The 72,089-nt window shown below is 34.3% G+C and overlaps 4 protein-coding genes and 1 long non-coding RNA gene across 5 annotated transcripts; 3 read left to right on the top strand and 2 right to left on the bottom strand.

Annotated features, from left to right (window-relative positions):
- Positions 1–22,878: 22,878 nt before the first annotated feature.
- LOC139851546 (probable polygalacturonase) lies at positions 22,879–26,670 on the bottom strand. Its single transcript, XM_071840628.1, has 5 exons — positions 25,970–26,670; positions 24,800–24,920; positions 24,378–24,626; positions 23,656–23,809; positions 22,879–23,544 (listed from the first exon to the last, which is right to left on the bottom strand). The coding sequence occupies exons 1-5, from the start codon at positions 26,501–26,503 to the stop codon at positions 23,019–23,021; spliced, it is 1,584 nt and encodes a 527-aa protein (XP_071696729.1). The 5' UTR covers positions 26,504–26,670; the 3' UTR covers positions 22,879–23,018.
- A 2,272-nt stretch (positions 26,671–28,942) lies between these two features.
- Positions 28,943–31,962, top strand: LOC139851547 (uncharacterized). The gene is made up of 3 exons (XR_011760649.1): positions 28,943–29,147; positions 30,240–30,433; positions 31,206–31,962. It is a non-coding gene; the product is annotated as an uncharacterized lncRNA (long non-coding RNA).
- A 7,416-nt stretch (positions 31,963–39,378) lies between these two features.
- On the top strand, positions 39,379–41,057 carry LOC139853938 (uncharacterized). The gene is made up of 3 exons (XM_071843274.1): positions 39,379–39,589; positions 40,538–40,659; positions 40,737–41,057. The coding sequence occupies exons 1-3, from the start codon at positions 39,379–39,381 to the stop codon at positions 41,055–41,057; spliced, it is 654 nt and encodes a 217-aa protein (XP_071699375.1).
- Positions 41,058–42,054: 997 nt separating this feature from the next.
- On the top strand, positions 42,055–47,452 carry LOC139851955 (ATP-dependent DNA helicase Q-like 3). Its single transcript, XM_071841151.1, has 20 exons — positions 42,055–42,120; positions 42,230–42,382; positions 42,511–42,618; positions 42,753–42,760; positions 42,854–42,937; positions 43,035–43,175; positions 43,260–43,294; positions 43,388–43,471; positions 43,957–44,045; positions 44,395–44,547; positions 44,634–44,730; positions 44,901–44,904; positions 45,070–45,219; positions 45,298–45,387; positions 45,466–45,531; positions 45,613–45,746; positions 45,836–45,930; positions 46,057–46,184; positions 46,325–46,431; positions 46,528–47,452. The coding sequence occupies exons 2-20, from the start codon at positions 42,235–42,237 to the stop codon at positions 46,943–46,945; spliced, it is 2,139 nt and encodes a 712-aa protein (XP_071697252.1). The 5' UTR covers positions 42,055–42,120; positions 42,230–42,234; the 3' UTR covers positions 46,946–47,452.
- LOC139851954 (protein STRICTOSIDINE SYNTHASE-LIKE 5-like) lies at positions 47,004–49,825 on the bottom strand. The gene is made up of 5 exons (XM_071841150.1): positions 49,592–49,825; positions 48,819–49,034; positions 48,432–48,739; positions 47,538–47,670; positions 47,004–47,447 (listed from the first exon to the last, which is right to left on the bottom strand). Exons 1-5 carry the CDS (start codon positions 49,742–49,744, stop codon positions 47,172–47,174), a joined length of 1,086 nt encoding a protein of 361 aa, XP_071697251.1. The 5' UTR covers positions 49,745–49,825; the 3' UTR covers positions 47,004–47,171.
- Between the last annotated feature and the right edge of the window lie 22,264 nt (positions 49,826–72,089).

Raw genomic sequence — 72,089 nt, 5'->3', positions numbered from 1 at the left:
TGGCACCTTTATTTTATTTATATTTTTTTTTTCACCAACTATTTTTTTCCTATAAATACCCACTTCCATTTCATAAAAACTTGTATCAAATCATTGGAAAAACTCTCTCACAAACTTGGGAAAGTACTTGAGGTATTTTCTATATTTTTTTTCGAATTGCTTTTATTTTTTATATATTCATTAAAAATTTGAATTTTATATATATAAATTATTTTTACATGTTATAATTAGTATTATAAGTATTATGATGTATAAAAATAATTTTTATAATTTATGGAATATTATTTATAATTAACTACTAATTATATACTATTTAAACATAAAAACAATATAAAATTCGTAATAAAATATTAAACAGTAATAAAAATAATTATAATTTTTTTTTGAGATTATTATACTTTTATAAACAAGCTAAAATTATAAAAATTAAATAAATGGGACGATTAGTATTTAAAAAGAATTTACTTTTACATTATTCTAAACCGAGAGAAATAAGAAAGAAAATACAAAATAAATACAAACGTGTATTAAATATTTTTATAAAATTTTTATATGATTAGTAGTATCACTAGATACTTTAAAAAAAATATAAAAATTAATTTTAAATTATTTTTCTTATTTATTTAATTATAGGCCGATTACAATGATTAAATAATTAGAAAACATTAAATAAATAATATTTTGATATAAAATTTGATTTAATAATTTTTATAACATTTTTACATAATATAGAACCTGTAAAAAATATAAAATTATTTATTTAGGTCAATTTAATATTTATTACCTAATTAAATTTGATTAATATAAATCAAGTATATATATAAAGAAAAGTGGGAAATAAATACAAAAACTTGATAAAACTATTTTTATAAAATATCCTACTGAATTGTATAATTAACTAAGTTTATAAAAATTATAAATATAATATTTAATGAATTAATATTCGAATTAACATATATTAGTATGATTTTCGATTAACATAAGTATATTACATATACTAAATTAATATTATTATTATAACTTACGGTTAATAACTAAGTATACTATATAATAAAGTATAATGCTTATAATGTAAGTTAATAACAATACATTATTAATAAACACTTATTTTATAACTATACTAATTTAATAATAATAACTTATAGTATATAATATAAGATAATCAAATTGTTAATACATTAATAAATATAATATAACATATAAACCTAAAGTGAAGGTTAATCAAAGATAATGTACAATTCATGTGAACTTCATCGCTACTCACGGTCGTAAGTGAATGATGTCTAGGTTGCCATTTATGGGTAAGCTTGTGGATCTCGAATGCCATGACTTAGATTCTGGTCAAGAGTCCTGGGCCCCCGGTTACATCTGGTCATTCCTGACTTATTTGATAGCAAAGAAGTTTGAGTAAAGTTATACAACGTCTTGCTAAAGATTAACCCGAACTTTCTAAAATTGAAAAATTACTATAAGTGGAAACTTTCCATAAATAGTAACCTTCCGAAAATGGAAATTCTTTAGTGAACCATTACTATCAATATAGTACTATATACTATTGTCTGTTAGGCAATGTCTGATCATACGTTCTATCTCTAGGTTGAGATCTCGGTCACGTCCTTCCGTTCAATTCTTTCGTGAAATACTCTTTTGTGCTGCTAAGGTGAACTTCATAGCCCCACTTTTTACTGTTTTATAACTTTTGGGGTGAGACACATGCTTGCTTTATAACTGTTTTACGCTTAGACACAAGTACTAAATTGTTAACTATGCTGTCATGCTTTGATTCATGCTAAATCCCTACCGTAATATCGTTAATTGCTACGTTTAAATGCAAACTTAATTATTGTGAGTAGGCCTATTGAGAGTAACGTCTCTAACCATTCGACTGTTGGTCTTTGGTTACATAATAATGATTCCACGACACTGACAGTACAAGGTGTCATAGGGTAAACTTGTTTAGTAGCGATATTACAAAATGCAGCAACACTTTTAGATTGATATTTCTATATCAATCAACTTTAAACTAAATCTTGTGGTCTAAAACTTTGGATATTATTTATAAACCTGTGAATTTCACTCAACCTTTTTGGTTGACACTTTAAGCATGTTTTGTCTCAGGTGATGTTTGAGCTAGCTGTTTGCAACTTTGTGATGATAGAATTGATGCTTGCATGGATTCCACATCGCATATTATATTTTAGTTCATAAACATTTATTTTACGTTTTAATAATAATGTAAACATGTATTACTGCTTCCGCTGTTTTATTAACAAAGGTTTTATTTAAAAAGTCTCATATAGAGTCGTTCTCGTTTATACAACTGTGTTATGATATGATTGGTCACAATTACCCCTGGTCCATTTTGGGGGGTGTGACAGATTGGTATCAGAGCAGGCTGTTGTAGAGAACCAGGATTGCATTTTAAGTGTGCCTTATACAATTAGGTACCTTAGCAATGTAGGACTACAACTTCCTTTGACTATAGTGCCTTTAATTGTTGCCTTTAATTGTTAAATGCTACACTATACTTTAGAAACTTTACTTATCTTAGAATGCCAAGCCAATCTAAGAACTCTGTTCACTTTTCTAAGTACTATCCAATTACGCCACCGCGTTTAAATGTGACACTATGATTTCTGAAATTCTTGACATTCCTAAGTCATCTATCATGGTTTGTGTATTACATATGTATTACATGAAATATTATCCATGAATTTTGAAACTCCTATATTTGTTACTATTCATACTCAAACGTATATAACTCCCTGTTATATCACGTACCTATATGCCTTATGCCTTTATGCATCGGTTTGCGAACCAGAAAATGTCATTGAGTTATCGAGAATCTCAAAGACATTATAATGTCATCACTATTCATATTCATTACTTTCTTTGCTTTCTTGTTGTTTTGATCATTGAAATTTCCTGACGGATGACGTCTACGAAACTATAGAATAGAAAGCGTTTGGATTACTGATTTAAAGGATCCTATAGCTCAAGCCCTGGACCTGAATAGGTCATTACGAATTGAAAATCTTTAATCAAAAGATTATCAGATTACATACTTATCATCTAGACACATCATACTGCCATTATTAGAGTATAGACACATCATATCTTATTATATCTTATCGTATCTATCCCAATAATCTTTGTCTAACACTTTTCCTAAATTTCCTCCGTAAATTACGGAAATCTTTTTGCTACATATACATATTCAAGGAGATGAATATATCATCCAGTATTCAACACTAATCTCATATCAAATCCTAATTCAAATCACATAATATGGATTTCTCAACTGATTCCTCGAGCTCCAATGGCAGCGTAACCGGAATAAACGAACCAATCAGCCATCATCTATTTTGGATGAATTGGGGATGGGTTCGTAGTAAACTTAATCAATGGAGACAAGAAGAAGATAATCCCTTCCACCAACCGAATTCACCTCTTGGTGAAGAACCTGAAGCACTTACCGGCGAACCCGTTCGGAACACTATTTTCACCCTCATTTCCAGGATATCCAGTCATGAATATATAATATCTAAAATTCTAGATCTTATTCATCCACTTGTCTTAACCGCCAATCATCCCGAAATAATAGAAGAATTCAACGAGCTTCGCGCTCGAGTGGTGGCTCTGTAGAATATGGTGCAAAACCTACGAACACCAGCAGTAGCACCAGCAGCATAACCAGTACCATCAGCATCACCACCAACAACATCTGCTTCACTACCAACAACATCTGCATCCCACGCCTCAACATCACACTCAGTACCTCGGATATCAACATCATACGCCCCATAGATACCAAGGAATATTAGTAATAATGAGTTAAGATGTATTGACTCATTCTTCCTGAAGAATTATATATGTATACTTTATATATATGGTTTGGAACACTAATAAATCTTTTCGTACTAAACTATTACGTGTGAATCTTAACTAGTATGTACTACTTGGTTAATTCATATCACTAATATGCTATAATGTACATCCTTCGTTAATGACTTAATGATCGTTAATCACTGCTTCAGCACAATAAACTCCATTTCATAATAAAACAAGTGTATTATTCAAATACATGTCTGATTTTACACTTCCATTTTCGATGTACTCGAAACTTTTTAGAAAACATTATTCGTGTCTTGTGAATTTCGCAAGAATTCCACGAGCACCAACATCATATACCGAGGTATATCAATAACAATGAACGATGAAGTATTGATTCATAACTCCATTAAAGAAATATTCCGCGACGATTATGTAATCTCTCAAGTTTTGAAGATTATTTATTCTTGTTCCAACCGCAAATCAAATGATTTTAATATTATATTAACTCATTAAATCTATATTATATTTGAAGAATACATATATGAACGTATATCTCCATAAAGATTGTAATTAAAGTTCTTTTGTACAAACTGTTAATTGTGAAAATATTTTAACGGGTAGGTAATACCCGAGAAATATTTATATCTCACATTAATATGTTGCATTGTACATTCTTCAATTCTGATTCAATAATCAGTAACTATACTACTTACGTTCACAAGATATATGTATCCGTTCACTAAAGAACAACCATTTTCGTACAAATTCAATTACATATTCTAATTTTGACATATCAGAATCCAAGTAAAGCTTTAGCAAGTGTTATCTTCCTAAAGATTACTAAATTCATGAATTATATTCATTCGTATTCTATGATGAATTATCACACCAAACCACCGAACTTACCATTCCTTACTTTTGAAAATCACAATATTTCTTTGTCAACCGTTAGATCCATTGATGGATGCAACTTACGCTTAAACACTTCAAATTCAAAATTCTTGAAAACATCCTTTGAATCTTGACGATCACAATTAGCGTTTAATCATCTAAAAACAAAAATTTTTGAAACCATCTCGGATTGATAACCGATGATTCAAATATGGCTGCATTAAATGCAGAGGAAACAGAAAAATTGTAGATGGTCTTAAGGGCCAACAGTTTGATAATAAAGAATGGTACGTTGGAAAAGCTCAAAAGAAAATTTGGAACTGAAAAACGGATTGACCTAACCATGGAGGAGACCAAGGACAAACACAAGGGCCAAACCCTATATTCAAAGAATCCAGGTAATTCTGGATCCGGTGAAATCTTTAGAGAATATCTTGCTCCGAAGTTATGTTAAAAGCTTGCGGAAAATTTTTCTTCATCAACTTTCGAACTTAGAAATTCCAAAATGTCGTTATAAATATCCTCTATATTTCTGAAGATATTTTCATAACGATTTTTGTCCGCAATTAATTATCTCTTTGCGATATCTTTAATACATCATAAAGGAAACTGTATTAGTTTCTATATTCTGTAAAATTCAAGTTTAAATTATAAATGTTTTAAAGAAGTGTTGAGAATTGAAGCGTGAGTTAGTATAATATAATGACGTCAGGCCAACGTGATTACATTACAGTAAGTCATGCTAAATTTTTAATGGAAGATGATGATTCATAGACTTTATAATCATCATTTGTCATGTTACACGACTCTTACATTCTACTTAACCTCTAAACATATCAAGAAAATATTTTTCTTGACGATTCGGTTTTTTTCGGATATTCTGGTAATATGACAAATCAAATCGTGCTATTACCTTTCCTTTCTACTTTATATATTATGATCATTCGAAACTTCATACCTACGAATTCTGGACCATTACTTGCTTTACAAAAGCATAAAGCTCCGACATATAAGGGAAAATATAAAGCCCGATAACGACTCCGAAATTACAAACCGTGTATATCAATGCGTATAGCAATATAAAGACACGGGATAATTAAAAACACTATAACCCCAAGGGCATAGTAGAAGTAAACAGATTCCTCTGGTGGTAAAAGAAAAAGAAGAATGACTGCATATATGGTCAATATAATAACAAGTATCAATACGGGATTGAGCATATTAACAAATCTTTTAGAAGTTTGAATTGAGGAAGAAAGTATAGAAGTGATAAAGATAATGAAACGGAAGAAGCTAATTTATAGCAAAATTTCCAAACACATCAATCGAGGCAATTCACCGCATTTAATCAAAGAAATCTCAAAATTCCGTAAATACCGGAGAATCAAATCTTATAGATTACGAAGATTTCCTTTAATCCCTTGAATTCCGGAAATCAATCGTGACTACGTCAAAAGTTAAGGCGACCATTTAATTTTCTCATTCGCTCTTTTAAGATAACTTCATTTATACTCTTCCTATAATCGAATCGTTTTATCCATATTACCCAATATTGATAAAACAATATTTTCAACTCATATTCATCATTCTTGTTGTAAAGAATGACAATCTCTATCAAATTTCACGACTATGATTTTCATGAACTCCTCTCTATTTTCTCTACCCTAGCGTGGTGGCATAAACGCTCAAGGTTTAAATGAGCTAGATATTATTCATAACACATTTTATATATCCAATTTACTGAAATGACTTGTATAACATCATCATTTTTAATGATCTCCGCATTAATAATAAAATGCACTTCGTAGAAAAACTTGTAGAAATTATGGTTTGTATGATTCTAATTCTTGAAACAGAACAATATTCTATCCGTTGGAATTCACGCAAGGCCCCGAGCATACCTGGGAACGTGAAAATCAAATAAAACGTAAATATCCTCGTCTATGTACGAACAACACCGATTAATGGCAACAACTAAATTTCGGGACGAAATTTCTTTTAACGGGTAGGTACTATAACAACCCTCATATTTCCATACCTGAATTGACTAATTTGACTATAGGGTTGTTATCCATACGTAATATATAATTAAATTTGACATTGATCAAATATTTATTTTTAGTCGACACTTTTTGTTAACTAAAGTTTACACTAATTATATAAAATAACTTTAGTTAATATTAATATTAATGCGTATTATATTTAAAACTATATGAAACATAATTATTAATTAAATGATAAGTTATTTTAATCATTATATATATATATATTTTTAGCTTATAAAAAAAGAGATTTTTTTTATAAATTAAATAATGAGCCCATGAATTTTGACTAAATATTTTTAAAAACAAAAACTTATTAAAAACATTTTTAACATGTTTTTATTTTTTGTCAAAATTGGCACCTTTATTTTATTTATATTTTTTTTTCACCAACCATTTTTTTCCTATAAATACCCACTTTCATTTCATAAAAACTTGTATCAAATCTTTGGAAAAACTCTCTCACAAACTTGGGAAAGTACTTGAGGTATTTTCTATATTTTTTATCGAATTGCTTTTATTTTTATATATTCATTAAAAATATGAATTTAATATATATAAATTATTTTTACATGTTATAATTAGTATTATAAGTATTATGATGTATAAAAATAATTTTTATAATTTATGGAATATTATTTATAATTAAATACGAATTATGTAGTATTTAAACATAAAAACAATATAAAATTCGTAATAAAATATTAACAGTAATAAAAATAATTATAATTTTTTTTGAGATTATTATACTTTTATAAACAAGCAAAAATTATAAAAATTAAATAAATGGGACGATTAGTATTTAAAAAGAATTTACTTTTGCATTATTCTAAACCGAGAGAAATAAGAAAGAAAATACAAAATAAATACAAACGTGTATTAAATATTTTTATAAAATTTTTATATGATTAGTAGTATCACTAGATACTTTAAAAAAAATATAAAAATTAATTTTAAATTATTTTTCTTATTTATTTAATTATAGGCCGATTACAATGGTTAAATAATTAGAAAACATTAAATAAATAATATTTTGATATAAAATTTGATTTAATAATTTTTATAACATTTTTACATAATATAGAACCTGTAAAAAATATAAAATTATTTATTTAGGTCAATTTAATATTTATTACCTAATTAAATTTGATTAATATAAATCGAGTATATATATAAAGAAAAGTGGGAAATAAATACAAAAACTTGATAAAACTATTTTTATAAAATATCCTACTGAATTGTATAATTAACTAAGTTTATAAAAATTATAAATATAATATTTAATGAATTAATATTCGAATTAACATATATTAGTATGATTTTCGATTAACATAAGTATATTACATATACTAAATTAATATTATTATTATAACTTACGGTTAATAACTAAGTATACTATATAATAAAGTATAATGCTTATAATGTAAGTTAATAACAATACATTATTAATAAACACTTATTTTATAACTATACTAATTTAATAATAATAACTTATAGTATATAATATAAGATAATCAAATTGTTAATACATTAATAAATATAATATAACATATAAACCTAAAGTGAAGGTTAATCAAAGATAATGTACAATTCATGTGAACTTCATCGCTACTCACGGTCGTAAGTGAATGATGTCTAGGTTGCCATTTATGGGTAAGCTTGTGGATCTCGAATGCCATGACTTAGATTCTGGTCAAGAGTCCTGGGCCCCCGGTTACATCTGGTCATTCCTGACTTATTTGATAGCAAAGAAGTTTGAGTAAAGTTATACAACGTCTTGCTAAAGATTAACCCGAACTTTCTAAAATTGAAAAATTACTATAAGTGGAAACTTTCCATAAATAGTAACCTTCCGAAAATGGAAATTCTTTAGTGAACCATTACTATCAATATAGTACTATATACTATTGTCTGTTAGGCAATGTCTGATCATACGTTCTATCTCTAGGTTGAGATCTCGGTCACGTCCTTCCGTTCAATTCTTTCGTGAAATACTCTTTTGTGCTGCTAAGGTGAACTTCATAGCCCCACTTTTTACTGTTTTATAACTTTTGGGGTGAGACACATGCTTGCTTTATAACTGTTTTACGCTTAGACACAAGTACTAAATTGTTAACTATGCTGTCATGCTTTGATTCATGCTAAATCCCTACCGTAATATCGTTAATTGCTACGTTTAAATACAAACTTAATTATTGTGAGTAGGCCTATTGAGAGTAACGTCTCTAACCATTCGACTGTTGGTCTTTGGTTACATAATAATGATTCCACGACACTGACAGTACAAGGTGTCATAGGGTAAACTTGTTTAGTAGCGATATTACAAAATGCAGCAACACTTTTAGATTGATATTTCTATATCAATCAACTTTAAACTAAATCTTGTGGTCAAAAACTTTGGATATTATTTATAAACCTGTGAATTTCACTCAACCTTTTTGGTTGACACTTTAAGCATGTTTTGTCTCAGATGATGTTTGAGCTAGCTGTTTGCAACTTTGTGATGATAGATTTGATGCTTGCATGGATTCCACATCGCATATTATATTTTAGTTCATAAACATTTATTTTACGTTTTAATAATAATGTAAACATGTATTACTGCTTCCGCTGTTTTATTAACAAAGGTTTTATTTAAAAAGTCTCATATAGAGTCGTTCTCGTTTATACAACTGTGTTATGATATGATTGGTCACAATTACCCCTGATCCATTTTGGGGGGTGTGACAAGATCACTTTAATAGTTTGTAGATAAACCCTAATTCCATCGTCAGTGTATCTATTTCGTCCCTAGATTCAATCAAGAGTTCCCTTCAAAGATGACAGATATTGAGGTAAAACCTATTTCATTGTTGTATGTATATGTTAGTTTATCTGTATGTGTATATATGTGTATATATGTATATCTATGTATGGGTCCCGGTATTTATATCTATGTGTGTATGGATGTATTTGTATGTGTGTACATGTCAGTATATGATAGGTATATGTAATTGTATATGTATATGTAAATGTATATGTATATGTATATGTATATGTATATGTATATGTATATGTATATGTATATGTATATGTATATGTATATGTATATGTATATGTATATGTATATGTATATGTATATGTATATGTATATGTATATGTATATGTAACTATAGATATACAATTCTCCCATTGTTTTTGCTAAAGTGTATATATCTGTATATGGTTATGGGGATGCCTTAGGTCCGAAGATCACTTGCATACTCGACCATTCAAAGGGTCGACTGCCAAAAACATACACTATAGTCGACCCCATTTTGGGTCGCCTATAGTTGAATAAAACTGTAGTCGACCAAAAAGAAGGTCGACTATAGTGTATTTGCTTTTCAATTGTATGTACCTGTATGTATGTGTATGTATATTAACATTTATGTATAATGACATTATCATTGTCTGATTACAGGTTTGGTTCGAGGCCAAGGTCACCATTCGAAGCAAGATGTCTCTTATAAGGGAGATTAAGAACAAACTCACTCCGGCTCAGACAAAGATTTTCATAGAGTCGTGTTTCGGTCATTGGTTAGATATAAAGTGTGATGACAATGATCCGGGATACATACATTGCTTATTAATGAATCAGACTGACCGTCCGAAAAAGTTTGTAATCAACGGACGCGAAATATGTGAGGAGCCAGAAGAGCTATGGTTTCGAGTTACCCGAGACCATGTCATTAGGTGTGGTAGACGTGAGTTTTGCTTGGTTACCGGGATGCGGTTTGATCCAGTTACATCTTTTATAGATTGGATAGGTCAAGAGAGGTCGGATTTTGACCACTCGGTTTCATCTCGTGTTTTTATTAAACGACATAGTGGTCAACGTCATATTTCGGAGTTTCACGACGCCTTTTTTAAAGATGAGTTGAAAGGAACTGACAAGGATAAGGTCATAGTCGTCATTGCGTTGATAATTAACTTATGTTTCCTTGGGAAGCAGTTGCGGGATAGCGTAAACGATGACATGCTTCTTTTATTAGAGGACTTTGAGTTGATGAACAAGTATCCGTGGGGTTCTTTCTTATGGACCAAACTTTACAATAGTTTGCATTACGTGTTAGTACCTTATAAAGAGAGGGTAGCAGATAAAACCCGGAAGGGGGTAATGACATACCATTTGAGCGGCTTCACTTGGGTGTTTAAGGTAGTAATCCGTACTTATAAATTTTAAGCAATTAACATGTTTCATATTTAACCAAATTTGGTTTTTGTTTGTAGATGTGGATATGGGAGGCATACAAACACCGAATAGAAGCACATGCTTTCAAGTTCGAAAGTGAAGGCATACCTCGTGGAATCCACTGGAAACGGAAGAAGAAAGTCATGGGCTGGAATGAGTACGTTGAGTTGATGCAACTCCCGGTGAGTATAATTATACCAAAATATTTATGTATGTGTTATGTTTATATGTATGTGTATATCTATAGGTATATGTAACTGTATTTGTATGTGTATATGTAACTGTATATGTATATGTATATGTATATGTATATGTATATGTATCTGTATTTGTATATGTAACTGTATATGTATCTGTATATGTATATGTAACTGTAACTGTATATGTATATGTATATGTATATGTATATGTATATGTATATGCATATGTATATGTATATGTATATGTATATGTATATGTATATGTATATGTATATGAATATGTGTATGACAGGATGATATCCCGGACGAAGAACGACCTCTCAATCGTTTGAGGCCCACCAAGACAGAGGTTAAGTGTGAGTGGTGGGTTGCTAGTGTAAACTATTTCAAGGACCCTGTGGACATGTAATGGCAGTTTTCCGGTATACCCTGTGGACATGTAATGGCAGTAGCAAGGTATTTTGTCCTACGTAACGTTACTACACACGTTCAGAAGTATTTCCACACTGAAACGTACAAGTCGGCATACATGGAAGATATTAACACGCTAGATCATATTTCTGAATGGATAGATCCAGGACACCTACAAACCGTCCTACCGCCATTGGTTACAAAGCGACAATCGGGTAGACCGAAGAGTACTGCTCATATACCGTCTCAAGGAGAGGACAAAGACAATTTCAAATCTAAAAGAAAATGCAGTCGTTGCTTGGAATATGGACATACTAGATCAACTTGCACCGCACATTATGATCTTTCTGAAGGTAAACAAAAGTCCAAGTGTAACTCAAAAAACAAAGGCAAAGCCGAAGGGGTTGGTAAAGGGCAAGGGTAAAGGAAAACGTGAAGACTCATGCTCAACACAATTTGGCTCCACTTACAATTTGAGTGATGATTAGCTTCTTCTTTGTATTTAAAATGTGTTTAACAGTCATGAATGTTAGGTATGTGTGTTCGTATATTTTCTGTTTAACTGTCGTGTATGTTATATGTCTGTAAGTTGTGTTATTTGTTGTGTAATCCATAAATGTAGTATGAGATAATATATAATATTTGTTGTTCAAATTAAAGTTTATTTCACTAAATTGGATGGTAACACAACACAACACATAATGGTAAATAAATCTCCAAGGTACATTGAAGGTACATTGCTAACACAGTAAACTTAAATAAAAACCTTATCTAAATTCGCAATAATCTTATCTGATATATCTTAGTATGTTTTTATGATTAGTCGACCAACTTATCGGTCGACTTCAAAGCAACTGTGGTCGACTATGTTAGTCGACCGAGTTTAGGCCTACAATTCGGTCAACCCTTAGGTCGACCATATAACTGAAGTAGTCGACCAACAACAATGAAGAATTGAGGTCGACTACCTTGAAAACTAAAGTGGTCGACCGGATAAAGGGGTAGTCGACCCACTGAGTGGTCGACCTAACGATGTAAATAGACAATTTTTTCCCCGAAAGTGTATTTTGGAATAAAAGTTTAAAAAATAGTGTATTTGGGCGAATTTCCCTTTTTCTTTTTGAAGAAGTAGAAAATGTCGAATGAAATTAAATGTTCAAAGGAAATTGAAAAACTTGCAAGTAAATATAATTGTAGTGTAGTACTCCATCTATCCCTAATTTAAATTAGTTTAATATTTTATTTTGAGATATTTTAAATTAATTGTTTACTTCTATAAAATAAAAAGATTAAGTTTTATTATGCCCTTTATTACGTGAATAGGATTAAATGAGAAGGAAAAATATGGGTAAAACTGACAAGTAAACATAAGGTACAATATTTTTATGACAGTTTCTTAAACTATGTAATTTTTATCTCGTGAAAATGAATATAGAACGGATGAAATAATAATAATAATAATAATTATTATAATAATTAAATGAGACTTTTCAATGTATCATCCATATCCCTATCCGTATCTCTATATTTATTAAAGCTATAGTCAAAATATGTAATAATCTTTTGTAATATTAAATTTTGACGATTAAACTAAAAAGATAAGTTCAAAATATGTTGCGCTGCAACATTGCATTCAATGTTATCGTTGACCTGAAGTATCTACCCAGGTCGCCTTTCACTTAGTGCGGGGAGAGGGGTTTTACCGGCCATGCTCTCGGATTGGTTCAGGTTTTCTCCATGACAGTAGTTGAGGGCATGTTATGTAACTATGGAAGATGAACGTGTGGGTGATTTAGTCCCCTTTGGATGATCTTAAACTGATGTAAAAAAATATATATATCAATGAATTTGTTTTTAAATATATTTATACCAACATACCGTTCATCAGTTATAATATAACACAAATAATAATAGTAATAATTTAAAATTAAAACAACACTATTAACATGGACGCGGGAAGTACTTTTTTGACAATATATTGGATTTCAAGTTAGAAAAATTAGTTGATACGTTTGAAAGAAATTATTACTCCGTAGTTTTGTTAACAGCTTCATCACAATTGGCCCAAATCCCAATGATGTTTGAATATGGATAAGAGAGAGTTGGTGAAACTATAATCCCCAAATTTCAAATTGGATTTTTTTATAAAAAGTGAATGGGGTTAGGTTAGAATGTTAGATTAAGTGTTATCATTGTTGACTTCTTTGAATTCTAAGTAAACGGTTTACTTAATTAGTTTTATTTATTTTGAATGAATGATTGAATGAATAGAACCTATGTCGTATAATTGTCATCATAATTATCAATATTATATATTCTATATTATTATTATTATTATTAATTATTATTATTATTATTATTATTATTATTACTATTACTAGCTTAATGCCCGCGAATTCGCGGGGTTATTTTATGGGACTAAGCAAGTATTAGTTAGAAATTACTTAATGTGAAACATTATATTATTTGTGTAGTTTTCTGTAACGGACACAATCATAGAATGTTGATATATAGTTGTTGAGCAAATGATAACAAATAAACACATCAATGCAAGTCTAATAATACTTTATATATTATTACAAAAAACAAATAAGTGTTTTTTTTTCAACTTTATCATATTTAAGCAGTATTTTTACCTAACAGCATCTTCCTTTAAGACCTTCATGGATTGTCTGTCTAAAAGCATAAAAAGTTCCCCGCCCGGACAGTAATCAGTTATCAAACAAACATGAGTTGGAGTCTGCAATTATTTTTCGTCTGTTAACCAAATTTTCTATTTATCGATACAACGGAGTAATAAAAAAAAACCCGAAATGAAGCGTATAATGCTGGAAGAAAAATATGGTCTAATACATCCGATATATCTCTTTCTGCGCACGCTCTATGCACCTATTTTGTGTAGCAAAAGAAAAAAGGTTATATTACGAAAACTGATTTTCGCATAACAGAATTACAAATTTAATGTTTTTCTCACCTTGTTATGGCTAATCATAACACCTTTATGCATTGCTTTCATTGCAAAAAACTCGCCAGTTCCACATAACTCGACCAAATGAACACTACCCGTATCTCCCGATCCTAAAGGCTTAACGGGCCTAAAATGCTTTAGTCCTAACTTTTCCCCACTCTCGATAACCTACAAAAAAGCAGATATCATATACTCAGTAATTAAGTTTATATGTGAGCATTCAACATATAATTGTCCAAAAATATTAACATATAATATGGTTGATGATCACTGCCCATAATATAAAGGCATTAACGTACCTTTAGAATAGCCTTCCAAGCTGATGTATCCCTTCTATGAGGCTTCGGGTGAACCATATTCGAATGTTTAGCCCATAAATCAGCTGACAGCATAACATAAAAATTTTAAATTTGTAATGAACATAATATTAATTTAATTCATTAATTGGATATATTGTGTTCAACTGCGAAATGTGTAGCACCTGAAGACGCAATCCCAGAAAGAAGCATGTCTCTCCTAAATAACTCAATTTAAGTTGTGGGTTCTGAAAGATTTATAACTACAAATTTCTCGCATAAGGGTTAATGGAAACTAACTACAGAAGGCAGCTATATTGCTTGACTAAAACGCATGGTTAAAGCCTAACTATTCACATTTGTTATACATTATATAGACATGTATTTTTAGGTTTTGATAGATTCAAAGATGTAACCTTTTCATTTCAACAGTATAGTATATACACAAACCAAGAGCTAAACTACTAAACATCTAGCTGGTTCGGCTTTAAAAATTGAAATAATACCCATAAATCCATAATCTCAAAAGAAAATCATGTGAATAAACCTAATAAAACAGTAACCAATAGAACAGTAACCCACACTACCATTGTCAAACCTCTAAAATTCATATAAGGGTAATAGTCAAGGTTAAAACTCGAGGATACCCACCTGCTATTGCTAATACTTTTACCTAATTGTAAGATGTGAACTAAGTCCTAGAGCGTAGCGGTTGTGTAACTCTTGTAATATATAATAATATACGAAGAAAATGTGATGTGTCTTTACCCCCTTACTTTATATTTACTATCTCACTCGTCCCGTGTTTTGTTTGGTTCCTGTTGTGTTTCCAGTAATTTTGATGTCTCTGACATTGTGAACACAACCCATGTAACCTATTTTCAAGACGCAACAAAAAAATATTATAAAAAGTTCTAAATCCAACCTGCAAGCAACGCAATTAAATACGAAATATCCTTCTACCCACATTAAGCAACTGAAAAAAGGTTCCGAAACAAACAATACATACATAGAAATAAAAGCTACTAATAACAACTACCTATATTAGTTGAAGTTTAAGAGCAATTGTTGCAGCATCAGCACTCAAAAGCTCTTCAGGTACGCAAACCAATTTTTAGTTGATGAAACATACCTTGATGAACGATTAATTGCGAATTGAAATATCTTGATGAGCGATTAGGTGTGAACTCTGTTGTTGAAATAAAGTCCTTTAACATAACAAATTAATGTATTGAACAAATTAACAATAATTTCAAAATTACCTTACAGGAAGACGATTAAAGTGGGACCATAACTGATCTTCAAAATCAGGTTCAAAAACTTTAACAAATTTTAAAGGGGATCTGAATATACGAATTTGTAATTTGTAAAGGGGATCTAAATATACGAATTTGTGATTATTACCTTCAATTTGATTCAGATCTGAGGCAACCACAGAGTTTTCGAGATGGGTTTATGAAGTTACTCATCATTATCGTCGTCATCATCTGTCATCATCGAAAGAATTTGATGGCGGCGTACTTGCAGGTCATAATTGACCAAATTTGTATGTGCAGGTGATCTTTGGGTCCCCAATTTAACTCAAGAATTTGATGAATCAGTGTGACGTAGGAGGAATTAAGAATTAGGTAGAACATTGGAAGAGAGGAATTAGGTTAATAAGATAGATATTTTTTATCCCGTCTTTTTTCTAATGTTAAGGGTATTTTATTCTCGGTATTGCAAAACTTGAAGATTATGAGGTCATAATCATGATTTAGAGATTTCAATGGTGTAGATTTAGTGGTTAATTAGAAATGGAAGGCTAGGATTAGTTATTATTAGATAAGATGACCTATTTTTGTGTTTGTTATTATATATAAAGTAGATTATTATTATTAACTAAGAACGTGTTTTGATTGCGGAGAGATTATTGCATTATTGAGTTTTGTAAATGTAGATAATTAAATTGATAAAAAGTTGTGAGTGATGTGGCTTAATAAATCCCATTATTATTCACTATTATTTGTAAACAGTTGAGCCAAACACATAGGAGTGGAGCCCAAATTTTACCGTTGTTAATCTCGTTACCGCACAACGAACACTTCCACAAAGCTCTACAACGCCCATTAGGGGTGTTTAAGGGCGCTCTCTGTGCCATATAACGATACATGACGTATGATCCAAGACTATTGGTACTTTGTAATGGTGATGATAATATGGTGACATGATACGCTTTTTTTAGGGGATGACGACGACGACGTGACAAAGGTGATGAAATGAATGGAAGTAATGGAAAGGTGTTGAGAAAAAGTGTTTCGTGATGTGTCAAATTATGATTGGAAGTTGATGGAAGAAGTGGTAAAAAAAAATTGATAGATTATTAAAAAAAAATCATAACACTCGTGAATAGCCCCGTGATGGATTGGAGCACGTATACGTGGAAAAAAACACGATGCGCTATTGGCATGCTAGTGAGGTGGTGGCACTACATTTTCTCCTTCATGCTGCATAACAACAAATCTAAGTGTGGGTTTGGATTATGAGATTTCGAGAGATTTCGTGAGATTTGCATTTCAAATCCCATGAAATCCTATGTTTTGTTAAAGATCTTTAGAAGGGATTTGGTTTTGAAATCCCATGTACATGGGATTTCAAAATCCTTTATATATGTGAGGGATTTCAAATCTTATGTTTGTCATTATTCAAGTTTACTATTACGGTTTACGATTAACATTTTACGTTTACGTTTAACGATTTATGCCTTACGTTTACGTTTTATGTTCACATTTTATGTATACGTTTACGTTTTACTTTTTACTTATTACGGGTTATGTTTTACGTTTACGTTTTACTTTTTACGTGTTACGTTTTACGTTTAGGTTTTACGTTTACGTGTTATGTTTACATTTACGTTTTAAGTTTACCTTTTAGATTTGCGTTACGTTTTACGTTTTATGTTTGCGTTACGTTTTACGTTTTATGCATACGTTACGTTTTACTTTTTACGTTACATTCTACTTACAGTTTACGTTTACATTTACGTTTTAAATTTAACGTTTTACAACATACGTTTTACGTTTACGATGTACATTTTATGTTTTTACAATTTACGTTTTATGTTTATGTTTTACAAATCCCGGGATTTTAAATCCCCGAACCAAACGCATGATAGAACTCCAAATATTGGGATTTCAATTCTCGTGGGGTTTCAAATCCTGATATTTCAAATCCTCGAACCAAACGCCAGCCAAGGGTTTTGTGATCAACAGCTGGCTAGTCACTAGTGGTTAAAATACCTGATCTAATGCGCTTGGGACACCATGTTATAGGGGTGTTCATCTGAAAGGACCCGTTCATATACATTATAAACGATTCACAATAGTTGATTACATCGCGAGGTATTTGACCTCTATATGATACATTTTACAAACATTGCATTCGTTTTTAAAAGACAAACTATCTTTACAACGAAAGTTGACGGCATGCACACCATTTCATAATACATCCAACTATAATTGGCTTAATAATAATCTTGATGAACTCAATGACTCGAATGCAACGTCTTTCAAAATATGTCATGAATGACTCCAAGTAATATCCTTAAAATGAGCTAATGCACAGCGGAAGATTTCTTTAATACCTGAGAATAAACATGCTTTAAAGTGTCAACCAAAAGGTTGGTGAGTTCATAGGTTTATCATAACAATAATTTCAATATATTAATAGACCACAAGATTTCCGTTTATAAATATATGTACACTCGCAAGTGTATAAAAGTATTCTATAAGTTGTAGGCACCCGGTAACAAGCCTTAACGTTCATGTTTTACCCTCTGAAGTACACCAGATCAGGTGTGTTTAAAATAACCTCGAAGTACTAAAGCATCCCATAGTCAGGATGGGGTTTGTTAGGCCCAATAGATCTATCTTTAGGATTCGCGCCTACCGTACATAGACAAGTAGTTTAATGTTACCAAACTAAGGGTATATTTCTGGTTTAAACCCACGTAGAATTAGTTTTAATACTTGTGCCTATTTCGTAAAACATTTATAAAACAGCGCATGTATTCTCAGCCCAAAAATATATATTGCAAAAGCAATTAAAAAGGGAGCAAATGAAACTCACAATACTGTATTTCGTAGTAAAAATACATATAACGTCATTTAACAAGTGCAAGGTTGGACTCGGATTCACGAACGTATCAATATTGAGATTCAATATTGCAGGAAAGTACGTAGACGCAACGGAGATGATAAACACTAGATTGACCTCACGAGCATACCCATGAACCATACCCATCACCTCCATAGCTATAACCCATAATTTCCTTAGCTTCGACTCATTCAAAAAAAAACTATTTTGAAATCACTCGGACAGCACTCCGTCGTAATATTTTATGTATACTAATAATATCTTGAAATAATACAAAGAAATATATATATATATATATATATATATATATATATATATATATATATATATATATATATATGTAATTCGATTGAGAGAGTTTAGAGAAATATATTTTCAAGTTTCTATGAAATAATGAAACCTATTGAATTCTATTTATAACAGATTTTTGAATTATTAAAGTGAATTATTAAAGTATGAATTATTAAAATGAATTATTAAAGTGAATTATTAAAGTATGAATTATTAAAGTGAATTATTAAAGTATGAATTATTAAAGTTAAAGTAAAATAAAAGTAAAGTAAAGGTAAAGTTAAAGTATAGTAAAAGTATAAAACTATATACGTATAATACGCGTATAAGTATATATAATATTAATTTAAATCGTTATATATATTTAATAAAATAAAATATAAATATCGTTATCTTTATCATACTGGTTAAGTAATGAGTTGTCAAAAGTGGTTCTAGATATTTATAAAAGATATATACGTTTTAATAATAAAGTTCTTTTTAAACTGAAAACGTTTTTTGTACTTTTGAAACTAAATTAATAGAATATTATGGAAACCAATTCTCCACTAACTTTTGTCTAACTTTCGTAAATGACACTTTTTGTTTTTATTTATAAATAGCTTTACAAATTATTCTGAATATCGTTAAGAGGAATAGATTTTCTCAAATCATAGTGGACCTCTCAACAGAGACTTGTAATCATAATTCAATGTTTCTGATAATTCAATCATTTAATATTTTTTTTTAATTTCATCGAAAATCATATTGAAACAAATACGTTCGTGTAAGGTATTATACATTTAATAATTTATTAATATTCTCAAGTTATAATATATATATACATATACATATCTATTTATATATAACGGTTCGTGAATCGTCGGAATTTGGTCGAGGTTATAATGAATGTATGAACACAGTTTAAAATTCTTGAGATTTAACTTAACAAACTTTGCTTATCGTGTCGGAATAATATAAAGATTAAAGTTTAAATTTGGTCGGAAATTTTCGGGTCGTCACATCATCGGTTCTTTTTTCGGTTTGTTCGGTTTATTCGGTTCGGTGTATTCGGTTTTGAATTTTTTTTGGGCAAAACCGAACCGAAAACCGAATTCAAAGTTAAAACCGAACCGAACCGAAAACCGAATTCAAATTCGGATTCGGTTCGATTTTCGGTTAAAACCGAATATTATGAAAAAACTGAGAACGATGGTAGTTTAATTGTGGCGTTACTGATGTCTTAGTTATTTATATCCTAAAACATTAACGTACTATTAAATTATACAGAATTCGATGATTTATTAATATTTACAGCTTAATTATGACGTTTACCGCTTCTGTAATTAAGAAGAAGAACATAATAATTTGAGTAACATAATTATATTCTGAGTTACCAAATCGTCATATGGGCGAGAATATATTTTATTGATTGGATCCCAAATTATAATGACATTAAAACATAAATATACAAATTAAATATATAAAAACATTGAATTCGGTTTTGAATTAGGTTTTCGGTTAAACCGAATGCAGAATTTTCAAAACCGAAAACCGAACCGAAAACCGAATTCAAATTCGGTTTCGGTTTGACTCGATCCGAAAACCGTTTTTCAAATTCGGTTTGGTTTTTTTCCGGTTTGGTTTCGGTTTGGTTTTCGGGTTCCACGGTTTCAAACCAAATACTGACCACCCCTACCATGTTATGCCTTCAACTTGGTAAAACGTCACGTATATAAAATTATATGAACAGAAAGTTAAAACACCTATTTTACTATCTAAAGTATATCTAAACTAATAAAAATAATAGATATAGATATATTTATGTATACCAACAATATTTTACTTGACACATTGACTAGCTAGTTGCTTGTCGACATCACATGGTAACATATTTAACTTGGTCTTCCGTTGAAGATAAGCGCTTGGTCTCCCGTTCAAGAGAAGCGGCTGTCAATTAATTATAATAACTAACAGTAGCATAAAAAGTGATGTATCTAAAACAAACTAAGTGATCCATGAAACCAAAGAGTACAACGAAAAACATGAAACCGAAGAAAACGAAATCAAATGTCCTTGATGAATACTCCGAATTCTTCCATTTCACGTCTTGAACCAATTTTCTTTTACACTTTTGATGATGCGTATTTTTAACCGGCGAAGGGGAGTTCTCACTAGAATTATTAACCGTAATCAGTTCGCTTTCGGACATACGCGTCATCATAGTATCAAAAGCCGCGAAAGCCTCCTTGGTCATTTTTCCATTCGCAAAACCCGAAGTGACACATTTACCCGAGTCCGCAAAACCACCCATAAACAAATCTTGAATGGCCTCCCCGTAATCCACGTCTTCCTCATGATCAATGAATTTATAAGAACCTGAAGTGGAAGCGCCATACCTTCTCGGCTTGTCTTCTTTCGTCTCAAACTCTTTACTAGCCCTCAACTCTTACATTTTCTTCTTCTTTTCCTTCTTCAAACGTGCCAACCTTTCCGCGAAAGTTGTATTGTCTTCGTTTAACTCCGAATTAACAAGGGGGGCAACATAACCAGAACAATCAGGGACAGCCTGTGTACTCGGCCCATTACTAAGGCCCAAATAATTGTCAAGAGTCCCAAATTTAATCTCTGACCCACATAAAACCGACCCAAGCCCATTAACACCATTCATTTTTTTGCCCAATATTAGAAACAGGAGAACGAATAGGGGAATTAGGAGTAGCAGTAGTAGGTGTCTTCCCGAAATTCATCGACAATGAACGACAAACATCAACAGGCGACAACGGTTGAAGACTATCGTCAATCGCCCGATCAAGAATGATCGAATCAGCAACACTCGTACTACAATCGGTCAAAACAATGGCTGGTCCTCCATCAACTGAAGCATTAGCAGAGTGTTGAACAGGAAAGTTGTACACAACAGCGTGCTTGTCATAAACCGATTCCTTAACCCCTTCGGAAACTACTTCAACCTGATGCTCAATATTCTCCAGAGTGCACTGTCCACTAGCCACAACAAAACGATTAGTAGACTCCGACATTTTTTTTGTCAAACACATCGTTACAAACACGATTTAACCCGTTAGCTTCCGAGACCTCGGACACCCAAACGTTAGATCTCGAGCATTCCAAATCTTCACTTTCCAAATTAGCTTCGACCGAATCATGAATGTATTTCGCATTAATTGACCTAATGAAAGCGAAAAGTGATCCCACGTTATCCAAAGTGGATGAGGCATTTGCGATATATATGGATTCACATTATCCAAGAGTGATGTATCTAATAACCATTTCCCTTAAAGTTTTCTCCATTCAAACTACTTGAGGTAAACGACTATTTTTATACATATGTACCCCAACCTTATCCCGTAACCATTTCCGACCCGTGCTACTAGTGAAGTTTGAGCCCGAAACTTCTTGATCAATAATATAAAACATGATGTATCCAATATTAGCTGTTCAGAGATGAAATCAAATGAGATTAGCTCAAATTCAGCACATTTGACCAAAACTAGTGCAAAATCTAATTCCGAAAACCATAAATGGTCTATTTTGACTTTCTGAATAACATTCTATATGAAATTCGTATTCGTATATATTACAAATGAAAACCAAGGAATGACAACAATACATCACCTTACATTCCACTATATCAACATTCCTGCATCTAAAAAAAAAAAAAGAGGCGCCCTGGATTATTGATGACACCTACAACGAGCATTTGAAATAATGTGAAGGTACAAATACACAAAACCATCATTAGACATCATAATCTATGTCTGAAGCATTTTCAGATACTGACTTTTTCACAAGGTTTCCTTGTTCATCATAAAGATCAAGATTCTCGCATGGTTTCGGGAAGATGCTACCTATCACCCGTCCAGAAACATAAGCACATTGGAATATGTGTTTCTTTTTGTATGTAATCCCTACTGACATATCCCTAAAAGTTACGTCCCTAACTCGAATATCTGCACTACCATGTATTCTTACTGGCACGCGCACTCCCTCACCGTGTATGGAGCTATAATTTATGGCCCTGATTACTGGAAAAGCTTTCGGGTCAAAACCAGCATCAGGGTGCTCGTTGTAATCTGTTTTTATAATTATACCCACCCTCACGTTTTCGAAGGTCAGATTTCTGTATGTTATGTCTTTGATGTATGCCCCTCTGCCTGCAGCTGTCTTGATTCGAACAGCCCGTCTCGAGTTCCATATTAGAACATTCTCAATTGTTACGTTTGATACACCGCCTGACATTTCACTCCCAATTGATATTCCAGCACTGTCAGAGTTCAAACATGAATTCGTCACTTTGAGAACAACTCAATCCAACCTTAAACAGTTATTACAATTTAGACCACAAACGAAATAACAAAGCACATTGAAATCTCACCTCACCATAGATTGAACTATAAGGTTTCTGATAAGGATATTTTGTGATGGTCGACCATAAGCAATGCCGTATTGATCCCAACCACTTTTTATTGCAATGGCATCGTCACCAACACTTATATAGCTGTCTTCGATTACCATATCTTCACATGAATCTATATACACCATAACAGGTAAGATATAATAAGTGAAAAGGCAATAAATTCAATAAATGGGTTTGATGATAATGTGCAAAGATTTGAAAGCCACCAGAATATATGATACCAAATATTCAAACTAGATAACTAATATTATAAAATGGGCCCTAGAAGATAGTGTATGTATGTGCTACTGGTTTCTGAAGTTGTAATAACCAGTCATTACATGTTTGATCGTAAAGCAGATCTAATTACTTATCGGATATATAGATTAACCGACCAAAGAAAAGAACAACTTCTTGTATAAAGAAAATGCATTTTGAAAAATCGGAATAGAAGTCTTGATTAGGTTGAAAAGAGAAAATTTATATCCAAAACTGACTATATGACCCTTTACGTAATCAGATAAGTAAAGCAGGGTCAGTACATCCAAACACTAAAAAACTAATACCTCAAGTCACACTTATCAATAAACCAACTCAAATGGAAATCCAAACACATCCTAAAGAGAATAAAAGGTAAAGGTGGTGTTGCAATTAATCCAAGGGAAGTAAACTAAATGGAATGGAAAACGAATTACACTTACCAGGATCTATACCATCTGTATTTGGGGCTTCAAAGAGGGGAGCAAGGATTGTCATATTTCTTATTGTTACATTCTTACAATCATACGGATGGAGTGTCCAAAAAGGTGAATTACGTAACGTAATATTAGATATCACTATGTCACTTGAATACATGATCTGCACAAGTGGGCCTCTTGTGTGGTTAAGAAGCTTTTGACGATACCTCTTCCACCATCTTTTACCCTGCCCATCAATAGTACCATTATGCCCTGTTGTCAGGATTAACAAGGATATAATCAGCTCAAGTATTCAGGTTGCTCCATAATGGTTATATGCTCGCATCTAAAACTGATATCTTAATAAAAACTTATGAATGCAATTACCAAATGGCGTCAAAAGTACATCAAAAGTCATTTTTTTAGGCAACATCAAAAGTCTCTACCTGTGATCACAACATCTTTGAGATTTTCACCATGAATCAAACTCCCATAACGGGATCCGGGATGTTCTCTACCATAACCATAAGAAGGCAAAGGCGGCATTAGAGGCCAAAACCTTTCATCCTGTTAAAACAAAACAAAAATATGTAAGCCATAACATAATATACAATTGCAACAAAATAAAAGATATATGCCGCTTTTGGAAATACTTGGCCCAGTAAATACATGATCATTCTCATCTTGCTATCTTTTCCATTTCTAATGTCTTATTGAATGAGCATCAAAAGCTTCCTTAGTGACATAAACAGTAGCTTGATAGCATAAAAAATATAAAATTAATAGTATCAGCATTCTACAATGTTCATACTCCCTACAATTATCCTTTTAAAAAATCGACTGATATAAGCTCAGATATGAAAGCTACTTAATGATAAACACAAGTTACACTCTAATTTTTAAACAAAATCCTATAGCTGTAATCACAATTTAATGGTTCGTCTTGGTTCAAATAACTGAAAATACAATAACTGTGACATATAATATTAACTTCAAAAGAACGATTTATGCACAAACAAACATTGGTAACAAAAGTTTTTAACTTTCAAGCATCAAGATTCAAGTCATGAGCACAATCAACTGATATAAGCTCAAAATACAAAATTGACAACTAGTTAATAATAAACACAAAGCCGAACAAGGAAAACCTTCTACCTTTAGCATACATTCTAAATTGAAAATTATATAGCTGTATCACAAATCAAGAGTTATATTTACTTCAAAAAGACCATTTCTGCAGTAACAGACATTGTATTGTCATAGTTGAGACTTCTTAGCATCTAATTCATATCAAGACACAAATTAACACTAATAGAAGTTATCGAAGCGTAATGACAAACACTAAAATCTTGTAATTAATAGCTACCAGATTATTCATTTCATATAAAAGTTCATCATCTAGCCTAAAATTCAAGCTATCCACTAGTAGTACCATTCATAATATCTTCGAAACCTTGTGATGTAATACAACTGAATCATTGGAATACATACATGATCTATAAGTATCTATGCCAAAGCAACATTATTTAAAATTTTGTATATGATTAGAATAATGCTTTAACAATCAAAATATGCACTTTTTTATATTACAAGCAAAAAATATATATAATACTTACATCGAGACCAAGTATAACGGCATCTTCAGCTAGAAACAAAGTCATATGACTAGTCAAATTAAACGGCGCAGTCAACCATTTTCCGGCAGGTACATTCAGCTGACCACCACCTTTCTTCCCTAATTTAGATATCATATAAACAGCTTTCTCAAAAGCTAACGTATTCAGTGTTACACCATCACCAACACCTCCAAAATCAGTCAAATTAAACGCCACCGGCCGTAACTTCGGCACGGGATGTCCAACAATCGGTCGCCGGAAAATCAAAAATTCGTCAACGAAATTTCTCTGCCAGATGAACAACGATGCGAATACAACGATCCATAAGAGTGTGAATAACGTTTTGTAAGAAGAGAGTACGCCGGAGATCGAACGGCGGATATTGAATCGCCAATTTGAAGGTGGCGACGAAGCTAGGGTTTCAACCATGATAGTGTAGGTAAATGTGTTGAATTGAGTTATGGAGAATAGGTAATGGGTGAATGGTGTTGATGTATGGAGATATGAGTAGATGAATAGTGAAATTACGGGCATTGAGTTGAAGATGATGGGTTTGGTGAACTAGATTGAGGTTGTTGTGACGTCAAAATTAGGGTTTGGAGTTGAGTAAAGTTGTTGGATTTGATTTGGAATTTTGGGGAGAATGGAGTACGTGGGAAGGGATGATCATTGATCTGTTTTGTTTATTTTATTTTATTTTATTTTTTCATTTTAATAATAATCTTTTTTGAGTTGCAATGTTTACAGAGAAAAGTGATACAGTATTATCCGACCCGGTCACATCGTCACAACAATCACAAACAAAGCAATATACCCACGATGGGTGGGAAATTGCAATGGTGGTGGTGGTGATCACTGGTCAGTGAGTAAAATATTTTCGTTGTATCAATATAGACAAAATTATACATATAGTCCCGGTAGTTTGATCGAACTTAAAACTACTTTTGGGAAGTAGATTTAGTTTTGAGTGCTTAATTTGAAAAGAAAAAAAATGATTGATAAATTGTTTTAACTCCGGCAATCGTGTAAATCCGATCAAAATCTTAAAATTCACAAGGGTGTTAAACAATCAATCGGATTAACTTATTCAATTAGATTGAATAAGTTAATATCTAAGGTGATTGAACTCCGATGATGGCCTGACTCCAATCGATTTGACTGTGTTACTGATATCACAGAGTGATTTTGGCAGAGTAACGTTAAAGCAATAACGTTGTCCATTATGAATTACTCATGAGGTGTATTTATAGACGCCAGAAGTTTGTTAGAGGGAATGATGACATGACAACTGCCTCTTTCATGAGCGTAACAAACGAATCCTAACAAACTTTCCTGATTTTACGGGCTGGCATGGCATACACGCTCCGCTCGTGTGTTTTGTCTAATGCAATTATCCGTGAGCAGGCTACCGGGTAGACGGCATACTATGATCCGGGTGGAAAGGGCTTACGCTATCTTCTTAAGTCTGGTCCTAAACTTAACGCTAGTTAGTTTATTTCGTTAATCAATTAACATGTATTAGGTTTTGGACCACTACTATACATTTTTTTTGAAAGGCCAACACTTTTATTAGAACACAAACAATACAAACTGGAACTACAAGTAGTGTTAACCCAAGCACAGACAGGGCCACTAACCGAAAGCAAACACGAAAACCACAAAGTCTACTGGTATAATTTTTAAAAGATAAGAATTACCGGTATTGTTTTGTGTAAAACACGGGAATCAATGGTATAATTAACTCTAAAGTTTATGTTAAATTTGTTGTATTAATATCTTTATAAAGACATAGATGCAAACACAATTATATAAAGTTTTTACAAAAGTAGTAGAAATTATAAAACTCAATCATTTTATTAGAAAGGTAAATATTCAATCACATAACGGCCACACATATATATATATATATATATATATATATATATATATATATATATATATATATATATATATATATATATATATATATATATATATAGACATTAAATACAGAAAGGTATTCATTCACATAAAGACCACATGGGGGTTGCGGGTGGCGGCAAACAGAGGCTGACCTCCATTGCTAGTGACATCGATGACGGCCGTTGGTGGGCATAGATGACATTGGTAGTGGTGGTTGTCGCTGGCGGTCGCCGGTTGTTGCTGGTGACTGTTGTGGCTGCTGGCGCTGTTTACTGACTGCTTGAGTCCGGGGGTTTGTAAATGTCCTTTGAAAACTTGGCGGAGATGACCGGTTCCTATTTGGTTTGGTTATGCATTTGGTACTGTTCGGATGCGGCCTGTTTGGCTCATTCTTTACATTTTTCCCGTTGTCAGGTCGTTAGTGGGCTTGATGTCGTTGCCGGCGTTGTTGACTTTGTTAACTTCGGTAAATAGGCCTCGGGTTAGGTGCCTTGGGTTGCCTTGTGAATGATTTGAATCTGCGGTTTCTAAGGAGTTTTTTTACGTGGTTGAATACGGCACCGGAGTTATGTATATGTTTTAGGCTTAGGTGTTGGTGGTTTGTTTGTTTGCTTTTCCATTTGTAATTTCAATTGCTCGCTCTATCTTTCATTGTTATCGTTCACTGTGTTTTGAACTAACTGAGCGAGGATTAAGGAGTTTTGGTCGTCTGTGACCAATACTTCCACTTCAGATCATCATGATCTGTCCAATGTTGTTCCACTATTGCCTTTGTTCTATATATATATATATATATTAATATTTTTGCCAAAAATAAAAATAAAAATAAAAATAAAGACCACATATAGCACTCTATACACTAAAAGAGGGTTTTTATTAACTAATAAATCTTTACAAAACCTCCTTTAAGACCTTAGATTAACAAAAGACATTAATCTACCCTTTAATCTAATGGTCCATATTCATCCAAATAAATCAAATAACTTTAATTATATACCTAAAAAAAAAAAAGAAAAAAAAAAAAAAGAAAAAAAAAAAAAACCGGAGCTTTCAACAAAATTAGGGGTTCCTCTGAAATTGAGGGGTTTTTGTTCATTACTCCACAAACTCACCGCATCAAATTCTTCCCCAATTATGTCTCACGATAATCCTAAATCGTCCCAATTGTATGCTGTCAATCAAAGGTTCGTGTAGTTTCACTTGAAAATTGAAGGAAGATTCGTCTATTAAACAAAAAAAGGATCAACAGACCGATCGTAGATAGAAGATGGCAACGGTAAATTATCAGAACATTATTTAAATTTGTATTTTTTTTTTTTTTATAATCTCATGGTGAATGAATGTTATAGTGAAATCGTTTAGCATTTTTATATTATCGATGTAAAGTTAATGAATATTGTTAAGTCATAATAATGAAAGAAGTTTGGTAGAAGGGTTTAAACTTACTGACTTGCCTAATATTCATGTCGATGATATAGCTCTCTTTAGGAAGTTTGAATTAATATTTGCATAGTGGCGAAGGTGAACATATCATAGAATCAGCTTCAGTTGCGTTGTCTGAATCCTATTAGTAGCTTCTCTGAATGTAAAAATTCTTCCGCTTCGTGTTGCAGATTATCCATATGGACTAAGAAGTTTGGGTTTGAAAATATCCCCGATGTGGATGTCTGCGATTTTCGTTGCTTCTCATAGATACTTATTAGTATTAGTAGTGACAACCAAATTGGTGGGTCAGGTAACTGATTAACTGGTTTGGATTGAAAAGCTTTTTCCTTAGATGAGCCACATACTTTTTCTAACTTCATCACTTGTAATAGTAAATGTTATACTATTATAGACTTATAGTAACCATCTGTATTGTAGTATTTAGCAAGTTGTGTTAGCCTCTTACACGAGCTACCTTTCTCTTTTTCGCCGCCTATAGCATTTGATAATGATTCTGAATGTTGGAACCATGCGATTATCTGATGAGATTTTCTTAGGTGATATCAGCGTGCTGATATACGAGGTTTTTCGTGCTGTTATTATATGCCCTACATGAGAGCTAGCCTCTCAGACCTATAGAGAATGTAAGAAATTAGCTAAAGGAAAGAACTTTTATATAAAGATGATGACTAAGCAGCTCTCTAAAACTGGCGAGTTCTCTGAACTAACTTGTGGTATACTCATATGTACACCACTTCGCTTAAAGTTTGCCATCACTAAAAGGAAGCTTGATCTAAGCCGGTTGTTACCTAATCTTGTATTTATATTCTGTTTGGAATATGGACACTCTTTATTTGTGAGTAAGTCTGATTCAATTAAGGGAACTAAAGACATTTTATTATAATGAATTTCGTCCAACATATTGTTTTTTTTATGTCTGCAGGGTTAAATACTTTGTACAGGATAATCTGGTAAGCTATTCGAGCTTGGTTTACTAAAGCAGGTTGATGCACCTATCATAGCATGCTCAAACCCCTCAATTATCCGTTCATTGTTTAGTGCTACTTTACCTGATACAGTGGAAGAACTTGCACGTACAATAATGCATGATGATGTTCACGTAATCTTTGGCAGGAAGTAAGTAGTAATTGAGATTGTTACAGTTTGTTCATGTACTTTTGTACGCTATCTGCGTTCTCTATCTCTGAATAGTAGAGGTGACAGTTTCAACACAAGTACTTATAAGTGGGTTGATCCGGGTTGCTCTTTATTTCAACTGCTCAAATCAAAAGTTTGTTTAAACGAGGAAGGGTAGGGTTCAACCAGGTCATTGATGTCAAATGGGGTGAAACCAAAAGATTTTAATTATTATTGTAATAAATATAATATATACCCCGTAATATATTAAGAAAACCAAACCGCAATATTAAAATAAAAAAAAACTGTTGGTCTTAAGGCTTATGCCATCAAGTATCACTAACACAATTCTTTAATTATAATTGTAAAAGTTTAAAATTTTTTCAGACCAAAAGTTGTGGGCTGCAACTTTTATTGCTGCAATTTTATATGATACGGGTGGCTATAATAACCAATTTTGTACCACAAACTTAGAGTTGACAAGTTTGACCATATTACTGTTAATGTGTTTATAGCCACAAGTGTACCTGAAAGTTTATGACCTCATAGGTTTGGCTTGCTAAAAATAGTTGTCATACTAATGATGATCTGGGTGACCTGTTATCTTGTCTTGTCCTACATGCGGACATGCCTATATTACCACTGCTGTTGAAGGGAGAAATGCAGGAGTCTTCTTCATAGCACTCTCCTTCCTTTTATTATTTGAATTATTATTGTTCGGCTATTTCTCATTTGATGTTAAAACATGAATTCTGCTTCGGAATTGATAAAGCAAAAAGTGGTATTTGTGGGTGGTAAAGAAAGATAGCTTCCAGCTCTTCGTCACAAACCTTTGAAGAGGTACAACCTGATATGTGTATACTTAACGATATAATATCTATTATCATTCTCAATTGGACAAGTTATTTTACTATATTTCATCCTTTTTGTTGTATAAAGTAGAAGTGGCAATATGGGCGGGCCAGGCAGTTGGAATAATGGGTCAAACAGGTAACTTTTATTTGTTTATAGTAACAGTTAGTAGTTTATAAAAAACAAAATTGTCCAAATCTTTTTATTTGATTTGTCTTTTGTTTGCTAATTGTGATCACAAAAACTACAGTGGCAATTTGATACTTCAAATAGAGCTATTTAGAAGGTTGTATGAAACAAAATACATTGTGGGTGACTATTAACCTGTTTCCTTACAGCTAGTATTACTCCTATATTATACTCAATTTTTCAGTTACAGATGGAGCATAGCCTAATTTGACCCATTCAAAGTTAAATGTGCGAGAATTGCGCACCTTCCGATTGGGCAGTACTGGTCATATTATACTCATATTTAAATTTGTTTAATGAATCTTGAAAATATATTTCGAAACTATGGATCCTTATCCTTATCTCCGCACCCGATCTATATTATACTACAAGCCATTGTTCTTTGATTACCTTTTAGTCACAACAATATGTGACTGTAAAAAACTTGAATTTTTCAAGGTGAGTTATATTATGCTACAATTATGTGTATCATAGAAATATCCAGAGAATTACAAGCTCCAAATTTTCAAAAGTATAATCGTGGATCAATATGTACTTGGTAGTTTGTACTCCGTATGAATGACAAATATAAAATAATATTATTAATTGTAAGAGTGGCAGGTTTGCTATTAATCCTATTATTTGAAGATATTGTTAGTTGCAGTTCAGCATAGACTCTCTGGCGAAGAGCACACAGGTTTGTTCCCAATGTACCTTCGTTTATTCTTACTTTTTTTTACACACGGTGGTTGATTGTAGTATTGTTGTGATACAATAGTTTAATAGCAAACTGTTTTGCCTTTGAATAGCTTATTTCTTATGCTTTATGCTTTGTTGAATAAGTGATCTTTGAGTAATTGCTTGATGTCATTAGTAATTGTATAATGGTTAGTAGAAATAAGTGAATGAAATTTGTGGGTAAGTGATGATCTTTGAGTAATTGCATGATGTCATATATAGGTCAAAACTCAAAAGATTTAAATATGGATGAAGAAGATGACTGCAATTGTTGTTGAAGCTTGAAGTTCATGAATGATTACATGATGACGTAAATAACTACGTAAATAAGTTGTAATGAGTTTGGCACAAGTTGAGAAGCAATTGTATGAAATGGGTCAAAAGTGCTATACACGTCAAAAATTACCAGTAGGTTGAAATGTTATGTTATTAAGATATAGATATTAAGTAGTGATATATTTTTGTTAAAGGACCTTAAGTGATAGTCTAAATATTTCAATAATACTTAGAAGATCAATTGTGCTGATATAGACATACAATCACAAAACCAATTATGAAATATGTTTGATTATTTAATTTTTATAGATTAAATCCATGTCTTTACAAATGGTTAGTGTTGAGGATTTGAGAGCACCCATGCCGGTCTTTTTTCCTCTTTGTAATCGCTGGTCTTTTCTGTTTGGGCTACAAATTTAAAATCAGTTGTCCTTTTTACAACTAATTAAACGGTCCAATAAATGGGCTTACATAATTGAAATAACTTTTTTATTAAATATGGCAATAGAAAAAAATGTAGCCAAAAAATATTTAACTTAAATTTACTAATAACATGTATGTTCTTATTAAAACTATCTATGGTATTAGTAATTCGAATTGAAAAAAAATTATAATCTATTTTTGCTAAACATTAATGTGTCTCATTTGCGATTATGTTATAACCTTCTTATCGCATTATTAACTTCATTAACTACTAATTTTCACTTAAGTGATTGTCGAATACCAATTCTAAACAAAACAACAATTTTTTTTTAACGGCTAAACAAAACAACAAATTGATGTCATTAACAAGGTTTTGAACAACATTTTCCTATTTATATTTTTTAAATTTAATAGTTACACTATTATATGTCTATTTCTAATATCCTGCTAAAAGACTATCTTAAAATATCAAAATTCAATAAAACTCGCGAAAACGCGGGTCTTTAACTAGTATACATTAATTTTTGAGTATATACAATTGTCCGATCCACAGACTTGAACCATCAACAGGCCCGGCTAAGCATATGGGTGACATGGGCTTAGGTCGAGGGCATCAAATTAAATGGGGCAGCATTTTGTCTTCTGATGGGCTTTTATATATCTAACATATATGTTTGGGCCTATGTAATAGCCACTTGTATTGGAACGGCACGTGAGATAATTAATTACTGTATTATTTTATTATTAATTATTATTATTATTATTATTATTATTATTATTATAATAATAATAAAAAACTTAAAAGTTTTAAAACTTACAAAAAATTAGTGGGAAGCCTAGAGACAATCTGGGCCCCCACACCTCTAGCAATAGCAAAACTTATCCTAGTAAAAATATGAGCAGCAGCACCGGCACTAATATCTTGCGCCATCGAACTCTTCTGAACCCGCTTTAGCAAAGAAACAGCCTCCTCTAATTCCCCCAGGGAAGAAAATGAGAAAGGAATGAAACTATAACCAATCGCCTGACAGCTAGATTCGTACTTGACCCGCTTCCGACGAGCCGCATCAACCACAGCACGTCCAGGGACAAAGTCAGAAAGCCCAGACTGCGTCAAAGGAGAAGACCCTGTCAAGTCAACACAAACATCGCGACTACAATCCCAGAAATAAAGTAACACATCTGCAGGTCTGAGGGCCCTGTCGTTCCCTCCAGACAACCCAATGTCAACCTCCTTTCTCGCTGAAATCCCAGAGCGATAACAAACATCAACAAGGGAATCCCGAACAATATTATGTCGATGCTTAATACCCACCATACCAGCACAAGACACGGCGTGATCCCCGAAAATATCCCCAGTAAAAACCCTTGAACAGGCAGAGCATGCCGTCGAGATAGAGAACAATGGAACACCTAACCGGTAGCACAACACACATCGGTAAGTCTTTGCGTTCATCGTCTGACCCAACCCCAAAATAGGGACTGCCCTTAGCCAAGCAGATGTGTGATCACCCTGCTGTGATTTCCATAAGGCCGATTGTCGGGGAGATAACGAAAAAGTGGATTCTGCAGAAGCAGTAACCTTTGTGAAATAAACATCTGCCAATTTCTTCATGAGTATTGGGGCAGCGACCTCACTCAGATTACCTAAAATATCAAACCCAACCGTATTATTAAACAGACCCAATGCATCTTCAAAAGCACGACCAAGACCAACAATACCCGTATGACGTAAGAGCTTGGTCTGCAACCCAGCAGACTGTAATCGAGAAGCCAGAAAAGCATAATGACGAACATCTCCCGCAGAATAAACACCAAGCCCTCCAAATGCAAATGGCAAGGTGGCAAGCCGCCACTGCCAATCACCAAACCCAGACCCTGAAGCAGTAACAATACGCTCCAAGGAAGATCGAAGGGCTCCATCGAAAGCGCGTTGAGCCGCCTCAAATATACTAGGAGGACAAGTACGCAAGGTAAAGTAGAGTTTAGAAACTCCCGTACATGCCCTAAGCAACAACAACTCACACTGAGGATCATCAAGCTTAGCAACCTTATCCATAAGCGCAATGGACTTGGTCACCCTTTGCATCACCAGTTCACTACTAAAACCAAGATCGGAAGTTGCGGGGGCCCCTAGCAACTTAACACCATTTAAAGGCCGAGCAATACTAGGAGGAAAGACACATACTTGCCTGCTGTCAGGGTCCTCCGTAGGCCAGAAAATTTCTGTTTTTTCAACGTTGAGATGTAGCCCAAAACGAGGCCCATCCTCCATAATCAAATGCAAAACCTTCCTCACCACCAAAGTGTCCCCAATAATAGTGCCATCATCCAAATACCACGCCTGAAGACAAACCTCAAAATTATCTCTGATTTTAGAAACCAAGGGTTGTAAGACCAAAGCAAAAAGCAGCGGACCAAGGGGATCACCCTGTTGCACCCCCTGAGAAGACCATAAGGTGTGGTTCCCATAATATAATCTGGCTGGATTAGAGTAGCAAAATTCAACCTACCAAGAAATGCTCGGACAAAGGCGGCGAACTTCACGTAACATGACCGTACGATCAACTAGATTGAAGGCATTTTGAAAATCAACTAATAACATAGAGAGGCCAACATCAGAGCCACGATCCTCAATCAACCGATTCACAGCATGAAGAATTGCCTCACCACCTGAAGAAACACCAACACCAAATTGAAGACCATCGAAGTAACTTCCCAAAGACTGGCCAACCATAGCAGCGCCAACCTTCGAAACAAGACGTCGCCAAACAGTACCCACAGCTATAGGACGAAGACCACCGCCGGGCTTGACAAGCGGTGTGAGGGGAGCACTAGCTATATACTCTCCTAATTCCATAGGGCACCTACCAGCTAGAAAGAGATTAACGACCCCGGTAATAGAGCCAACCAACTCATCCGAGACTGCCACAGCAGCACCACCCAAGCAATCCATAAGGTGTTGTGCACGTAAACCATCCCTACCACATGAAGTGCCCCGAGGAAAACTTTTAATCTGGCCCAAAATAACAGCAGAAGTCGTAACGAGGTGAAGGTGATTAACCGTCATATCAGGCAAGGATGGAGCTATAGAAGAAGGGTGCTTAGACAGCAAGTCCGCCAGTGTGGCGTCATTATAAGGAGCAACGCCTGATGAAGAAAGAACACGAGCTGCAGCAGTGTAATGGCCATCACAAATCTTCCTACGACACTGCTTAATATTACGCTCTTCCAAATCAAGGACCTCATCATCAACCACTGACAACATAGGAGAATCCTCAGTCAAATACTCCCTCACAAGCTGTAAACATCCACCCGCTGTCCCCCAAGAGCAAATAGCACGGGAAATATTCTCTTCCTGATGCCGACGCTTTATCGAAGACCTAGACTCACGACTACTCCGTGGCCGAAAGGTTTTAAGGGTACAAAGCGGTAACACCAACAAAGAGACCCAACTAGAAATGTCATCAGGCTTAGAGATCACCTTATCAAGAGCACCTTATTATTATTATTATTATTATTATTATTATTATTATTATTATTATTATTATTATTATTATTATTATTACTATTATTATTACTATTACTATATTATCTAATAGACAAAAAATGATGAATAGTAAAAAGAAGCATTTTTGTTATTTCATTTTTTTTTTAAATTCTAATTAAATTTTACTGCACCAACAAAGACTCCCACTTTTTTAAAATATTCAAATCAATCGACCCCTCAAATAGGGGGTAAAGTGTCAAATAAACATTTTTATAAAAAATATTAAATAAACTCCACCCAAATATTCAACGGGTCATATCTTCTCGCTCGCAACGTGTTAAATTTTTTCGACACCATCGTTAAACTCGAAATAATTTTAGGAACACAATGTCACTAACTATATGCAAAACGGGCGCTTTTTAAAAAATGCTAAAAATTTGGGGTACTTTTCATACACGTTGATTTTGCGTTAAATTTTTAAAAGTCGATAATTACATAGCTAAACGAGGAGATGGACATATATTGTTAATTTAAAATAACATTTAAATCTTTCACGGGTTATACCTTTTAGTTCGACTCGAGTTGCGCTTCAACGACATCATTCTTTAGTCACGAAATAATTTCACAAACTAAACGCAATAAAATACATTGAAAACCGAACCCCCGGCATGAAGCGAGAGTTCAACAACTAGTTATTATTATTATAATAAACATAGTGGAGTAATATTTTATCATGTACGGAGTATAACAATTAAAAATGGGTCACTTTTGTAGTGTCTCGTTTTTGCTTCTATTTGGGCACCTCATTCATGTTAACGAGACAACATAAGTAAAATTATTTGGACACGTGATTCTTGTCAACGAGACAACATAAGAAACATTAGGTTGAATAAATATTATTAAAATAAAAATATAGTATAATTGTGGAAAAATAGAACGTGATCACTAGAATTAAAATTAAAGTGAGCAAAATTCGAAGAAGGGGAGAACAATCTTAAAAATTGTCAATAATAACGTTGAAGTAAATAATGAAAGATATGTTGACAAATTAATTGAAGATTTTGCATTAAAAATACACAAGATGTCGTTTTAAACCCCCTAAAATGTCTTTTTGTTTATAAGGGCATTTTTTAGGATGCTCACCCGGGGCATTAGAAAACGTTGGACCGGCCCTGACCATCAACCTTCATATTTTGAAGTATCACATCAATAAACCTAGACCAATACATATTTAGCGTCTAGAAATTGTTTGCTTCAATTTTTGACCTATAAGTGCTTGAACTTCATACGTTAAATAGCTCAGGAACTGAATTGGACCACAAGAAAGTGTATAAAGATATAAAAATGATATGAGTATGTTGGTTTTATAAGGATATATATGTTGTTCCATAAGTTTAAACCTAGAGTGTATGCCGTTGAGCACCTGAGCTGGCCAAACAATGTGTATCAGTGTATCAATGGTTTTTTCTTCAGGTTTTCAAAGCTTTAATACAGGTTTAACTTATGGTTGCTCCTAAATCCTAATAGTAGTCACTTGATTGCTTCTATCATCTTCATTTTAGTTTTATATTAGATTAGATTAGAATTAGAATTAGATATAAGTTGAATAAGTTGAATCATGATTCAACAAATTAAATGTGTACTTTATTTTGTAACAAATTGCTAATTCAAATCGGAGAGGGTTGACATTATTGTATCTTGACAAGAAAGTTTCGCCTCATTCAGTATATTTTATGAGGCCTGCAAAACTGAAAAATCAAAATGAAACTTAATTTTACTACACCATTTGTAGTATCTCAGTCCATTTTTTTTCTTCATTTTATGTTATAGTGTCCAGTAGTTTTACTTTATCCAATTCATTAAAACTAGTCCGGATCAGGCCCGCGCGATGCGGCGGGGCGTTCGGCCTGCGTGTTCATATTTAACGTAGCTTTATGTATTTACAGAAGAGAAAACGGGTCATGTGTTAAGCGACGTTGAGGTGTCGTCGTCTTCAGTGTTTTTTGAAATCTGTCCGGTTCGAACGTAGTTAGTTTCGTTTTGATGAAAAAATTATTTCAAGTCTAACGGTGCTGGCGAAAAAATTTAACTCGCGGCGATGAGGAAGATACGGGCTGTCGTGTTTAGCGTTTTTTAAAAAGTGTCATTTTCGAGCGGGTTTTTTTACGTTTTGTTCATAAAATTATTTCGAGTATGACGCTGCTGTCGAAGAAATTTAACTTGCGGCGAACGGGAAGATACGAGCTGTCATTGTGTTTAGCGTTTTTTAAAAAGTGTCCGTTTCGATTGTAGTTAGTCTTGTTTTGTTCATAAAAATATTTCGAGTTTAACGGTGTGGTCGGTGAAATTTAACTCGGACCGAGGAAGAAGATACGGGCTGTCGAAGTTTTTGGGTGAAATTTGTATTTTAATTTAGCGAATTTACGTTTTAACCCCTGTGTAATTTGTGTAACTCGGTGATAGTTGAGGGGGAATGTAAAATCAAGTGTGAAAGGGGCTTGGTACTATTGTCGTTAAACGACCACATTTCCCATGTGTTTTACTATGTGTAGTACGGAGTATTAAATATTAAATAAATAACTCAATAAGCAATTATCTAAGGACTAGTTAAAAATGTAGAATGACCTCACTTTTGAAACACTTCAAGTAAAAATTACAGAGACAAGTAACTTTTTTTTTTTTTTTCTAAAGTAGAAAAGAGACAAATCACTTAATAAGCAACAACTGAGAGTTATTATTTTTACTTTAGAAAGACCTTTTCTACATTAACAAACAATTTTTTCATCATAGTTTGAACTTTAAAGCATCTAGATTCGACTCAAGAACCAAATCAACACTAACAGACTGTTTGAAAGTTAAACTCAGTTTTTTTTTTTTTCTTCCCACATAGGCATGAATTATTCAAAGTCAACGTTGCAATAAAAAAGCCCCTCGCTGGTTATTCTTGGGCCTAAATTAACTATAAATACTTGTACAAATTTCCCTTTTAGAACAGAAAATGGCTGCTCTCAGTTTAGCATTCAAGCTTTCTCTGTTTATTGTGTATTTAGTTTCTGGTGTTGAGTCTGTGCACCGTAACAAGATGGATCTAACAGCATCAGAAATCATAACAAAGTTGAATCTGATGCCAAATGCAGAAGGTGGATTTTTCACAGAGACTTTTAGAGATTATTCAGTCAATCTTACAACTTCTCAACTACCCTCCAGATGTAAGTTGGTCAAATTTGGCATCTTTAATAATTAATAGTTTAAGTTTATAACAATTCATTATAAAAAGGTGTTTGAGATTATTGTCATTGAAAATGCTCTCCTCCTTAAAATATAAGCATGTAACATATATACTTATTCTTACGAGTATTATTTAAATAAGAAATACTCAATATCTAACATATTAGATAGTAGCCTAGTAGTTGGGACACATGCATCATAATGTAGGATCGTTTAAACAGAATTAAACAATCGTATATTGCTATATGGAGTTCGGAATCCTCGATATAGTGTTTTTAGTAAAAAACACTTGATTGATTGATCAATTATCTTGAAAAATTGACTTGGAACGACTTGGAACCGATTAGGGTTTGCTAATGAACGACTGGAATCGGCTAAGAGGTGTTAGGGTTCGTAACCTTGATAATGAACCCGAAATCACCTATTTATAGAGCCTGCAGATGTATCCGTACGGATGCGTTCTTCATCCGTACGGATGTAACATATCAGTGCGACAAAATTCTATCCGTACGGATGTATCTCTTATCCGTAAGGATGGACTCTAACAGTACAACTTTGATTTCGTTCGTACTCCAAATGAACGAGGGCTTACGTTTATGCACTAACACATAACACGGGGGTCATTAGTTGAATCTCAACCACATGTCTCTTTAACCACGAGTTACATGATTTTCCTTTTCCATGTTCACCGTAGGATCGGTCTGTGGGGCCCCAGAAGGTCCGTTTTACTCTTTTCGAATGTGATTATGTCTTGTAAAAATAAACAATTAGCTGACAAATGTTAATTTCAAACTTATAAGTTAGTCGGACCAGGCCGTCTCCAAAAACAATGTTATATTTTGATTCAAGTATGCTATAACTGATATTAAATATTCACGTACTCATGTTACACAATCTTTAAATTAATATGATTGATTTATGTTGAACAGTCGAGGTTGATCGTCCTATCAGTACAGCAATATACTTTTTCCTTCCATCTGGGAATGTATCGAATCTACACCGTATACCAAGTGCAGAAACATGGCACTTTTATTTGGGTGAACCTATTACGGTATTAATATCATATCATACGATACCTTTTTTTGGTAATATTGTTATCATTGGCGATAATACTAACTTGTGTAACAGATACTTGAAATCCACGATATAAATGGGAGCGTCAAGGTAACATGCATGGGACATGATATTTTAGATAACATGCGGTTGCAGTATACAGTGCCACCAGATGTGTGGTTTGGTGCATTTCCGACTAGAGATTATGACTTATTAACGAACAATAAAGTTAAGAAAAATGCACCAAGGGATTCAGAGAAGCACTTTTCCTTGGTGGGAACAACTGTTGCACCCGCTTTCGAGCCTGATGATTTTGTGCTGGCTAAACGTTCTCAACTCGTTGCTCGTTTTCCTCATCTAATTTCCCTCATTACTATTCTCACATCTTCTAATTAACATGAAGTAGTGTTATGTTTTGACTAAGATGATGTCATGTATCTTTAAAGTTCCTTTTTGTAAGCTATGTGTCATAAAAACATGAGTGGAATAAAACTTGGTATTATGTCTATAACTAGTTATTGAAACCTCGCTTCGCGCCGGGGGTTCGATTTTTAATGTATTTTATTGCGTTTAGTAAAATTATTTTGTGGCTAACGATGATATCGTTGAAGCGCAACTCGAGTCGATCTAAAAGGTATAACCCGTGAGAGATTTAAATGTTATTTTAAATTAACAATATATGTGCATCTCCGCGTTTTGCTATGGAATTGTCGACTTTTAAAAATTTAACGCAAAATCAACGTGTATGAAAAGTACCCCAAATATTTAGTGTTTTTTAAAAAACGTCCGTTTTACGTATAGCTAGTGACATTGTGTTCCTAAAATTATTTCGAGTTTAATGATGGTGTCGGAAAAATTTAACTCGTTGCGAGCGAGAAGATATGACCCGTTGAATATTTGGGTGGAGTTTATTTAAGATTTTTTTTATGAAAATGGTTATTTGACACTTTACCCCCTGTTTGGGGGGTCGATTTGAATTTTTCAAAAAAATGTGGGGGCCTTTGTTGGTAAAATGAAATTTAGTTAAAATTTTTTTAAAAAAAAGATGAAAAGTCGAAAATGACTCTTGTACTATTCATAAATTTTGTCTGTTAGTTAATATGTAAATTAGTTAAAATAAAAAAAAAAGGTAAAAAGTGAAAATTGCCCCTTGTACTATGCATAACTTTTGTCTATCAGTTAATATGTAAATACCTTATTTACAGGGACCATTTATGTACAATATATACTCCTTACTATATTCACAGGGACCGTTACTGTAAAGTATCTTATTTACAGGGACTATTTGTGTACAATAATAACCAATTCATATCACACAACAGGGACCATTTTTGCCATTTTTATATCTTTTTTGTAACTAGCTGACTGTCGAGCAAAACCCTTACGTACCGGAAAACTACCACCTGACTACCTTTCCCGATTTCATTCGTATCTCCGGCGACGAAGACCTTGATTTCAGGTTTCTCTACGCATAATAAAACGCATTGCAGTTATTGTTACAATCTATCGCTGAATTTTATACAACATATTATAATAATAAATCCACAAATTCAATCTTATTCCGACAGTGATAATGAAGAAGGCCTTACTACCTGCGAAAACTATCTCCGGTGATAAGAAAATATCCGGTAAAGAAGCCCTAACGAAGCTTCTCAGATGGCATTTTGGTCATTCCGAGTATCGCGGAACGCAATTGGCAGCCATTGAAGCTGTTTTATCAGGTTTTATTTTACTCGTGATTACGTGTGTTTATATAATATATATTCATTCATAGGTTAGTTGAATTTGTGAAATTAGTAGATTTTAAACATGTATAAAGTTAAATTGGGTGAGTTTTTGTGTTATGCAGGTAGAGATTGTTTCTGTTTGATGCCAACTGGTGGCGGGAAGTCAATTTGTTATCAAATACCTGCGTTGTCGAAACCGGGAATTGTGCTTGTTGTTTCTCCTTTAATAGGTGACTTGATCGTTCGGTTGTAATTTTATATGCTTTATTGAAATTGAAGCTTGTACTACTACATAATGTTTTTGATTTTGCTTTCAATGCTAGGGTTTGACTTGATTGATTGCATTGTTTTTTCGTGATAACAGCGTTGATGGTGAGTTTGCGTATTTGGTTGGTTAGATTCTCCTTTGTGAAAATGATACTGAAGGCTGAAGTTTTGTTAGTTTATGTTGTTACTTTGGATTAGGAAAATCAAGTTATGGAATTGAAGAAGAAAGGGGTGGCTGCCGAATATTTGTCATCAACTCAGACTGCACAAGTTAGGAATAAAGTAATGTCTTCCTTTTTAGATTTATGTTGTGAACCTCAACGATTTATGGATTATGATGTGAACTATCATCTGAAATTTCTGTTGGTGACGTGTTTAGATACATGAAGAACTAGAATCTGGAAATCCAAGATTGAGGTTGCTCTATGTCACACCAGAATTGATTGCAACAGCAGGATTTATGTCTAAGCTGATAAAAATTCACTCTAGAGGATTGTTGAATCTGATTGCAATTGACGAGGTTTGAACTTATTACGTTCAATTGTAGGCAATATTTTTGATTGGTCCATCAGTGAGTTATCTATTTGTTTTCCCGATATTTTAGGCACATTGCATCTCAACATGGGGACACGATTTTAGGTAATTTTTCGATAGTTTTTTTCCCTGCTATTCTGAATGGTGCATCAGTGTTGGTTTTTTATGCTGCTTGATTCAAATGTATCCATGATGCAGGCCTAGCTACCGAAACTTAGCATCTTTGAGGAAGCGTTTGCCAGACATTCCAATATTAGCATTGACTGCTACTGCTGTTCCTAAGTGAGTTGTTCTACTTTTACCATTTACCTTTCTGTACTTGGAATAATGATATAGCTTTTAGTCCTTGAATTTCTCATTTTAATTTTCCCTATCTCAACTCTTGTCACTACACATTTACATCCAAGTCAACCGTTCCAAAATCTGTGTAATTCGTTGTTCTTTTTATAGTCATAATTTTAAATTCTAATGAGGTTGGTGTTATAAGGTTTATTGACATACTAATAATTTATCTTGTATTTTACATAATATGAATTATATGCGTAACAGTTGTTATCTTTATGAAACATAAGTTGTCGATGCGGACTACTTTTGGTTAGACTACATTTGCTGCAACCCCAACTCAATGATGAATCTTAGTAATTTATGTGCTGTATTTCTACAATATACTCATCATCATCCCGCCGATCCCACCAACGCTTTCTTACTTATCTTATGAGCAAAAAGGGTTACTGCAGACTATCTCCTAAAAAACATTCTTTATGTAGGGTTCAAGCTGATGTGATAGAGTCCTTGAATATGGAGGACCCCCTAGTTCTGAAATCATCATTTAATCGCCCAAATATATATTATGAAGGTCAGGTAAATTGGATAGTTTGGTTGTTCTTGAATTTTAGTAATTCTTATTTGTATCATTTCCATTTTTTACCCATCAGACAATACATGGCCACCTTTATTTATTTCTCTTTTTTTTCCTAATGAGATAACCATTGAATGAAAATTGTATTTGTTGTGCTATCTTGTTAAAACTTTAGAACTATGGTCTCAATGATCACTTTAAACTGACCATTATTTTTCTCTAGCTTATTTTGCAATTCGTATTCGTAATTCTTCAACAGTTCACTGAGCACCATCTAGAAAAATTTGCTATTTTCTTCCGTTGGAATTTATGCCACTGACTTTACTATGCTAATGATGTTCGGCAGTTCGATTTAAAGACCTTCTAACTGACCTGTATGTTGATCTGGCTGATCTAATCAAATCTTGTGGAGATGTCTGTGGGATTGTTTACTGCCTTGAACGTACAACATGTGATCACTTGGCTTCTCATTTAGCTAAGAGTGGCATTTCGTGTGCTGGTACCTACTTTCTTGCATATCTTTTGTTGACTTAATCTTGAGGTGCTCCCAACAGACATGTTTTTTGTTTCTTCATTTTCTTTCAGCATATCATGCTGGCTTGAACAATAAATTGCGGACCTCTGTTTTGGATGATTGGCTTTCAGCTAAGACACAAGTTGTAGTGGCTACAGTTGCTTTTGGGTACGGTTATTAAATTGTCGTTACCATATTATTGTTATGCTACAGTTAAAACAAACAGATAAGCAGAAGTTTCCATTCATATATGAACATTTTTTTTTTTTTTCTTCTTGCTGGTTACTGGAGTGGAGAAATTTTGGTGCATCTTAATCTAATGAGTGCTATGCCTTCAGGATGGTATTATACTCTTGTTATAATACAACATTTTTTTTATTATTATTATTATTATTATTATTATTATTATTATTATTATTATTTTTTTTTTTTTTTATTTTTTTTTTTATTTTTTTGTAATTATTCCTCCAAATGTTGTTGGGTAACAGTCAGACTCACTGATATTAGGGTATTGATCGGAAGGATGTTAGAATCGTTTGTCATTTCAATATTCCTAAATCAATGGTTTCTTTTTATCAAGAATCGGGTAGAGCTGGTCGTGATCAGCAGCCTTCTAGAAGTGTTCTCTACTACGGAATAGATGACTGCAAGAAAATGGTTTGAGTGCTATGTTGCCACGTTTTTTGTAATTCATTTGACTTCTCAAGATATCACTAAAAAGTAAGATTCTTGCAGCAATTTATATTGAATAAAGAGGAGAGCAAGAAGCTGCAGTCAAGTTTGCAAGACGGGTCACCAAAGAAGTCAATTGCTGACTTTGTTTTGGTAAGCTTGTACTTATTTATAGAGTTAACCTATAAATTATGATATTAAAGTTCAAGTGCTTTTGTTTCATAATTACAGATGGTCGAGTATTGTGAAACATCCTGTTGTCGTAGGAAAAAGATCCTTGACGGTTTTGGGGAACAGGTAGCTAAATCCAAGTTGTATATCTCCATTTATATAATATCCGTGTATGGCAAACTCTTACATATCACTCACGGGAAGTAGGTATCAACGTTATTGTGTAAGAAATCATGTGATTCATGCAAAGATCCGAATTTAGTGGCGAAGTACTTGGAGGAGCTTAAGGCTATGTGTTCCCTTCGTAGTAGAATTGGATCCTCACAGATATTCATGAGCAGGTAACAACAGTTCTGTTTTTAAAAGCTATTTTATTTTTATATTTTTATGTATCATTATCATGCGCTGATGCATGCTTTTTATTTTTCAGCTCCTCAAATCCGGCTGATGAAGTAGACTTCTCTGAATATTGGTCTCGTGACGAGGAAGCAATTGCTTCAGAGGATGATATATCTGATGACGATGGTAAACTTTTTGTGTCTATATTGTATGACTTGAGTATTTATTGTAGATCGTCTCATGCTTATAATTGATAATTTGTTTATCGACGTTGTTAGTTTGTGTTTCTTAAGTTTAATTATTTACTTCCAGATGGCGTCGATCTTGTGGAAGGTCTTACACAGTCAGCCTTACCGTCTAAATCAAGAATTAGTGACAAGCTAGAGTTGTTGCAACGAGCAGAAGAGAAATACTATCAGAATAAAGATACAGATAAACAGGTAGTTTATATAAAGGGATTAATAAATTAAATCATATATGACGTCTTTCTCGACTAATATCTGTGTTTTAACAACCTTCTTTTTTTTTAATCTCTTGAACACTCTAGAAGTGTCTATCCTAATATTTGACTTATTTTCAGACCCATAAACTAGACAAAAATGCTATATATGGTACCCTGAGAGAGTCCTGTAAGCAAAGGTTGCTCAATGCATTAAATGAGACGCAACATCGGCTCTACAACGTGCCGTATGCTTACGTTCTACCCTCTTTCTATTTGCTTGAAAATGAAATGTCAGGTTGCTAATTTACAAATATGTACTTATGCTTATGCTTTATTTACAGGATAGACCCTGAAACATCTTCCACGTTCTTGGAGAACGAGTGCCACAAAAAATACGGAAAAACTGGGAAATCGTTTTATTTGTCACAAATTGCTAGTACCGTTAGGTGGCTTTCAACAACCAATGCTACAGATTTCAACTCTAGGGTTGTCGCAACCATTCAGAGTCCTAATTTAAAATATGTAACGGAAGTGGGACCCGCAAGTCCTTCCCCTTATGTATCAGATCAGGAAACAAAGATGACGAATGAGAAAGATCCCGGAAATGCTGCGTCAAGTCCTGTACAGACGACTTACACAGATATAAAGCTGCCACCTATCCCATCTTTCTCCGAGTTCGTCAACAATAAGAACAGAAACGATAGCAAACCATCAACAGTAAATCGAGAGTCATCATATAAAAGAAGCAGACTTCAGTAGTCTCAAGTGTTCTCTGTTTTTGTTATGATGCTATGCATGTTCTTAGACAGTAAATGGGTTCCTTTTTCAGATTGTTTCACTGGTTTTTGTCAAGTATTATTCATCTTGCTAATCATAATGATTTACATTACATCTTAAAGTTCTCGTCTTTTAAACTTGAGATCATAACTTTCAAAATACAGTTATCGCACCTAGACTCTTTACTGGTCTGTAGGAAGTTAAGTCTTCATACTGCAGTTTTGATAGGTAACTTGCCTATGAAGTTGTTTTTTAAGCTTCCCAAGTAAAGATCACCCTCAAACTCCAGAACTGATGTGACAAAAGAAACCACCTGTCCAGTAGGATCATCCAACCTTTTGATAATTCTTCCATCACTCCCTACATTCAATGCCATTGCGCTTCTCTCAGTCACTTTAATTTGATCTATCAGCTTTGGAAATGTAGCCAAAACGTGTTTAATTGCCTTGGAAGAATGCACAAAGTTCAGCCTACTCGACGTAAACTGCATCAGGTAACTTTTTTTGTTAGCTTATAATCATTAGTAATGTTAATATTATATCCTATCCTTACATTCTTTTATCATATATTTTACCTGAAGTATTGCTACCCAAAATGACCCATCAGGTGCAAGTTTAATGTTGTCTGGACATCCAGGAAGATTGTCGATAAAAATGTCAACTTGACCTTTCTTGCCTTCCTTTAGCCAGTACTTTAGGCACCTGAATCTGATACAGATATTCATCTTTGATATTAGTTTTTGTGGTCCTTGTTTAGATACATACATCATTACATCCAGTGTTGCAGAACTCGGAATCAAGGTAGCAAAACTCGTTATTAGGGGAGTAATTCGGGGATTAATCGGATCAGACTTTTTTACACATTTACATATTATATTTTAAAATTATGTGCAAATATAGAACAAAACCATAAACATAAATTTTAACATAATTGGCTGAAAACATAATTATAATCGTCTATTTTGTTCAATAACTCTAAAATTCTAGTTTAGATTCATGTCAAATTGTTGACCACTTTTGACTTTGACCTACTTTGATCAACAAATCCGTTTTGTCCCATTAACCGACTATGGTCAATTAAATCAAGGAATTTTGCAAAACTGGAATGGACTATTCCTAAAAAGGAGTAATCCGAGTAATCAAGGCTTTTTACAACAGTGCTCGGAATTACTCAGCGAGTTCTCGGCTTTTGTAACTTGGCGAGTACTCGGTGAAAATTGGTCAGACTTGGCAAAAACTCAGAATTACTCGGAAAATGGTCATAATTCAGTCAAAACTCGACCAAAACTCGACCAAAACTCGGGATTACTCGTAAATCGGTAGTACTCCCGAATTCAAACTTGGTCAACATCTGAGTACTCCCGAGTTGCCGAGTACTCTCTAAAAAGTCCGACTGAGTAATCCCCGAGTAGCAATATTTACAATCTTGATTACATCCAATTTTGGGTTTATTTGCTATCTTTACTTACTTCCATGTTTCACAAACCACCAAAAACTCTTGGTCCACGGAGATGTCCACCCCGTTTGCAAACCCGAGTCCATCTAAAACCAATGACGTTTCCTTTGTGGTTGGGTCATATTTAAGAAGCTGCCCATGGGGTTTGGCTTCTAAAATATCAAGGTGCCAGTTATGTAACCCGAATTTAGTGCTGGCAACAGTAAAGTATAAGCTTCCATCACCTGCTTCCACAACATCATCTGCAAATCTTATTGGTTCACCATTCATATGTGTTGCTAAAGCTGTCACTGCACCGTTTTCATCGATCTTAATCAAACCCTGCACCATCACATCGTAGTTCATTTTAAATCGAGTTTTGACCCAATCAACTTAACGTCTAAAAGAGTTAAAAGAGTACCTGATCAGTATCACACACAATAAGATCACCAGCCTTTGTGAATGTTAAACCAAGTAAAGTATGTTTGTTATGTACCCTCTTCCAATTTTCCCATGTCCCATTTGTATGCAATCTTTTGATCCACCCATCTCTTGTGGCTGTATACAGCATCCCCTTTTGGTCCACACACACATCTTCTGGTTTGTCTAGTATTCCGTCCCCGAGCTTAACGACTTTCTGTAATCAAACACACATTACAAGTTAATGGGGTGTTGAGATTATCTCATTCTTGTAGCTATGGTCGAGTTTTTTTGGCTTGTTGCCTTACAAAAGAACATATAAGCTCCTAAGAATAAGCTTAACAAACGTACAAGTGAACTTATAAACCTATAGCTTAATAAGCTTAAACTATAAGCCTAAACGATTATCTAATGAAATTACCCCTTGAGCGTCTAGGTTTAGCTTGTTTGAAAGGATTTATTTAGCTTTTTACATTATCCAAATGTACTAAGCTACTTTTGAAATCATCACAACTTCACAAGATGACCTAGGTGTTGGCGACCTAATATACTCATAGGAGGTCTCAGATTCAAGCCGTACTAACAGCAAATCTTGAGGTTGCCAGTGAAATGGTTGGAAATGGTCAGAAAGTGTCATGGGATAACAAGGTTAGGTAGTAAAAAAGTACTCGCCCTCCCCGGGTTACTTGAACATGAACAGGGAAAACCTTATCCGTTTAAACAAAGCTAACTTAAAACCAACATGAACTTTTGATATTTAAGATTTAAGGTTACCTGTAAGTGGTTGTTTGGGGTAAAAAGGTTTGATGAGGCTGCAGGAGGTATTTCAAGTAGGTCTGGAGATATTGGAGAGAAGAAGTATACTTGAAGTGTAACTGCAAGTGCTAGAACAATAACAAAGCTTGCTGTTATAAAACCGTACTCCATAACTTAAGCTTGGATAACTATTTTTGAAAGGTGTTAAGAGTAACAGATTTTGTGACTTTATTTCAACTGACTGAAAATTTTGTATCATATGTTTGGACCACCCTTGAGACCTTCCAAATTTCAACCACGCATTTCAGTTCAAAAAGCAACAGGTTTTGGCAGTATGCGTTTTTCCGTGTGTTTGGTAACAGATTGGAGTTGGGTGAAACTGGAAACACCTCGTGTTAGTTGAATAGTAAATAGTATTCTATAACAACTTATATAACTTTGGCTTTTTTTTTTTTTTTTTTTTGAAAGCAAGATTTTTTATTACTTATATAACTTGTTCAATAAATGGATTTAGGATTTTGTATAAAAAACTTATATAACTTGAATAAACGAATTAAATTCGATTGAATAAATATATTATGTATGTGGAAAATAGGTAATAGGCTCTATTTTTGAGTCAATAGCAAGCGTCGATTTATTGGCGTCTTGACTGCCGCTTAGAGCCTAAATTGAATTCCAGGCAGGATTTAAAAACCATGAAAATTTGATTTTACCATTTTTATGGCGTCTCAATTTTATTTTACTATTTTTATAAAAAAATTTCCTACTTACTGGTCGGAGGTCCACTCGGAAGCAATCTCTTTAACCGTCGAATAGAGAGATGAATGACTTTCTCTACTTTTGCGAGTGTTTCACTCTGGGTGTAGAAATGACTTGTTTTTATTTTCGGATAGGGGAATGAGTGTCTACATTTCACCTCCCCCATACACTACTCACGTGGTATTGGATTTTATTATTGTTGTTGTTGTTGTATGTGGAAAATAGGTAATGGATAGATAATTAATTGTTTCTTTTATGTGTTGATTTTCTTTTGTGTTGATCTCAATGAAAATTCACGGTTATTTGAAGTTTATTGATTGGTAGACTCTTATCTAATACAGTAATAAAGTTAAAAAAAAAAAAAAAAACCCTTAATTTTGATGACTCCTTTATTAAGTTTCATATTCTTAAGTTTATTAAATTGAAAACAACAAACATGGTGAACTTATCCCTTATCTCTAAGAGCACTAGGAGTCGTTCATGGTTAAATCTCAGTGCTAAATTTAACATTGAATTTAACACTGAGGTCAAAACATGGGAAATCGTTATGTGTTAAATTTCAGTGTTAAGTTCATTATTTTAATATTATTATTTAAAAAAAATGAAGAAGAAAGAAAAGAAAAAAAAAAGAAGAAAAAAGAAACAGCTTTACATGGGTAATGGTGTTTGGCGACGGTGGTTTAACGCCGGGACGGAGTGGCGGCATGTCGACGTCCCCTGCGTTAAATGGTTTAACGGTGGCTGTTTTAATCGACTCGCTCTAAGGGCGTAAGTTATAAGTTAGTTGAATCTTTATTATAATTTCATCATCTTTTCAGTGACAGATATCACCTTTAGTGTATCCAACAAACTCGTTTTTCTTAGCAAAATGAATATTTGATTCTAGTGGCCCGTGATGTATGTTGAAACTTGAAAGACTGTATTTAAGTTGCATGTATTTACAGATTGAATCATGTGCATATGGTAACACGGCAAGTTGTTTAAAGTTTTCAGTGTAAATCTTCACATGAATATGGATTTTTTATTTTTTTTTACATCAGTTTGGGACTAAACCACCAACGCATTCATCTCCTGTAGTTGCATAAGCCGCCCCAAACTACTGCCCTAGAGGAAATTCGGACCAATCTGAAGACATGCTCGGTAACACCCCCCCCCCCCTCGCTGCCCCCGTACCAAGCGAGCGAAAGGTGACCTGGGTGGATACTTCAGGTCAGGGATAACACTGAGTGCAATGTTGCAGTCCAGCGTAGTCGAATTCCCGGCATCTCGTTAAGAGAGGAAAATACTATCAGTTGAACTACAACTCAATGTACACTAGAGTTCATATTATTTTGGTATTTATAATCATGGTCCAGCAGTTTGTCCTAATATGGTTTCAGATTTAAACATCACTAAAATCACATTTTGAGTTGACTAGAAAAATAGTTGAAAACAGTTACATAATAACCTGGTTAGTTTCTGTATATCCGAGGCAAAATACTTGCTCTCCTCAAATAACTTTAATAGAAAAAACTACTCTCTTACTGAGATGATTTATATTTTGTAATTGTAAATAGAAATGGCATGATTCATCAAGTTCGTAAATCCTAACTTACATTCATACTTTGTCAGTACTATTTTTTTTTTTTTTTTCAGTTTATTATTTAAATTTGTTTCAAAATAAATATTCACCCTACAAAAAATAATACTCCAAATTAATTATATCAAACTCCCGACTCAACTGTATATTTATCACATCAATTAAGTCAAACTTAACTTAAAATATAAATGCAAATTGAAGTCGGAAATATAAAGTTCCAGTGTCTTACCTCCAATACGCAGACGACACCATTTTTTTCCGATGAATGGAGTAGGATAAATGTCAATAGTCTTGGGAATTTATTAAAATGTTTCGAACTCGCGTCGGGACTTAAAGTAAACTTTCATAAGAGTAGCGTTTTCGGTATCGGTGTTGACGGCCAATAAGTTAGCCTTGTTGCGAACTACTTAGGTTGTCAAGTAGGTAAATTCTCGTGCTCTTACCTTGGGTTGCCAATCGGTTCAAAAATGAATAAACTTGGTGATTGGCGTGCAATTATCGACAAAATTAATAACCGTCTTTCGGGTTGGAAAATGCGGTCGTTGTCATTTGAAGGAAGACTAGTCCTCATCAAATCGGTGCTCAATAGTCCCCCTTTGTACTCTTTTGCGCTCTTTCGTGCTCCGTTGTGTGTGATAAAGCTTCTTGACAGAGTGAGGAGATCCTTTTGTTGGGGCTGGTCGGGGTCAAACAACAACATCTCGTGGGTAAAGTGGGAAAGTGTTATTAACTCTTATGGGAACGGGGGGTTAAACATTGGTTCTTTACGTGCAAAAAATTTAGCCTTATTGGGAAAATGGTGGTGGAGGTTTAAAACCGAAACCACCTCCCTTTGGGCTAAGGTAATTCGTAGCTTACATGGTAATTGTGGTGGCTTATTGTTGGGAGATGAGTCTACTCATCAACCAACATTAGGCACTTGGAGCCATATTGGTTTGACAGGTAACACTTTGGAGGAGCTTCATGTACCATTCAAGAATTCCTTTGTGAAGACTATTGGTGACGGTGGAGAAACTTCCTTTTGGAATGAACAATGGAGCAACGGGGGTAAACTTTGTGATATTTACTCGAGACTCTACATATTAGAACGGAACAAGGAAGCATCATTCAAAGATCGTGTTTCAAAGAACGCTTCCGGTCCTATTTTTTCGTGAGATCGGATGCAGTTCCCAACAGGTCGTACATTGGGAGAGCTCGAGCAAATGGAATTGATGTTGGCTGCTGTTCCTTTCGATAGCAGGGCAGAAGACAAATGGCGGTGGTCGTTCAATGCAAATGGTAAATTCGAGGTCAAAGGTTTAACATCCGCAATCGAGGAAAAAAATGCTTGGTAACGTTACTTCAGCTCACCCTACTATCCAAAACAATCTTGTCCCCAAAAAATTGAAATTTTTATGTGGAGACCCTTAAAAAAAGGGCTACCGGTTCGGATTGAACTCGATAAAAGGGGTATTGATCTAGATTGTATTTGATGCTCCTTATGCGATGACGATTTAGAATCGGTAGACCATACGATCATTTTTTCAAAATCACTATTGAAATATGGGAAAGATTGTTTAGATGGTGGGAACTTGGCAACTTCTCATGCTATAGCATATCCGAAATCGTCAACGAAGATTGTAACATTCCATCATCAAGTCGCGGAGGTAAAGTGTGGCAAGCCACAAAATGGGTTTGTGCATACCTTATATGGAGAAATAGGAATAATATGATCTTCCAAGGGAAAACTTGGAGTGGTACGGTCGCGTTAAATGAGATCCAAGTTATGTCATTCGAGTGGATTTCTAATAGATCAAAAGGCTCGATTGGTTCACTTAGTTATCCAACCCGGGATACTATTTAAATTGTTCGTGAGCATGTATATTGTTTGTACAATTCTTGGCGTAGCTTATCGAATAGATAATTACACGACTTTAAACCACGGAAATTATTAAATATGGGTGAATTAAGGGTGAATTTATCTTCGTTGGCGATTCCCCGAAGGTAGCGAGTATATGAACCGCTTTACGCCACCGTAAGAGTGTTTGAATTGTTAATGTGTGACATCTGTTTGAAGGATATCATGAAGTCTTGCTCCATTTAGCGTTTCTATTTGTAGGGGAGTTTTCCTTTTCTTTGAGGTTGCTATTTCCCAATGCAATTTGGAAGCATTAGTTGAATTTTCCTTTTTGGCTTCTTACAAAGTGAAAGCTTCATTGTCTTCTTTCTATCTTTGTATGGTTGACCTGCCGATCTAGTGTGGAGGTACTGTAGTTGATTCTTGTGAGTTCGAGGTTCGGTGCGTGAAGCCCAATTCCACCGCTTCGCTATGACTTGGCTTCATGTGTTCTCTTCGTTCCTCGCTCTGTACATATATACTTCGTGATTGGTGGGGTACGCTATCAAGCCCCCAGTTTAAGTTGACGAAGCGTTTCACGAAGCTTCGTGGAGTTAAACTCTTATGGTGCTGTATTGCTGATTTGACGTTTTGAATGGCTTTACTCTATCTTCATTTACCGTTTTGCCCCTTTTGTTCTTAATATATCTTTCTTATTTTGAGAGGGTATAGTTGTCTTTTCAACAAGATTTTGCGGTTAACGAGGGTTTTCTGAATTGATTTGACATCAATTCAGCTATGTAATAAGTGGTTTTCTCCCTCTTCACTTATCATTTCTTCTTCCTCTTATTCCGATTATCATCTCTCACCTGTAGAGACCCGTCCTAATCCATCTGGATGAATACATTACATTTGGTTACATCGCGAGGTACTTGACCTCTATATGATACATTTTACAAACATTGCATTCGTTTTTAAAAGACATACTTTCATTACATCGAAAGTTGACGGCATGCATACCATTTCATAATGTATCCAACTATAATTGACTTAATAATAATCTTGATGAACTCAACGACTCGAATGCAACGTCTTTTGAAATATGTCATGAATGACTCCAAGTAATATCTCTAAAATGAGCAAATGCACAGCGGAAGATTTCTTTCATACCTGAGAATAAACATGCTTTAAAGTGTCAACCAAAAGGTTGGTGAGTTCATTAGTTTAACATAAATAATCATTTCCATCATTTTAATAGACCACAAGATTTTCATTTTCATTTCTCATAAATATACGTCCCATGCATAGAGACAAAAATCATTCATATGGATTGAACACCTGGTAACCGACATTAACAAGATGCATATAAGAATATCCCCTATCATTCCGGGACATCCATCGGACATGATAAAACAAAATCGAAGTACTAAAGCATCCGGTACTTTGGATGGGGTTTGTTAGGCCCAATAGATCTATCTTTAGGATTCGCGTCAATTAATAGATCGGTTTACTAATTCTTAGGCTACCAAGCAAAAAGGGGCATATTCGGCTTCGATCATTCAACCATAGAATGTAGTTTCGATTACTTGTGTCTATTTCGTAAAACATTTATAAAAGCAATGCATGTATTCTCAGTCCCAAAAATATATATTGCAAAAGCATTTAAAAAGGGAGCAAATGAAACTCACAATACTGTATTTTGTAGTAAAAATACATATGACGTCATTGAACAAGTGTAGGGTTGACCTCGGATTCACGAACCTATATTATTCATATATTTATTAAAACATATACTTGAAATCGAACAAGTTTAGATATTATTATTAATTGTTATTTCAGTAACTTGTATGTCTCATTGGTAACTATATTAACTATATTTATTTTATATACTTTAGATAAATAATTAGTATTTATTATGAAAATATTAATGTTGTTACGCGATATGTTTTAAATATATTCTTATATAGCTATTTATTTGGTAAAATGATATCAATAATAATAAATAAAAATTTGTATCTTTTTATGATTATAATAATAATACTAAAAGTAATTAGATTTAGTAATGGTACTGCTATTAATAGTTTTGATAATAATACTAGTAATAAAAGTAATGTTAGTAATAATAATAATTTTAATGAAAAGATAATAATAATAAAATAAAAATGTTAGTTTTCATAAAAATAATATTTTAAATAATAATGGTACTTTTAATAAAAATGATGATTCTAATAGAAATTTTAATATTCATATTAATAATAATACTATATATTTTAATAATAATAATAATGATAATAATATTAATTATACTAATAATCTTATTTCTAATATTGGTAATAATAATAATTACTTAATAACAATCAATAATAATAATAATAATAATAATAATAATAATAATAATAATAATAATAATAATAATAATAATAATAACAATAATAAAAAAAATAATGAAATAATAATAATAAGAGTTTTTGTAATAACTACCTCAAAGGAGTAACCCTAAAAAAAATGCCCAAGTCCGGGTTTGAATCCGCGACGTCCCGCTAACCCGATAACATCATTAACCACTACTCCAATTGTGTTTTCCTAATTTTATCCCTAATATATATATATATATATATATATATATATATATATATATATATAATGTAACGACCCTGGATTTTCTAACGTTTATTTATTAATAATTATTATTATTAATACGTGTGATTAAATAAATGTATGTTATTACATTTACATGTTGCCATGACTAAACGTACTTGACTTTAATTGCCCGAAACGTCTTTGTGACACCCAAGACTTACACGAATAATATTTTCAGATATTATTTACATTCATGATTAGTTTTATTAATCATTTTATTTAACTAAGGTTATTAGTTAATTACATGGGCTTTTATTGGATTACTTGTTAATTACTTGAACTTGGGCCTTATTAATGTTATGGACTCATGATATGGACTTAAAGAGCCCACCCTACATCTTTAGTGAATTAATTTAGCCCATCATACTTGTAAGTAATACTTTCAATCATAACTAGCTAGTTTAAGACACTTGGAATCTAGTTAGACATCTTCCCCATGAACAACCACCTTATTATCCAACTTTTAAGGCTTTACATATATGAATCTAGTGAACAAATTTCTTCTCCCTTTCCCCCCTTTGAAACCGTCAGCTGCCTTTGTAACCAAGGGGATTCAAATCTTTTTTTTTTCATTACTTACTCACTTGTTTACTTGTATTTTACACACACACAAAAATATCTCTCAACTCTCTCTCATATTTTCTCTCTTTTTTCTCTCAACTTGTAAGTAACTTGAAGACTTTTTCTCTTCTTCTTTTCTTTGTAAAACCGAATATATACACCCTTAATCATCATCATTTGTTGTTTGTTACTTGTACTTAGTTGTTGTTACTTTGTTACTAGTTGTTGTTTGTTACTTACTAGTTTCAAGAATCAACTCTTTAGTTTGATTCTTCATAATATCTTGTATTTTCAAGAACACAAGAACATAAACTTACTAGTTTATGATTCTACATTTATTGTTTCAAAAGATTTAATGTTCATATGTTGTAAATCATACTTGTAATTCATGTTAGTAAACTTTAAAGTTTACTTTCTAAAGATCAAGACTTAGGCTTGAATCTTTAAAGTATGAACAACCATGACTTATTAACTTGTTTATTTAGTTTGTTACTTCATATTATGCACTTAAATTTCATGTTATTGGTTAAATGGTCAAGTACTACAAGTTAGTCTTGATCTCATACTTTCTTGAACTAGAGTTAGCTTTAAAAGTTCAAGAACATGTTAGTAAGCTTTCTTTAATTGTAACTTTGTATACTTATGATTGATCTAGACTTTTGAGTCTTGGATCTTCAAGATCTAACTAAGAACTATGTTCTACAACTTAAGATCTTGATTTCATAAGTTCACTTTCAAGTTTGTAACTTATTATTAGTTTTAAAGTTCATGTATGTGTTAGATCTAAGACTTTGATGTAACTTTGGTTCATCAAACTTCATGCAACTCTTAAGTGAGTTGTGCTACATGTCTTAGACCTACACTTGTGTCATAATAGTCAAAACTTGGTTAATATTACTTTTACATTTCATATATGTGTTGAATCTAAGACTTTGATGTAACTTTGGTTCATCAAAACACTTGCAACACTTAAGTGAGTTGTGCTTCATGTCTTAGACTTACACTTGGGTTATGATGGTCAAACATTGGTGAAAATGATGCAAACATATCAACGAGTTGTACACTTGAAGCTATATGCATCAAGGATGAGAACCATGATAAGCATCGAGCACCAAGAACCACCGGAACCTACTGACCCTACTGTTTTGCTGTTTTTGGGTCTGATCAGTAAGACCTGGGCTGTTTTAATGTTGATTTTCATATAGCTCTGTTCAAGTAGATAACTTTTCATATAGGACTCGTCTTAATCCGAGTTACGGTTTAGGATTTATGGCCCTCCGATCGTTACTATGTCCTTTTAACGTTGTGCAGAAATTTCTAACCTACTCGCACTTAGACCGTCGCCACGGTCAAACGAAGACGAGTTTGCTTCTGTAAATTTTACCACACTTAAAGGACTCATATATGGAGCCATGGCCACTGGTCTCACCTTAATTAAGTAAGGGTAGAGGCCGTGGTGACAGATCGAAATCAGCCTTTGTTTTAAACTACTTTCATAAACGAAACTTACTTTACGCCTTTTGTTTGTCGATGAATGATGATGACCCTTAAGACCTTATTTATATAATTTTAAACCTATTCGGACGATTTACTGACTTAGTACTATTTGACTTAGGTTGAGGACTCGTTGGACCTTTCGGACCGATTACTTGCACACTTTTCCCGACTCGACTTTACCGCTACTTTATCATTGTGAGTTATAGCATCCCTTTTTACTTTAACTATTTGGGACTGAGAATGCATGCGTGTTTTACATTTTACATACTAGGCACGAGTACTTAAACTTATATATGTGTGGGTTATACAACGGCATAAACATTCCCTTTAGCTCGGTAACGTTTAGTCATTGGTTTTTGAACCGGTGAACGCGAATCTTAGATATGGATCCATAGGGTTTGACATCCCCACTCGGGCTAGTCGCGCTAGTATTTAACGAGTGTTTAATACTTTGTAGACATACGCACTTGCCAAGTGTACTTTCAGGGGGTATAAACGTTAAGTTAGTTACCAAGTGCCCACGGTTAACATATACTTTATCATACTGTTTTGAAACGCTCTTTGTAGCACTGAAATCTCGTGGCCTACCTTACATACTATTATACTTAAACTATAGCTCACCAACCTTTGTGTTGATGTTTTTAAGCATGTTTTTCTCAGGTGCTTAAGGTTATTTGCTTCCGCTGTCGTGCTAGTCTTGCCGTAGACACCCGCTGCTCTAGTGTTATCACCGCATGAACTGTTTATCTTGCATTCAAACTTTAATACATTTGAAACTATGTTTTGTAATGACCTAAGGATCACATAAATTTATTCATGCTTGCTATTCGTAGAAGCATACTATTGGTGTAAAACAATTTACGTCGGTTATGACGTCATCTTTTTTATCGTGAATGCAACTTCTTTTATTACAGCATATAGTACTTAACCTTGTAATGATCCTGTTGTTGATGATTCGTACACGATGGTTTTGTACAGGGCATCATATTTGGTATCAGAGCATTGGTTGTAGGGAATTAGGTTGCATTAGTGAGTCTAAGACCGACCCGAGTAGGATTCACTAATAGGACTAATCTACAACTTGCTAGTTTACTTGTTTCCGCTGAACTTACTGCATGCTGCTGCTTAGTTTTACTGCTATATGCCGTATGCTACTACATGATTTCACTACTGCATGCTATTACATGCTTTCGATTGCATGATACTTGTCGTTATTGCCATGCTACTTACTGTTATACATGATTTAGACTGTTGGCCTAATACGTGCTTGCTTTATGACTTACTGACATGGAAAAATTTATTTTTCCTTGTTCAGATGTCGGATACTCCACCTGCTATTATTTTGGGCAGTTCAGACTCGTCAGCCACCTCACCTGCTGCTGCTGCCGACACACCGATCCCGCTACCCAAGAGTGACCCCGGCGCTTCATCTTCCGGGACTAGCAGCCAGGCGCCTGCCCCAGTGGTTACTTCTAGCGGAGCCCAGGACCCTTCGGAGATTCCAGCTCCATCTGCCCCCAGACCCTCAGGATCACAGCCCCGCTCCGGTGAGATTGTGATTCCCGCGGAGTTCGGGGAAGGTCCTTTCCGTAACCGGTATCGCCATTGGTGCTGACGCGCCCCTGATGGACGTCTCATTCCGATCGAACCCGCTCATTACCAACAGATGATGGCCGCTCAAGGACGACCAGTTCAGCCACCCGTACAGCCACCACATGATTCGGACGACCCGTCATCCACTGATGCTTCATCCGACGACACCTCCTCAGATGACTCCGACGAGGAAAACCCCGATGCACCTGTTCAGCCACCCTCCACCCCGCCGAAGAAGCGGTATCGCTTTGACGGTACCATCATTCCGGGGATCAACGGAGGACTAGCCTTCACTGACGCGTTTGGTCGGCGTCGTAGGGTTACTGCTCGTAAGCGGCTTGTGCCGTACCCTGCCGACCCACAAGTGCGTAAGGAACCCCGTTACGTGCTGACTATTTCTGGAGCCGGAACATCTGCACCCCGTTATGTAATGTCTGCACCACCGGCACCACCCGCACCACCTGCACCGCCTGCCCCACCATCTCCCTCTAACGAGGAACTGAGGAGGGAGGTGGGAATCCTCCGAACTCGGGTTACTGAGCTCGAGGAGCAGTTGGCTCAGATTTTAGACATCCTACACCCACCTTCACCGTAGGACCTTTTGTATTTAGATTTCATTATGTAATCTAGTTGTAGTTTTATGCTTCACTTATGTATTGTACGAACTTATTCAGATGTATGAAACTTATTATTATTAATGGAACTTTGCGTTATTTAATTCTTGCACGATGTTCTATTTACATTACTGTACGATGATTATGTGGTATTTGTACCTAGATGCGTTAGTTAATAACATGTGATGTTTTGACTCCATGTTGGTTACTATATACTATATTATTATATATTGAATGCTGGATTTTGACTTGAGTCAAAATTTTTGTTTAGAACAACATGGCTAACGGTCGATCCACACCTACTGCTGCTCAAATTGAAGAGATGATCCAAGAACGTGTAGCCGCAGCCATTGCGGAAATGCAACCCCAAGCTCCACCGCCACCGCCACCACCACCGGTTATTCAGCCCATTCGAAATTGGTGTACTTACAAGGAATTCCAGAGCTGTAAACCACATAACTTCAGCGGCACTGAGGGAGCGGTTGGTCTCACCAGATGGTTCGAGAAACTTGAATCAGTATTCCGAGTTAGCAACTATTCGGAGGACAGCAAAACCAAATTTGCTTCTTGCATCTGACGGCGCGCTCACATGGTGGAACACAATGGCACATGCACAAGGCATTGATGAGGCGTATGCTACGCCATGGAAAGAATTTAAGTGTGCCATGATTGAGGAGTATTGTCCGAGAACCGAAATACAAAAGATGGAAATGGAGTTCATGCAGTTAAAGGCCGTTGGGAACGACCTTGATGGTTACAACAGGAGATTTTTGGAACTAGCCCTGATGTGTCCGACAATGGTCACCCCAGAATTCAAGCGAATGGAGAGATACTTCTGGGGACTCCCTAAGTCCATCAAGGGTAACGTTACCTCATCCAAACCACCAAATGTCCCAGAAGCGATGCGCATGGCGCATACTTTAATGAATCAAATAACCATCGATGAACCGAAGAAAACTAAGTCTGAAGCGGGTACTAGTGAGAAGCGCAAATGGGCTAACCACAACAACAACAACAACAGGGGAAGGACCTATGAACAGAACCCAGCAAAACGACATGAGGGTTTCAGAGGAAACAACAATGGTGGAAACCCCAACCCCAACAACAACACCAACTCCAACCCGAACTACAAAGGAACCTTACCACAATGCAAGCGGTGCTACAAGCACCACACTGGATATTGTAATGTTGTTTGTGAAAAGTGCCAACAGATTGGGCATATCGGGAAAGACTGCAAGGTCACCACTTTGAATGGGAAGCCGAACACCAATGGACCGAAAAAAGTGCTACGAATGCGGACAAACGGGCCATTTCAGAAATGCGTTCCCAAACAAGCGAAAAGACGGCGGACCACCCCATAGTAGAGCTTTCAACGTTAATGCAATGGACGCCCGAGAAAACCCCGACTTGGTGACAGGTATATTCAAAATCAATAATCTTTTAGCTTCTGTATTGTTTGATACAGGTGCGTATAGAAGTTATGTATGTAGACATTTTTGCGATAAGATTAATTGGTCGTTAGTCCCGTTAAAAGAGAGTATGCTCGTCGAGGTCGCCAACGGTAAACTTGAAAAAGTTGACCACATTAGTCGAGGAGCTATTATCAACATAGCTGGTGCAGATTTCGAAATTGACTTGATACCTATCAAACTGGGAAGTTTTGACGTGATCGTCGGTATGGATTGGTTGAGCAAGATAAAGGCCGATATTATCTGTAGAGATAAAGCACTTCGCATACCACAAGAAGATGGCGAACCACTGGTTATCTATGGAGAGAGATGTACCTCGAAGTTGAACCTCATTAGTTACGTGAAAGCGCAAAAGATTATGAAGAAGGGACGTTTTGCTGTCCTAGCACATGTGAAAACGGTAGAAACTGAGGAGAAGAGTGTGAACGACGTTCGAATTGTGAACGAATTTTCCGATGTTTTCCCTGAAGAATTGCCTGGATTACTGCCGCCGAGAGCAGTAGAGTTTCAAATTGATTTAGTACCAGGAGCTGCACCTGTAGCTCCCGCACCTTATAGACTCGCACCTTCCGAGATGCAAGAATTACAGAGTCAACTACAAGAGCTGTTAGATCAAGGATTTATCCAACCAAGTTTCTCACCTTGGGGCGCACCTGTGTTGTTTATGAAGAAGAAGGATGGATCCTTCCGTATGTGTATCGACTACCGTGAACTCAACAAATTGACAATCAAGAATCGGTATCCTCTTCCCCGCATTGACGATCTTTTTGATCAACTACAAGGATCGAGCGTTTACTCAAAGATCGATTTGCGATCCGGTTATCACCAGTTGAGGGTGAAGGAAAGTGACGTGATGAAAACTACATTCAGGACCCGTTATGGTCATTATGAGTTTCTCGTGATGCCATTCGGTTTGACAAATGCACCTGCCGTGTTCATGGACCTCATGAATCGTGTCTGCAAGCCGTACTTGGATAAGTTTGTTATCGTATTCATAGATGATATCCTCATCTACTCTAAGAGCATAGAAGAGCATGAGCAACACCTCCGATTAGTACTTGAACTCTTGAGACAAGAGCAACTTTACGCCAAATTCTCCAAGTGTGAATTTTGGTTGAAGGAAGTCCAGTTTCTGGGTCATGTTGTGAGTGACCAGGGTATCAAAGTTGATCCCGCCAAGATTGAAGCTATCAGAAAGTGTTAAACCTCCACTACTCCGACGCATATTCGCCAATTCCTAGGTCTCGCCAGTTATTACCGAAGGTTCATTGAAGGATTTTCTCTGATTGCGCGTCCTTTGACCGCGCTGACTCACAAGGGCAAGAAGTTCATTTGGGAACCCGCACACGAATCAGCATTTCAAACTTTGAAGAAGAAGTTAACCACCGCACCTATCCTATCACTTCCTGAGGGCAGTGACGACTTTGTTGTTTATTGTGATGCATCGAAAAGTGGTTTTGGTTGTATACTGATGCAAAGATCAAAGGTTATCGCTTATGCCTCCCGATAATTGAAGATTCACGAGCGGAACTACACTACTCACGATCTTGAACTTGGAGCCGTTGTCTTTGCGCTCAAATTGTGGAGACACTATTTGTATGGAACTAAGAGTACTATCTTCACCGATCACAAGAGCCTCCAGCACATCTTTGATCAGAAGCAACTGAACATGCGACAGCGTCGATGGATCGAGACACTAAACGACTATGATTTTGAACTCCGTTATCATCCTGGCAAGGCCAATGTTGTAGCTGACGCTTTAAGCCGAAAAGAGAGGACGACACCTCTTCGTGTTAGGGCTCTGAACATCACCATCCATTCGAACCTCAACAGCCAGATCAGAGTAGCCCAAGATGAGGCTCTCAAGGAGGAAAATATATCTCATGAACATTTGAACATACTTGTCTCTCGATTCGAGGTTAGGGAGTATGGACTCCGATGTTATGCCGGAAGAATTTGGGTACCTTATTATGGAGATCTACGAAACCTGATACTTGATGAAGCCCACAAATCGAGATATTCGATTCACCCTGGAGCGGGCAAAATGTACCACGACCTTAAAGAACAGTATTGGTGGCCGAATCTTAAGAAGGACGTTGCAACTTATGTTGGGAAGTGTTTGACTTGTTCAAAGTTAAGGCCGAACATCAGAGACCTTCTGGGTTACTTTAACAGCCGGAAATCCCGCAATGGAAGTGGGAAAGGATCACAATGGATTTCATTACTAAGCTGCCGAAGACGGTGGGCGAATACAATACTATTTGGGTTATTGTTGACCGCCTTACTAAATCTGCACACTTCCTAGCGATAAAGGAAACGGATACGATGGAGAGACTTGCTCAATTATACATCAAGGAGGTTGTATCTCGTCATGGTGTACCTTTATCGATCATCTCAGATCGCGATCCCCGTTTTGCTTCTAGATTTTGGCGTTCTTTGCAAGAAGCCATGGGAACTCGTCTTGACATGAGTACTGCTTATCACCCTCAGACTGACGGGCAAAGTGAACGAACGATTCAGACCTTGGAGGACATGTTGCATGCATGCGTCATTGATTTTGGAAAGGCCTGGGAAAGGCATTTACCGCTAGTTGAATTCTCGTACAACAACAGTTATCACTCAAGCATTAATGCCGCACCTTTTGAAGCATTGTATGACCGCAAGTACCGATCTCCTATTTGTTGGGCCAAAGTAGGCGAGAAGCAAATCACCGGACCCGAGGTAGTCCATGAAACAACGGAGAAGATTGCTCAGATTCAAGCTAGACTTAAGACTGCCCGCGATCGCCAAAAGAGTTATGCCGATCTTAAACGTAAAGACTTTGAATTCAACGTTGGTGATCGTGTAATGTTGAAGGTTGCACCTTAGAAAGGTGTGATTCGCTTTGGAAAACGTGAAAAGTTGAACCCAAAAATACATTGGTCCTTTTGAAATCTTGGAACGTGTTGGACCCGTTGCTTACCGTTTGGATCTACCAGCACAATTGAGCTCAGTTCATCCTACCTTCCACGTGTCAAACTTGAAGAAGTGTCTTGCTGCACCCGAACTTATCATACCATTGGAAGAACTTACAATTGATGACAAACTCCACTTTGTGGAAGAACCTGTTGAAATTATGGATCGTGAGATCAAAACTTTGAAACGCAACAAGATTCCGATCGTCCGAGTACGATGGAATGCCAAACGAGGACCTGAGTTTACTTGGGAGCGAGAGGATCAAATATTGCGGAAGTATCCTCACCTTTTCCCGACTCCTCCATCTACTTCAGCTTAAATTTCGGGATGAAATTTTCCTTAACAGGTGGGTAATGTAACGACCCTGGATTTTCCAACGTTTATTTATTAATAATTATTATTATTAATACGTGTGATTAAACAAATGTATGTTATTACATTTACATGTTGCCATGACTAAACGTACTTGACTTTAATTGCCCGAAACGTCTTTGTGACACCCGAGACTTACAAGAATAATATTTTCAGATATTATTTACATTCATGATTAGTTTTATTAATCATTTTATTTAACTAAGGTTATTAGTTAATTACATAGGCTTTTATTGGATTACTTGTTAATTACTTGAGCTTGGGCCTTATTAATGTTATGGACTCATGATATGGACTTAAAGAGCCCACCCTACATCTTTAGTGGATTAATTTAGCCCATCATACTTGTAAGTAATACTTTCAACCATAACTAGCTAGTTTAAGACACTTGGAATCTAGTTAGACATCTTCCCCATGAACAACCACCTTATTATCCAACTTTTATGGCTTTACATACATGAATCTAGTGAACAAATTTCTTCTCCCTTTCCCCCCTTTGAAACCGTCAGCTGCCTTTGTAACCAAGGGGATTCAAATCTTTTTTTTTTCATTACTTACTCACTTGTTTACTTGTATTTTACACACACACACACAAATACCTCTCAACTCTCTCTCTCATATTTTCTCTCTTTTTTCTCTCAACTTGTAAGTAACTTGAAGACTTTTTTTCTTCTTCTTTTCTTTGTAAAACCGAATATATACACCCTTAATCATCATCATTTGTTGTTTGTTACTTGTACTTAGTTGTTGTTACTTTGTTACTAGTTGTTGTTTGTTACTTACTAGTTTCAAGAATCAACTCTTTAGTTTGATTCTTCATAATATCTTGTATTTTCAAGAACACAAGAACATAAACTTACTAGTTTATGATTTTACATTTATTGTTTCAAAAGATTTAAGGTTCATGTGTTGTAAATCATACTTGTAATTCATGTTAGTAAACTTTAAAGTTTACTTTCTAAAGATCAAGACTTAGGCTTGAATCTTTAAAGTATGAACAACCATGACTTATTAACTTATGCACTTAAATTTCATGTTGTTGGTTAAATGGCCAAGTACTACAAGTTAGTCTTGATCTCATTCTTTCTTGAACTAGAGTTAACTTTAAAAGTTCAAGAACATGTTAGTAAGCTTTCTTTAATTGTAACTTTGTATACTTATGATTGATCTAGACTTTTAAGTCTTGGATCTTCAAGATCTAACTAAGAACTATGTTCTACAACTTAAGATCTTGATTTCATAAGTTCACTTTCAAGTTTGTAACTTATTATTAGTTTTAAAGTTCATGTATGTGTTAGATCTAAGACTTTGATGTAACTTTGGTTCATCAAACTTCATGCAACTCTTAAGTGAGTTGTGCTACATGTCTTAGACCTACACTTGTGTCATAATAGTCAAAACTTGGTTAATATTACTTTTACATTTCATGTATGTGTTGAATCTAAGACTTTGATGTAACTTTGGTTCATCAAAACACTTGCAACACTTAAGTGAGTTGTGCTTCATGTCTTAGACTTACACTTGAGTTATGATGGTCAAACCTTGGTGAAAATGATGCAAACACATCAACGAGTTGTACACTTGAAGCTATATGCATCAAGGATGAGAACCATGATAAGCATCGAGCACCAAGAACCACTGGAACCTACTGACCCTAATGTTTTGCTGTTTCTGGGTCTGATCAGTAAGACATGGGCTGTTTTAATGTTGATTTTAAGATATCTCTGTTCGAGTAGATAACGTTTCATATAGGACTCGTCTTAATCCGAGTTACGGTTTAGGATTTATGGCCCTTCGATCGTCACTATGTCCTTTTAACGTTGTGCAGAAATTTCTGACCTACTCGCACTTAGACCATCGCCACGGTCAAAAGAAGACGAGTTTGCTTCTGTAAATTTTACCACACTTAAGGGACTCATATACGGAGCCATGTCCAGTGGTCTCACCTTAATTCATTAAGTGTAGAGGCCGTGGTGACTGATCGAAGTCAGCCTTTGTTTTAAACTACTTTCATAAACGAAACTTACTTTACGCCTTTTGTTTGTCGATGAATGATGATGACCCTTAAGACCTTATTTATATACTTTTAAACCTATTCAGATGATTTACTAACTTAGTACTATTTCACTTAGGTTGAGGACTCGTTGGACCTTTCAGACCGATTACTTGCACAGTTTTCCCGACTCGACTTTACCGCTACTTTATCATTGTGAGTTATAGCATCCCTTTTTACTTTAACTATTTGGGACTGAGAATGCATGCGTGTTTTACGTTTTAAATACTAGGCACGAGTACTTAAACTTATATATGTGTGGGTTATACAATGGCATAAACATTCCCTTTAGCTCGGTAACGTTTAGTCATTGGTTTTTGAACCGGTGAACACGAATCTTAGATATGGATCCATAGGGTTTGACATCTTCACTCGGGCTAGTCGCGCTAGCATTTAATGAGTGTTTAATACTTCGTAGACATACGCACTTACCAAGTGTACTTTCAGGGGGTATAAACGTTAAGTTAGTTACCAAGTGCCCACGGTTAACATATACTTTATCATACTGTTTTGAAACGCTCTTTGTAGCACTGAAATCTCGTGGCCTACCTTACATACTGTTATACTTAAACTATAGCTCACCAACCTTTGTGTTGACGTTTTTAAGCATGTTTTTCTCAGGTGCTTAAGGTTATTTGCTTCCGCTGTCGTGCTAGTCTTGCCGTAGACACCCGCTGCTCTAGTGTTATCACCGCATGAACTGTTTATCTTGCATTCAAACTTTAATACATTTGAAACTATATTTTGTAACGATCTAAGGGTCACATACATTTATTCATGCTTGCTATTCGTAGAATCATACTATTGGTGTAAAACAATTGACGCCGGTTATGACATCATCTTTTTTTTTATCGTGAATGTAACTTCTTTTATTACAGCATATAGTACTTAAACTTGTAATGATCCTGTTGTTGATGATTCGTACACGATGGTTTTGTACGGGGCATCACATATAAACCGTCTTAACTGTTTCTTTTCCTTCTTCATATATAAATTGATCAAAGCAACAACAAACATAATCATTCATCTTCATCGTCTTTCGGTTATCATCATGATCATTCTATCATCTCCATTCAACGTTATCACTATCCATTCTCATCATTATACTTATCACATTCATCATCATTAACTTAATACGTATCATAATCATAATCATCGCTCCATAATTAATACCATCATGATCGTAATCAACACAACATTACGATCATGACCTCATCATCATTAACGTATACCATAGTATATATGTATATCATTATGATCGTTCATTACTAAACATCCTAATCAATCGTACTAATCATCATCAATCGACGTATTCATCATCTTTCTTCTAATTTAATCATTATCATCTTGCTTATTATCATCTTGATTTTCATTACTTATTGTCATCATCATCAATTACATACCATCATTATCACTTATTATTTTATTATTCGTTTGATAAAGAGAAGTTATAGCAGCGACTAGCAAAGGCAGGTAGCCGATGGGCTTTCTGTTGGCCCAACATCTTGGTACATATGAAGACCAACTGCAGCCCAATCTAAGTTTAAAGGAGCCCGTTTAAGTATTTAATGCTCTTGGCCCAAAATAACACATCAGTCCGGCATTAAAGCTTATCTAAATTCTGTTTTGTTACACGACTCAAAATAGGGATTCCAATTAAATAAAATGGCTAAAAGTCTTTATAAAGTGGGGTTGATAGGGGTCCGATTGCAACATGTGAAAGTAATGGTAGAATGGCTGTAAGACAGTGACATTAAATAGATTAAGAGACAGGAATAAGTGGTTGTTTGATCATCACAATCATCTCCATCATTAAAGTATATCATCTTTATCAATACCACGTTTATCTTTATGTTTCATTACCTTCTTCACGCTTAGAATAAACAGAAAAATAGCAGAAACATATGAACAGAAGCGAAGTAGTTGAAGCAGTTTTATAACGTGATTATTGGTGTTATAATGGGTGGTGGTTGTTTGTGGTTTCAATTTAAATAGCTGAAATAGAAAAACAAATATTATTGGCAATAGCTAGTGAGATAGAGAGAGAAAGTGAGAGAGATAAGATGGTGGTCCTTGTTTGGTGATCGTTGGAATTTGAAATCAGGAAAACAGAAGTATAATTAGCAGATGATGTCGGTTGATGTTGCAGGTCAAACATAGTAATAATGATAGCAGCAGTTTGTAGCTTGGTTTGGTTTTGGTTTTGGTCTCGTTCAAATAGAAACCAGAAACAGAAGAGAGGGAGAGATATGTATAGAGAGAGAGAGAGAGAAGATGGTGGGGATTACATGGTGATGATCGTGTTGTTTTTCAGTCGAAACAGAAACGAGTTGTAGCACTCATGGTGGGTGTTGTGATGGTTGCCCAAAACAGAAAGAAAAACTAGCAGCGATATACAGTGGTAGTTGGTTAAATGGTCTATCAATTGGGCTTAAATGGTGAAGGAAATCGAAGGTATCTAAAAAAAATGGATTTGTTGATGGAGAAGGATGATGAGGAATTGGTGGTCGAACCTTATTTATGGATGCTAATATTTAACAGATAGATACCATGGTGAAGGGTAATACATCATACGGAGTAATATAAATAAAGAAGAAGAAAAACGTACACGAGTCTTGATCTGAACCAAAAATGATGAATTCCAAAAGTAATGAAAAGGTGGTGATCAAGTTATGATGATTTAGTTGGGAAAATTGAAGAGTGTTTATGAGGTCTAGTACATGAGGATAGCTAGTATGATAGATGGTAGGGTTATTTGTTGTGGACGACAGGTGAAACGACCCGTCAAAGTACACTTGACGACCATCGTTATCTTGGTCTCACAGCTTGATCATAACTCTATATGAATTTGATAAATAACCTTACATTCTTTATTTAAAAATGATTTCCTATAAAGGAAACCTACCAAAATATGTAAGTTTAGAAAAACCATACATTATGACTTAACCAAAAGTTGACCAAAACAAGTCAACAACATCCACTATTAAATGTATCAAAATAGAATGCAAGTTAATATTTAACAAAAGCTGCCATTATAAATATGCAGACTCTCTAAGCACAGCGGAAGCAATCAATCATGAACTTGAGAATAAAACATGCGAGTAACTGTCAACAAAAATGTTGAGTGAATTATAGGTTTAATATTGCAAACAATATTTAATTTAAACCATAAAAATTTATGTTTGAAAACATAAAAACTCCTTTTTGGACCACAAAATTATATGCTAGAAAACATATAAAAACATTATTCCATTTTCCGTGAGCCACCTGGTAACCACTTAACCATTTATTTACCCTTGCCAAACACAATAAATAATATACACCGAACAAGTGTATCTTCAACTAAATACGAAGTACTAAACATTCCGATTATAAACTGCTAGCGCGACTAGCTCGAAATGGGGTTGTCAAACCCGATAGATCTATCCATAGAATTCGCGTTCACCAGTAGAAACCAGTGATTACAATTATCAGATTAGGGAATATTTTTGTTCGACTCACAATGAATAATATAAACCAACTTCCACATGTGTCTAATACGTAAAAATAAAATGCATGTATTCTCATCCCAAAAGATTTAAAATAGAAAAATGGGACTATAACTCACCTTAAAGCAAATGAAGTAACCACACAAAAATGCGAACAGCAAACGAAGTAAAGTGATCAGGAATGATCACAACGCCGACCTATAAATAAAGCATGTCGATATAAATAACTAACTTAGGTCAAGTCTTAGTATGATAGCTATTGTACATGTTGCAAGTAGACATGGAACAACACTCAACATGCATCGATTTGATCAGAACAGCGTACGGACACACACTTTCTATTTTTAGAAAGTTTCTATTTTTAGCAGGTTTCCATTTTTGGAAAGTTTCTATTTTTGAAAAGTTTCTATTTTTGGAAAGTTTCTATTTTAGGAAGGTTTCTATTTTAGGAAAGTTTCTATTTTTGGAAAGTTTTCAAATTTATAAAGTTTTCATATTTAGAAAGTTTCTATTTTTAGAAAGTTTATAAGTCAGGAAAGTTTCCTTAATTAGAAAGTCGACAAAAGTCAACAGAAAGTCAAAGTCAACCGAAAGTCAACTCAAAAGTCAACCTTGGTCAAACATAGTCAACATTAATTTTAAAAGTATAAGTTATAATAATAATATAAGTTATAATATTATTTAAAGTCATATATATATAATTATGTTATAACATAAGTTTAATTAAATTAAAATGAATTATTAAAGTTAACATAAGTTTAAATGATATAATTAATATAACATAAGTATTTAATTAATTAATTAAATATTAATCATAATATAAGTATTATTAATTAATAATAAATTTTAATCATATCATAAGTATTATTAATTAATAATGAATTATTAATCATATCATAAGTTTCTAATTATAATTATTAAATCATAAGTATTTAGTAATTAATTATAATTAAATAATAACTAAGCCTTATAATAATTAAATAATTAATTAATCCTTATTATAAGTCTTATTATAATAATTTCATAATATATGTTTAATACTTACCATAAGTATTTTTCATTAATAATAAAAGTATTATTAATCATAAGTTTAATTAAATGTTTAATTAAATCATAATTA

This window comes from Rutidosis leptorrhynchoides, chromosome 6 (genome assembly GCF_046630445.1).
Source record: "Rutidosis leptorrhynchoides isolate AG116_Rl617_1_P2 chromosome 6, CSIRO_AGI_Rlap_v1, whole genome shotgun sequence".
Classification (NCBI taxonomy): Eukaryota; Viridiplantae; Streptophyta; class Magnoliopsida; order Asterales; family Asteraceae; genus Rutidosis; species Rutidosis leptorrhynchoides.
The sequence above is the reverse complement of the archived record's forward strand: the minus strand, read 5'-3'. Positions and strand labels throughout refer to the sequence as shown.

Bases quoted from the DNA above. Each gene is read 5' to 3' on its own strand.
- LOC139851546 (XM_071840628.1), bottom strand. From the start codon at position 26,503: ATGCCCGTAATTTCACTATTCATCTACTCATATCTCCATACATCAACA. The intron at 24,921-25,969 runs GTAAGTATTATA...TTGTTTTAACAG, and splicing joins CCGTTATACTTGGTCTCGAT to GATGAAAGGTTTTGGCCTCT. The intron at 23,545-23,655 runs GTGAGATTTCAA...GAACTCTGACAG, and splicing joins ATAGTTCAATCTATGGTGAG to TGCTGGAATATCAATTGGGA.
- LOC139853938 (XM_071843274.1), top strand. From the start codon at position 39,379: ATGGCTGCTCTCAGTTTAGCATTCAAGCTTTCTCTGTTTATTGTGTAT. The intron at 39,590-40,537 runs GTAAGTTGGTCA...TATGTTGAACAG, and splicing joins TTCTCAACTACCCTCCAGAT to TCGAGGTTGATCGTCCTATC. The intron at 40,660-40,736 runs GTATTAATATCA...CTTGTGTAACAG, and splicing joins ATTTGGGTGAACCTATTACG to ATACTTGAAATCCACGATAT.
- LOC139851955 (XM_071841151.1), top strand. From the start codon at position 42,235: ATGAAGAAGGCCTTACTACCTGCGAAAACTATCTCCGGTGATAAGAAA. The intron at 44,046-44,394 runs GTCAGGTAAATT...GATGTTCGGCAG, and splicing joins CCCAAATATATATTATGAAG to TTCGATTTAAAGACCTTCTA. The intron at 45,532-45,612 runs GTAGCTAAATCC...CACGGGAAGTAG, and splicing joins TTGACGGTTTTGGGGAACAG to GTATCAACGTTATTGTGTAA.
- LOC139851954 (XM_071841150.1), bottom strand. From the start codon at position 49,744: ATGGAGTACGGTTTTATAACAGCAAGCTTTGTTATTGTTCTAGCACTT. The intron at 49,035-49,591 runs GTAACCTTAAAT...GTTTGATTACAG, and splicing joins CCCCAAACAACCACTTACAG to AAAGTCGTTAAGCTCGGGGA. The intron at 48,740-48,818 runs GTACTCTTTTAA...GTGATGGTGCAG, and splicing joins TTGTGTGTGATACTGATCAG to GGTTTGATTAAGATCGATGA.